We start from the raw sequence: 72,089 nt of genomic DNA, 5'->3' as shown, positions 1-72,089 counted from the left end.
CACACACACACACACACACACACACACACACACACACACACACACACACACACACACACACACACACATATATATATATATATATATATATATATATATATATATATATATATATATATATATGAATGTCCCCTGAATGTCCATGCTGGATGTCCGCGTCGGACGTACTACGGATGCCAAAGCGATTACCTTTGGATTTCCCAGGGACGTCCCTCGGACGTACGTCGGACATTCATGGATATCCCACGGACATCCCGAATATCCAGAAAGGACGTCCGTCGGACGTCGCCCGGATATCCGTGGTTACTTGGGCTCCGGACAGCGGATGCAGTCCCCTGACCATCGGGATCTCCCTCCCCCGGCGGGGCGGTTTGTTACGTTTCGCCTACGACGCGCGGTAAAGCCAGCGCGGATGCAACGTACGCCGGAGCTTCGTTCCAAGCGGCGGACATTTTGGCCCGTTTGGAGCGGCCGCGAGCGCGCCCCGCCGAGCGCGTCCCGGCATGTTCAGTGCCACGTGTCTTTGTGTGTGCGTGTGTGTGTGTGTGCCCACGCTTGTCAAAGCGCGGCAGCCGGGGAGAGGAGCTCCCCCAGTGTGAAGCGAGGAGGTCTGACCGGCGCCGGCCCGTCTGATGCGTCACCTCCTTGTTCCAACGTGTCTCTCAGTCCGTCCGTCGCTGCCGTCACGGGGTGTCATCTCGTGACCTTCCCTCTTGCTCTCAACTCCGAGAGTATAAGAGCAGCTGCCCCCGGACGCCAGGAGAGAGGCTCCGATTTCTGCTGTTGAGTAACGTGCTCTCCCGTCTCTCTACTTCGGTCGACCTGACCGCCCGCTCTTTGCGATGCTAGAATAAACAAGTTGTTCTGTTAGCAGTCGCCTCATGCTTTGCTGGGACCTTCGGATGCTTCCAGTGTGCCCCAGGCCGCCAGGCCTACGCTACCCTTGGGGCTTGCGACCCAGTTGCAATAACGGGCGTCAGCACTGAGGTTCCAACAGCCGGTGCCATCGGTGCGGATCAAACAAGGCTCGTGCTCGCGCCGCTCGAAGTGGTTCTCGGTGTTCGCGCCGCATTGACTGATCGCTCGGCACGGGACGTCCGTCGTCAGCTGCCGCTCTGTTCTCGTAGCTGTTCCTCGTTTGGTTTCGTTGGCTCTGTTGCCCAGCTTGAGATTGTCGGAACTGCGTTGTTTGCGTCGTTATTGCTTTACGCCGCCTGGTGTCGAGCAGCGCTGCGCGGTCTATCAAATCAATGACGCTGCTGCAGGGCTGTGCAGCGAGAGGATTCGCCCAGGTGTCGTCTTCGATCCCGCTGAGTATCAGCGAAATTCTCTCTTCATTCGCAAGCGGGTAGGGAGACTTGTCCAGTAGAGCATTCTTAGAGTACATGTACTCCACTAGGGTCTCCGAATTGCGCAGTTTTCGCGAAGCTTGCAGGTCCAAGAACTCTTGCATTGTGAGTTTCCGGTCGAAACGAGAGGCAAGTGCTTCCTTCCAAAGGTCCCACGTTTCACAAGCCATACCGTAAGAACTGTGCCAGTCCTTTGCGGCACCTTGCAGCCGGGTTGCTGCCGTCGCGAGCGTCAGTGATGGGGACCAGTGGGCCAGCGCAGCAATGCGTTCCACCTGCGCAATCCACGTTTGGACATTTCGTTGTACATCACCGTCGTACTCGGGGATGGCGGACGCGGTATCGTTCGTAGACTGGATCAGCACGGGCGGAGCTGGCGCGGACATTCTCGTCAACGCTTCCGTCATCTGCAGCTGCGCGCGTGCGAACATGGCCACGATTTCAGTCATGCTTGGCGTACCTTCTGAAGCTGTGGCGGCGGTGTTCTCCGGCGAGGGCTGTGGAGGTGCGCCACGGTTGACTTCTGCAGGCCGTTGGTTCGCTGCCATAGCGGGGGCTTGGATCCCGTCGAAACGTTGGGAGCCCGTTTCGTCCCCAGCTTGCGCCTGCGTTGGCTTCAGTGCCGCCGTTGTGTCACTCGTATCGTGTGACCCGCGATTGCTGGGTTAGAAGCCGTCGCAGTTGGTCAACCTCTGCACGCAGACTCTCGATCGTAGCCGGCGCCTTGGAGTCCGCCTTTTCGTGGTCGTCGCCGTCAGCTTCGGTCTGGAGGCGAGTGTTGTCGTCTTGGAGACGGGTCACGAGATCGTCCTTGCGGCCGCTGCACGGAAGTCCACGCATTCTCAGCTCGTCAGTCAGCTGTTGCTTTTTCAGGGCGCTCAGAACTTCGCGGACAGTTGATTTCATCGGTGAATAGATGAACGTCGACTCCGAGCTCACCGATGGCGTTCTGCTGGGCTCCGTGGTGGCCGCTCGTTCTTCGTTCGGGAAAGACGCGTCTGCAGATCCTGTCGACTGCGCCATGACAGCAAAATGAAAAAGGCTGGATTCTTTCTCAAATGCAAACTGTTTATTATCTGCAGAGCGTCGGCGTGAAGCGTGCTGCTGCCTTCCTCGGCCGCGTCTCTCGTGCGTCTCTCCGGGCCGTCTCTCTGGCTCGGCTGACCTCCGGCTCTTCTCTCTCGCCTCGCTCGAACCCCCGTGTCTACTCGTGGGTCTCTTCTTACAGTCCCAGGAACTATGGCCGGGCATCGGTGCGATGAGTCTTTCCTCGTGTTTACTCAAGGGTCTCTCGCGGGGAGCAAAGTACCATCCGGGGCGCCTCGTGATCTACGGGATTGCGGCGGTGAGCACACTGCCTGACAGGTCGGCGTAAAATGCGTGACGGCTAAGTTACGAGAGTGCGCGCCGCTCACACAAACTACTGTTAGACGCACTGAAGAGGTCAAAATTATACATACTATATACATATTCGTATAGAGCTAACAATTCCTGCAAAATCTACCATCGCAGGTTTTCATTACACACTCACGCACACAGGCACGCACGCGCACAACACACACACCAAGAAGGAAACAGCGAAAAAAGAAAAAAAAAGAAGAAAGGAAAAGTATGGGGAACCGCGGTCGTCTTGTGTTGTCGCTTCTCACTCTCCCAGAATGAATGAAAACGTTCTTGGAAAGCAGGGACGGCCGATTCTCTTCGTCAACATCAGCTCCCACCAGCGAGGACGGGGCGAGGAAGCGAAGCGGGGCTTTCTTTGCTATCTATTTTTTCTTCGTCAGGCGCAACGCCGCCTGCTCGCGGGGGCGCAGGCACGGCGGCAGGGGCGCGAGTTCCCGCCAAATGCTAGCTCTGGATGCCAGCTCATTCCGCGTCTCGACAGCTTGGTAGACTAGTTGGCGTATTTCTATTATCATGCACTGCGCATATAAACGCGAACTACACAAGGTAACATGGACAAGGAGAGTGCAAGTCCTTTCCATGGAGTGGAGCCGCCGTGTCTCGCCGTTCAGGATATGCGTACTCGTAAGTGGCATTTTAATTTTACGTTGTGTAGTACATGACCACCTTTGTCAAATTAACAAGACTCGCTTTGTGTTGCGCAAATAGTTTTGCAACGTATGATGAACTCCTTGTTTTTGTGTTGTTTTTCTGGCAGGAAGAAAAAAAGATCTGTATATGAGAACGTATCAAGCGTTCGAGAGTTGGGACAAGGAAATGTGAGACGTACTTTCATGTATATATTTTTAATATTAATTTTACGTTTGTGAGCCCGGCGTAACTTCCTTAATTTTTTTCTAGGAAACACTGGAACGACACTGCTTAAATTGAAGCATGGTGTGCGAATGACCTGCTACGCTCAGAACTGTTATCGCCGTTCGGGGAGAAATCAGGTAAGACGCTTGTCTGGTTGTCATTGCGGAAAAGTCATAATTAATTCGAAGTCGCTTTTGTTCCCACAGATGAAAAAACAAAACTGTAAATACCCAGTACTGTACGATATACGCCTGGGACATTTTTTTTTTAATTTTGGGGTTTTACGTGCTAAAACCACTTTCTGATTATGAGGCACGCCGTAGTGGGGGACTTCGGAAATTTCGACCACCTGGGGTTCTTTAACGTGCACCTGAATCTAAGCACACGGGTTTTTCGCATTTCGCCCCCATCGAAATGCCGCCGCCGTGGCCGGGATTAGATCCCGCGACCTCGTGCTCAGCAGCTGGGGCATTGCAGGTAAGAATGGATTGTGTGTGGCACTTCTCCGCATATGGACTTGAGTAGATCTAGGAACATCAGACAAAAAGACACGTACGTGAAACACTGCGGACAACCGATATGTAAGTTGTTCCCCAATTGTTCTGTTGTCGCATTTTCATTGTTTACGTGTAAAACTTTGTCACTGCTGTCTCGACGTTGCGCAAACCTATATACTCTGATCTCGTACCATTTGCGTGCTACTTTGTTTGTGCAACCATGTATTGTCAAACTCATTGATCGCGCTGCCTGGATGTATATTTTTTGCAACTATATTCTGAGCCAAGTCAGTAAATTTATCGATTCTTCCTGTCATCATGTTTGCTTGGGCGCTTCTAAAGTGTGAATCACGTCGCAGAAGTTGTACGCACTAGTTTTCACTGGAAGTGCACAGTATGTGTCTATACATACATGTGCAACGAAGAAATAATAATTTTGTCTGTGGCTGTGCCAGGATCAGGAATTCTTGCACACAAATGTGAAAAAGTCCACTAAATCATCTGCATGGTTCACAGAGTTATTCATTACTATATTATTTGTATGTTCATTTGTTTCAGTTTGTATGAGCAATGTAACTATCCAAGCTTTACTCTCGACGGGGACAAAGAAATGCCGGGTGCTGTACCGTTCAGAGCTAACTAAGAACATAGGAACGGCTGAAAAAGAGCCTCCCAGGCACTATGCGAAATTCTCACAGCAGACCAGCACTGTCCTTTATCTGTATCATACTATTTCAGTGGAGAAAGACTGCTTGCAAATTGTTAACACTGCAGCACGAATATTAATGTATTTTATGATTGCAAAATAAACACGTAAAAGAGAAAACATTCCGTTCACGTGTTTCTTTTGTTGCGTGTTACATATTTATACTAACGAGTACAGATAATAATTAGTGGTGTTTAATTATGTTTTACATGTTAATTATACGCGCATGCCGCGTATATTAATTGTCAGCGCGAGTTAAACGCCTCTAATAAACTGTATATCGTTGAGCTGAAAACGCAACATGCAGCAAAAAAAGAAAAGCCTGATGTGGTTTTTTTAATATAATAAAAAAAAACACACACACGCCTGCACCCAGCCAATGGCCAACGGCAAACCGGTGCTTACGAAATGTTGGGTCGTAGTCGGCCCGCGCGCAGTGTGCACTCGGCCACGTCGGCTACAGTGGTCGGGCCCCAAGTCACTTGCCGATGGTCGCTAAACGTGAGACCAGTGTGTCAATCCCCGATGCCGGTCCCCCTTCGGGTTCCGAGGTCGGGCCAACCGTTTTGCAGTCGGCCAGAAACGTCGGGCCGATTTTGTAGCGGGGACTTTCTGCTGCTTGGGCTATCGTTTCTTACTTGCTCCCTTAAGTCTTTATTTTCCTTTTGGTGCTACAATGTATTCATTAAATCTCAACCAACTCGCCCAGCAACAAGTTTTACTCAACTACATTTCTAGTACAGTGGGCCTCTTCTTTACCATGTCTGCTTCAAGCTACATCAACCATATTTTGCAGTCAGTGTGTCGGTCAAGGTTCATCGGTTTCTGCTTACGGAAAGGACTTTTGCCTGACGAGGTCAGCAGTTTCCTTTTTGGTCCTTTCAAGGCGTCAACAGGGCACGTTAAGCGCGTTTGTAAGATTCTTCGCTCGGAATTAATTGTGGGCTCAAGTCAGACATAGCTGGGACGTCTTGCGTCTGCTTTGCTATGCATTCCTACCCTACCTGGATTGCTGCTGAGCACCGTTTCAGGATTCTCAAGCGTCGGCGTCCCAAGCTACCTAATTCTTGTGGTTGGATCGCATTATAGGACTGCTTCATGTCCCGAAAGACAAGAAGGCAGCACAAAGAGAGGGTCTGCTGGTGCCTGAAGACCATATCGCAATCCTGGAAAGCGTCACGTGCCCTAGGCAAAGTGCCAAAGTATATCCATGAACCACATATACCAGCCCATCAACTTTTGGCCTTAAATAGCCGGATATCAAAGAAATAAGCCACAAGTGAAGACCAGGAGAGATGCCTTTTGGAAGGTGTTGATGCCCTTGGTAGGGCTCCGGCAAGTCCAGAGACCCTACAAGGACCGTCGAACTTTTTTCAAAGAAAATTACGTTCAGCTTCTTCAGTCTGACAAGGAAGGAAGTTTCGTGGTTTTTTCAGGAGGTGTGTTTATAACGACAAGGCACAACAAGCTGTAGAAAAGAACTTAACGTAAAAGCAAGGGTCGAGAAATAAGCTTTAGCACTTTGCACAGAACTTAACCTTTCGAAGTTATTTAAGGCAGTAAGTGAATGTAAAGGTGCTTCATTAAGACTGTTTTTCACAGCAAAATCGCACAAGGAATTTCGTTCCGTGCCATCGTAAGCGAGAAAGGTTAATTCTTTGCAGCAATTAGCCAGTTTCTTTTAAAGAACTTGAAATCGATGATCCTTTCACGACTAAAAGGTCTATAGAGATGTAATTCTTGAAAGAAAACGCCTCTATCGCACACGCTTTTCTGTAGACGTAGTTGATTTGTTTTACGCAGTGCCTCAACAGGAAATGTGTGCCTCTCTTAGGCAATGCATTGACCGCAACGGCCCAGTAGATTTTCAGAATCTAGTTGGCATGACCACTGATAATGTTAGTTTTATATGTATCTTAGTCTACTTTTATTTCTTTTAACGAAAAATTGTATGTTCAACGGCAAGGAATATGCATTGGTTCCTGTGTCGCTCCTGTGCTGCGTGACATTTTCTTGGCGTCAAGTGACAGCGACCTGCACAGTTCCTTTGATGCTATATAGGTTCTACCTTAAGGCTTTAGATATGACGAGGATTTTTTAATTCTTTTAAGAAGTGACGATAATTTTACCGCTGGCCAGTGCATTAACGAGGGCTTAGGAGTTTTTAGACTACACGGGAAGGACAGATGATTATCGTTGTGGCAGAAGGGGCACTCCAAAGGGTGTAAACTCTTCTTAGAGTGAATAATCGTCATCTGCCTTGCTTGCGTTTTCTTGAAAACGCCACGTCCGCTACTTTCCTGTCGGGAATGCTATGCCATGCTGATAACGCGCATGCCGTTCGTTACAGGGAAGTACCGGGCTCGCCGCGTTAAAGAAAGGAAATGCGGACAAGAGCTATGACGTTTATTGTTGTGTGGCAAGATACGACCCAAAGGGTGTAATTTTGTTTTAGAGTGTTCTTAGGCAAAGGTACACCCTTCGGGGTGTACACTCTTAAGCAAAATTACATCCTTTTGCCACACAATAATCATGTCTTGTCCGCATTTCCTTTCTTTAAAGCGCCGAGGCCGGTACTTTGCAGTAACGAACGGCATGCGCGTTTTCAGCATGACATACACTCTAAGAAGAGTTTACAAGCGGCGAGGAGTTACGGAGTCGCCATCTATCGGAAGCGCCTCGCTGGCGTAGTATGAGGGATCATGCGGCGCGCTCCTCATAGGTTTTGCTGTCAGCGCTCACTGAAAACATCCCGCGCGAGCTCTCCCGGACATTTCTGTAAGTACTTTCGAAACGAGATAAGTTTTTTACTGTCTAAATAATAATCTTGGGCAAACTGAAAGCACACAATCGTTTACAGACGCTATCTCTTTACCGAATACGTACAGTGAACGCCACTGCGCGCGGCCGCCGCGATGCATGGAGTCTCCCGAACTGGCTTCTTGCGTGAAAGGTAGGTAATCGCTGAGAGCAAACTATGTGAAATATGTCCTTATAGTGTTTGTATAACTAAATGGAGCGTAATAGAACGAAGCCTCAATGCAGCGATCGCGCAGATTCGTAGCGACCGACTGCGCGTCTGCATGCTTGTCCGCGCACTGTTTCGCTTTCTCCGCGCACGTTTTCGCACCGTTCCATGAGCTTTAGGCCGCAGAATATGATCATTTGACAGTATACAAGTAACCTTGTTGCGTTGGCGCTATCAGAGCTGTTCAAAAATAATTTCATTGTAGAGACTTCGACGCCTACGGGGACTGTGATGTGCCGTCGCGACGATTCAATCTTTATTTTCTTCTAAATTCTTTGACCTTTCAATATTATTTCTCGAGTTGCATCGCACTGTATATTTATCGGTGTTCTGAGCCTGCGATTTCCCGCTCTTCTTTTTTTTTGTAATCCAGTGCATTAATTCATAACACAAACATGACCATATACCATGCTCTTCTTTATTGTGCTTCTTACCGCTCCCTTTCCACTCCAGTGAACTTGCCAGTATCTATAGCATTGACAAGCTCATAGACCAAACCGTTATGACATTAGTCGGGCAGCGGAATCGGGCGAGCGTTTCAGTGCGCGTTTTCCGAACGTCGCAAACCGGGCGCCGTAGCAGAAATCTTCCTCGCGTCTGTGCCTGCTGTATACCCTAGTTGTAGCCGATGACTGTTTGCCAGTTTTATGTTTCACGAGCCAAGCTTCACGCAGCTTCTTGTCCTGCGGCTACGTGTGAACAAGGCTGACACCGATCTCCGTTACGTGCGTCCGGCCTTGCGGCACCGAGCAGTAGCCTACCATGTTGCGCGCCTTCAAAGGCAGCCACTACCTATTGTAGTGCTTACAAGCGTCGTAAAGGGGACACTCGAAGCGGGAAGATTTCGCCACTAAATGAGTACCGCAGCGTACGAGGGAATTTAAACTCGTTTTCAGCTCGCTTCGGCGCTCCCGAAGCAGCCGACGCGGCCGCTATGCCCACGTGATCCCTCCTAGCACGTCACGCCGACGGTGGCGCCAGCTTTTCCAGTGGTGGAGCTCGAGGCCAAATTAAGCAAGGCAGATGACGACTACCGTTGTGTGCACTCTAAAAACAGTTGCACTCTTTGGGGTGTATATTTACCACACAACAATAATCGTCATCTGTTTTGTCCGCATTTCATTTTTACGCGGCGAGCCCGGTACTTTCCAGTAACGAACGGCATGCGCGTTATCAGCATGACATGGCATTTCCAACAGGAAAGTAACGAGCGCAGCGTTTTCAGGAAAGGAAATGCGGTCAAAACATGACGATTATCGTTTTGTGGCAAATATGCACTCCAAAGGGTGTAAACTGTTCTTACACTAGAAGAGTTAACTGCTGGGCTAGTTGGTGATCTTGCATACTGAAAATATTTTGCGCCAAAAAACACAACACACACAAGAAAGACGACAACACCACGGGCGCTACTTCAACTGTTTAATGAGGGTGAAAGCACTCGACATATCCTTCCAAAACACCGCGCATGCGTACAAGGCAACATGGAGTACATAGATTTATCAAAGTAGGCGTGATAGAAACTTCAGCTCAGCCTCGTAAAGAAAAACCGATGTATCACTAACACAGTTAGGACCCGCTTTCTTGATGTAGAAGGCTTCCAATGTTTCACGCGATGTCTGATGTTTGCCTCTACCCAAAATCCTCGCTTCGCGGAACCGTGGAACGCAATCGGTGCAAGCCCTGCAGTGATCAACAAGTCGCTCACCTTCATTATTTTTTATACCTTTTGCATGTTCCCTAAGCCGGTCGTTGACATAACGCCCCGTCTGTCCAATGTAGGATTTTCCGCAGGACAGAGGAATTTCATACACGACGTTTGTGGCGCACTTTACGAAACGCTGGCCATGCTTCTTCTGACAGCCAGGCCTTTGGCTTTCGCAAGTTATGCGACGGCTTAGCTGGGCAAGCTTTTGGGGAGCGGAGAACACCACCGGTACATTATACCGGTTCGCCACTTTTTTCAGGCTGTGCGTGACTTTATGGATGTATGGTACCACTACAGGCCACTCTTTCTTCTTCGGCTCTACCCTGCTTACCCCAGCCTTCACCTTCTTCAAAAGCGTTTCTGCCACAGGGGCCAAGACCGACTCAGGGAAGCCAGCTGCAACGAGCCTGCCCAATTGGTTGTCAAAACTTCCTTGCATCTCATGCACACACGACTTCCGGAGCGATGACTCCAGGCAGAGGTTGGCGATGCCTCTTTTTACTACCTTTGAGTGGGCCGAATTGTACGGCAGGAGCCCTTTTTGCGCACGAGGGGAGTAAGCCCAACAAATATGCCCATCTGAAAACTTTAACTGTAAATCTAAAAACTGAAGCAAACCATTGTCCGGTAGTTCATAAGTAAAACATAGCCCTTTCCCCAGGTTTCTAAAATCATCTAAAACACTGCTCACTGTAGCCTCATTCGAAACGGAGCACTGCTTGTTTAAAACCACTAAGAAGTCGTCCATGTAACGAAACACTTTAAGGACTTTGTCATTAATAAAATGGTTAAAACGATCGTGTAGAGAGCGATCGATGGATGATAAAAAGATATTGCAAAGTATGGGGGCTATGCAGGAGCCTATGCATATGCCTTTCTTCTGCAGGTAGGGTTGCTCGTCAAACAAGATAAAAGTACTTCTGAGGTAAAATTCTAAACGGACTAAAAAGTTATCAACAGTGATACCAGCGGCATTTTGGAAAGCCACTGGGCCGCTCTCGTCTATGCAATCTTTAACAGAGGCAAACAGGTCCGGATAAGGCACTGAATAAAAAAGGTCTTCTACATCAACAGAAAAAGCATACTCTAGGTCATTCTTTTCTTCGAAAAAATGGGCTACTTCCCCTGAACTTTTTGTAAGGAAGGGATCAGTTATTACTAGGCTATTCAAACTTTTCTGAAGGAACTTACTCACACAATGTTGCCAGGTACCAGCTTCACTCACAATGGTACGGAAGGGAGCTTCGGGTTTGTGCATTTTAACGGAAAAGAAAACATTTAACGCCCCCCTCTCACCCTTAGTTACATCTTTAGCTAGTCCTTGCAGATCGAGGCGCTTACAAAGTTCAATCGCTTTGCTCTTAATTCTCGTTTGAGCTTTCTTCACAACCACGAAGTTTTTGTTCACCGCCTGTGCTGCTTTCTCTCTATACATGGTTCTAGGCAATACTACAAAGCCGCCTATCTTATCTGCTTGCAAAAGGCTGAGTTCAATTATCCTTAAAGAAATTAACTAGAGAACGCAAAGGGTCTTTAGAGCAGTTCTGTTCAGTCCGCGTGACACTCTTGGCAAGGCAGTTCACTCCGTCCAAAAGGCAGCGCTCCCGATCTTCTTGTGGGGCCTTTTTCGCCATAGCCCTGTTTAAGGCCATCAGTTCGTGGGGTGGGACCAAAGGCTCAAGTCCAAACTTAGGGCCTTTCTGAAGAACATTTGAAATGTTGGACGGAATGGAGGCACTTCCCATGGGGAAAGGGCTATGTTTTACTTATGAACTACCGGACAATGGTTTGCTTCAGTTTTTAGATTTACAGTTAAAGTTTTCAGATGGGCACATTTGTTGGGCTTACTCCCCTCGTGCGCAAAAAGGGCTCCTGCCGTACAATTCGGCCCACTCAAAGGTAGTAAAAAGAGGCATCGCCAACCTCTGCCTGGAGTCATCGCTCCGGAAGTCGTGTGTGCATGAGATGCAAGGAAGTTTTGACAACCAATTGGGCAGGCTCGTTGCAGCTGGCTTCCCTGAGTCGGTCTTGGCCCCTGTGGCAGAAACGCTTTTGAAGAAGGTGAAGGCTGGGGTAAGCAGGGTAGAGCCGAAGAAGAAAGAGTGGCCTGTAGTGGTACCATACATCCATAGAGTCACGCACAGCCTGAAAAAAGTGGCGAACCGGTATAATGTACCGGTGGTGTTCTCCGCTCCCCAAAAGCTTGCCCAGCTAAGCCGTCGCATAACTTGCGAAAGCCAAAGGCCTGGCTGTCAGAAGAAGCATGGCCAGCGTTTCGTAAAGTGCGCCACAAACGTCGTGTATGAAATTCCTCTGTCCTGCGGAAAATCCTACATTAGACAGACGGGGCGTTGTGTCAACGACCGGCTTAGGGAACATGCAAAAGGTATAAAAAATAATGAAGGTGAGCGACTTGTTGATCACTGCAGGGCTTGCACCGATTGCGTTCCACGGTTCCGCGAAGCGAGGATTTTGGGTAGAGGCAAACATCAGACATCGCGTGAAACATTGGAAGCCTTCTACATCAAGAAAGCGGGTCCTAACTGTGTTAATGATACATCGGTTTTTCTTTACGAGGCTGAGCTGAAGTTTCTATCACGCCTACTTTGGTAAATCTATGTACTCCATGTTGCCTTGTACGCATGCGCGGTTGTGTTGGAAGGCTATATATGTCGAGTGCTTTCACCCTCATTAAACAGTTGAAGTAGCGCCCGTGGTGTTGTCGTCTTTCTTGTGTGTTGTGTTTTTTGGCGCAAAATATTTTCAGTATGTTCTTACACTCTTAAAACGGTTGCACCCTTTGGGGTGTATATTTGTCCCACAACAATAATCGTCATCTGCCTTGCTTGCGTTTCCTTTCCTGAAAACTCGGCGCTCGCTACTTTCCTGTCGAGAATGCTGCGTCACACTGATAACGCGCATGCCGTTCGTGACTGGAAAACGCGGGCACGACAGATGGCGATTATTGTTCACTCTTAGAAATATTTACACCCTTTGGGGCATATCTTGTCCCACACTCAGAAAAATTTACACCCTTTGGGGCGTATCTTGTCCCACAACAATAATCGTCATCTGTCTTGCCCGCGTTTCCTTTCTTTAACGCTGCGAGCCCGGTACTTCCCAGTCACGAACGGCATGCGCGTTATCAGTGTGACGCAGCGTTCTTGACAGGAAAGTAGCGAGCGCCGAGTTTTCAAGAAAGGAAACGCAAGGAAGGCAGATGACGATTATTGTTGTGGGACAAATATACACCCCAAAGGGTGCAACCGTTTTAAGAGTGCACAACGATACTCTCTTAGAAAAATTTACACCCTTTGGGGCGTATCTTGTCCCACAACAATAATCGTCATCTGTGGTGCCCGCGTTTCCTTTCTTTAACGCTGCGAGTCCGGTACTTTCCAGTCACGAACGGCATGCGCCTTATCAGTGTGACGCAGCATTCTCGACAGGAAAGTAGCGAGCGCCGAGTTTTCAGGAAAGGAAATGCAAGCAAGGCAGATGACGATTATTGTTGTGGGACAAATATACACCCCAAAGGGTGCAACCGTTTTAAGAGTGTAATCGTCATCTGTCTTGCCTGCGTTTCCTTTTAACGCTGCGAGCCCGGTACTTCCCAGTCACGAACGGCATGCGCGTTATCAGTGTGACGCAGCATTCTCGACAGGAAAGTAGCGAGCGCCGAGTTTCAAGAAAGGAACCGCAAGCACGGCAGATGACGATTATCGTTGTGGGACAAATATACACCCCGAAATACCGGGGTCGCAGCGTTAAAGATAGGAAATGCGGACAAGGGAGATGACATTTATCGTTGTGTGGTAAGGTACAACCGAAAGGGTGTAATTTTGTTTTAGAGTGAACACGAAATGTGCAACGGGCGTTATACACCAGATACCGCTGAAATGTGGGAAGTCCTACGTGGGACAAACGGGGAGATGTGTCAACGACCGGGCCCGGGAGCATGAATTGTGTATAATTAACAAAGGTGTATTCCTTCTCGCTCTCTCATCCCCGCAACCAGCGAGCGTCTGCGAGACCCGTTGATGGCAGCGCCACGATAGCGGAGCGTGGTTGCTCCGGGCACGCGGTCGCTGCGGCTTCGGAACTTTTGACCAAGACTGTACATTCTTCTTTCACTTCGCCCACTGCTTGTGCATTTTGTTGTCCTGAAAAAAAAATTTACACTTAAAGCGCAAACATCCACCTTATGAAGTAAGATCAATCGACGTCCAGCAAAAGAATGGGACGTCCTATGGACATCCAATACATCTGAACTGATGATACAGCGCGACATAGTCGCACCAACTATACAGGCACCAACTGCGTAGCATCATCCACGTCAAAATCATGGAAACACGCATACAATCCCAAAGTTTTCGGGCTTACAACGCAGGTCTTAAACTTTATGGAGGTTCCATGGACATCTAAAACTTTGAGCAATGTACGTCTGAGGTACTGTTTTTAGAGACGCTCTATGTATATCCAAACTTCTGTTCGCTGTACGTTACGTCTGATCAACTAAATGGAGGTTCAATGGTCATCCAAAACTTTGATGCCATTACGTCCCTTAGATAAATGTGCACGTAAAGGCTGTCCATAGGACATCCGATTTCTTGCTGGATGTTTGGATCAATTCGGTACATCTATTAGATGCTTGCGGCTATCTGGGTGGTTATTTTGAGCTGGTTGTTTCAATAAGCTGACGTATTAACTTTCTTCCCTTGAATAAAGAGGTATGAAGTTTTACTATGAGCTGGAAGTCACCCACGTAGCTTCAAAGCTTTGCTTATGTATGGCTATAATGGTTCTCATTTAGTTCTCACGGTGCCTTTGCAACGGCAATATCTCTCGCCTTGTCGGCATTGAGATACAGAAAGCTGTTTAGAAAGGTCGTTTGATTTGCTTTATCAAAAATGGGGGGGGGGGAGGGAGGGAGGGAAAAAAAGGGTCAGGGGTCAAGAGCCTGCGCTTGCATGTCAGGCAGCGCTAATGTTTGACGTACGTTCTCCAGGGCACAGGATTTCGACACACAAAGCTTGTCACCCGTGTACTATAGGCTTCATCGGCGTTCTTCATGGCCATTTAATTGAGTTCACTGGCCATTCCAAAGTGAGGAGGAGCTCTTAGATACGGACCATTAATTAGCATCGGTCAAGTTCCCCAAACGCAACCACTCGCCGTCGCATTCCAATTATGGTGCATAGGTGCGTGTTGACCATGCTACCGGACATGACAACACGCACGTGTGCCGTGCGTGGAGCTTTTCTCCCCTTGCGTGACGTTTCCCAAAATGGCAACTGAAAGCCGGTACGGTTCGATGTAGTTGATCCCCACAGCACTGGAAAGTCGTTCAAGGACGACCTGTCCCCTCCAGCTGAGCACCTTCTGGGCGAGGGGGCAATGCCAGACGGAGACAGCCGTCGGAGAATAGTGCCCATGGAGTGTCCCCATTGGCCGAACATACGATGCTGCTTGCACGTGCCTAATGACTGGTTGAAAATGACGCGACCCCGACGGAAGCCAGAGAACCATCAGAAAGACGTTATTGCCGCGGGCCGCAGCGGTAGATTTGCTGCCGGCCGTAAAGATTAGCTTTTTTTTTTACCGTTAACGTGCTTGGTTCTATTTCTGCACATGATGTAAATAAACCTTCATTTCTCGAGGTCCACCTCAAGTCAGCCAACTCCCGCACGCAATGGCAAGATCCAAATAAGAGATAGCTTTGCTTACATCGATTCCCAGTGTGTGGGATCCGCACATTTTCTCCCCTTGCTCCATGTCCGCTGTGCTCACCTCGAGGAAATGTGATGAAAACTTCATCAGCGATATCTGCACAGCGACATGCACTATCGAGAAAATAATTTCAAAGGTTGATTAATACCGCGGTGGAAGAATATGAGGTGTATGAACTGTGTGTCGTTTTTGTGGAGAGAGCATCTCCCTCGCTCGCTATAATATCTGCTGCTCAGCCGGTAGATGGCATGGTAGATGGCGGTAGACAACATGGTCATTTTGCACATATAAGGAAAAAATGCTTTTTCCCGCGTCGTAATACTGGGTACAAGTCGCGCAAGCTCTTGTTCCTTGTGCCAAAAGACGACGATCGTTTGAACAGTGCATGCAATCCAAAAAAAATGTAGATTCCTTCAGCAGACACACCATGTCTGCCCAAAACATTTCGAGAACCAAGTAGTGTGCAATCGGTGAACAGCACTGCACAATCTAGTATACTGCTGCAAATGTGTAAAGGTATTTTCCTGTTTTACTGCACCAAATAGATAATCTTGTAGATGTTCTAGTGCTCCCTCTGTAGTGTCTGCACACTTGGTTTATCTGCAAACACCTGTGTTGTCTCTGTTTAGTAACCGCCTGTACTCTCATAGGTGGCCCTGAAACAATCACACGATATAGTGGTTTTAGGTTGTCCCATCAAATAACACAAGTTCAATTCGAACACCATTGACACTTGTTATTGTGAGTGCACTCTTTGGAATGGATAAGGAATATGCCTGAAAGGGCTGTAGCCAATTTGATTGCTACGTGAGCAAAGCTATGTGACAGCCTCACCCTCCAAAAAACTACCGAGTAGCCATGCACTATTTAAAAAGTTGAACTCGAAGGTGGTTAGCGAAAACGAAAATTCACAACTTTATGGATGACGGGGACTTCATAATTTATAACTAAAAAACATATTTGAGCTAACGCCTCGTACAATAGCAAATGTGGGTTGCCCAGCTTGCAGGTGTTCACATCTACACAACAACATGGGATAGACTATGGGTAATACCGAACATCAATAAATTTCGACCAGGTCCATTCGAGGTACTTAAGATGCAAGAACAGCTATCGAATGTAAAAAGTGACAGTGCCATTGATTTGGCTTTTCCAATCACCTAAAGAAAGAAAGAAAAAGGAAGAAAGCATCTTTACATGGATATGTTTACTGCAAGATGAGACAAGGCACCCTTTGCCTCATCTTGCAGCAGCACAAAATCACGCCAGTCATGGCGTACATACAGTACCTGCATGTTGCGTTATGTCTAAATGTGTCTTTTTGCAATTCCCAAGCACTTTCGTGTGACTAAGGCTCTAGCATAGACATTTGGCTGCCTCAAAAGCATGTTTGTAGCTTCGTTTCGTGGTCATTGTTATTACATCAGGGGCTAACTTAATGTATTACAAACCATCAAGTAGAGCAGCCGCCCGGATACTTGTTCTTTTTGTGCCCATTTTGCACGCCTACAGTCACCTCAATGCTTTTATCAGCATGAACAGTCCGTAACTGGCACTTAAAAAGAAAGTTCACGAAAATTAATTTTGGAATGGATGTTACTAATTATAATTCGGCGTGCTTCCCTAATGCATATGCCCCAAGCCGGCAGGACTCCGACAGATGGCCCCGGATGTACCGTGCAGCATGTCCAAAAAAGTGCGCAACCTTAACGAGTCTTCTCTCGTTAAGGAGACCAGCTCATACACCTTGTATTCGTCCATTGTGATTATTACTGCAACAGCTTTCCAAAACACCCCAAAGCCTTTAATTTCAAAACACTAGTTTTTCTTTTAAGGAAAGAACAATGGGTGAAAAAGAAAAAGAAATTCATGCTTTGCAGCTTTCTTAATTACACTATGAACAGACACTTTTGCTTCTTCGTGAATCATTATTGCAGTTTAAACATAACCACTACATGCCTCGTGGCTACCAATGTTGGGGTGAACTCTCTATCATATGAAGATAAAAGAAAAAGCTTTTCCTTTTGTTCCGCCAGTTACGGGAGGGTAAATCAATGAGGAACTACAATACTAAATCAATATACAATACAATTAAAGCATATAAAGGCTTTTACATCATTCAGTTTTGAATCTAGTGTTTCATAATCACTGCACTAAGCTAACTAAAAAGATTTCATTAGTATATTAATGCAATTTCGACACGAACATACCAGCACAATTCTATTACATGTATAACATATATACCCTTTCATTGAAGATGTCTATTGTAATAGCTTAGAATATCTTAAAACTGAACTGCAGCTAAACACTCGTGCAAAATCATTTGCAAGGAACCAATCACTCCTAGACAACCTTATCACAAAGTAATGAAGCTAAATATTGCTTTACCTCTGTCAAGAACAAAACATTTATTGATTTTATTGAAGTGATTAAATGTGTATTCAATTAATAAAGCAATACTGTGCTTATATCCTTGGCCAGCTCTGTTGGGGCCATATTCTGAAATGTTGGCCTTCCATGATAGTTTTGCCGCTGCGATAGTCATGTTCAGTAAATCAATGGCTGCTTACCCGTGATGTCAGCGCGCACTACCAACACGGGCTCTCGAACGCTTCGCATCGCATGAGAGAAAGCGCCGTGTGAGTGCAGGGCTTTGTTTTTGTGTAGTGGCCGCAGTACGGGTTCTGCGCACTGACTACGGTTGGCTACGGCCGCTTTAGGTAAAATAAATTGAAAAAGGAAGTGTGAAATGTTTTATTTTAAATGAGTCAACAAATATTGCTGCGATACAACGCGTGTAAGACACCACAAAAAAGACTACTGTAAACTACCCCCTCTCATACCTACTACACTCCACCACCAACCGAACGCCAAAAGACGTGTTCGTCTATTTATGTCGAGAGCACCCATCGACACCATGACGTTAAAATGACTTAGGCCGGAACTACTAGATGGCGCTGTTTATTTTCCGGTTTTGCTAAAACAGCCCATCGGCACGCGCCGTTGGCGGAGGTGTGGCCAACGCGATGGTTTCACGGAAGGCGAACATTTCAGAATACGGGCCTTGTATATATGACTGTGGTGCAGGCCTGCTGGCCAAACCAATAAAAAAAGAGGACACAGAAAAGAAAGAAAGAAAAAAGTTCACCACTTCATGACCCAGTTGCCTCTTCCAGCTTTTGACATTTTCACATTTTTCAATTTTCAAGAGCACTGTCAAAATGGCCAACCAAAACAAAGCACAATGTTCTTTGATACAATACATCACACTGATGCTACACATCATGCAAAAATGGAAATACTACCAAATCAGACCGGTCAAGAATACAAGTTATAGCATGACTCTTATCATCCTCTATTTCTTAAGCTTGCGTTTTGTGAGTGACAGGACAGGAGAAAGACAAAACACATGCAGAGACAATTGTAATGCCCGCTGCCTTTTGAACAATTTGGCAACAAATTCAAACGTTGGCGTGTCACAGAAACTACAGCATAAATTATGGGGAGTGTGAAATAAATTTAACTGGGTACTTGTCTTCATAAATCTTTTACTTATTACAAGAAGCTGCACATCTCAGTTTCATTCCGTTATGGCTGTCGTGAACATGTCACTAAAAAATAAAAATTTCTAGATTTCTGCATGCATACACACAGTGAATATTGCATAACAGAAGCACCAAAACAAAATCTTAATGAAGGCCTTGTGATTATGTTTTTCCTTTATACATAAAGACAGTGCTAACAGTGGTCAGCTGTAGCAAATGGAGGGCCTCAGGTGTGACTTCATTTTTCAAAAGTTCTACCCCATATTTTTCCTGTGCAAGTATGTGATTTGAATATTGTTTCATAGCAAAAACGAAAGGTATGTGTTCCCCAATGAGATTTGAGTTAGTGTAAGGAATTATACACAGTTTCAAAGAAAACTGTAGTCATCCCTGAAAACCTGACTTATACTGCATGACATCAAACTGCACCCTGAAAGAAAAAAAAAAGGTAAAGCACACACACACATCCAAATGCACAAAAATGTACTATGTAAGGATGTTTAAGCTAACTTATGATGGTTTTCCCTTGCAAAACCATATTAATAGTGTGGCAAGTTAAAAAAATTATAATAATAAATTGGAATGGCCAGCAATTTTTTGTAACACACAAGTTATTATGCTTGTTGCCTGAAGACACATGCATCCTTCTTGCAGTGCTTACAATGGTGCTTGATAACTCACCCTTCTTATTATGAAAAAACACAATTAAAAAATCACTTACTAAAGAAAAAGTTAACCTGTAGAACTGTCACTTCGCACTCAACAAACAACTTAGCAGTTCATATGTTTGTGAGCTATTTCCACATTATTAGCACATATACCGTAAATGGCTTTGAAAAAAATTATAAGGCTTTTAACATGTCTCCAAATAAATAAAGATAATTAGCCCGCAATAACTTAGGCTCAGAATGTAGAAAGCACCTTATTTATCATGAAGCTTAACCATATCATGCAATATACATAACACGCACGACACAAAATCACAGCTTTAACATTTTCACATCATAAGTCCTGCATTATAAATAAAATGCATGTAATCAAGGCGAGGAAAGAATTTGTGAAAACTGCCAAATTCTACACAATTGCAATTATACTATGAAGCTGTCAAAACAATCGGCCAGCATATTATTGGGAACCGACAACTCGGTTATGGCAAACCAAAAGCAGCGTCACTCGCGCTCCAACATTCTGCTTCGTATATCATTTATTCACATGTAATGCTTTCAATTAGCATTAACACTTCAACCACAGACACATGGTAATACACCAATGCATAGCTTATTAATTTATCATGAATTCTCTCACATTAACTCCCCAACGGTATTTATACTCTCATTTTAGAAGAGATTTTGAATCCATCTGGTTGTCAATAATTTCTTTCGTTCATTTGGTCCCACATCGCACAGCACTGCAAATGGCACAAGTTTAGCGGCAGATTATACCAGAAGCTATAAATATAGCAAAGCCACAAAGCATTGAAATTATCTTGTTTTTGGTATCCTGCTAGGCATGGTGCTGTCTTGGATTCAACACACAGCAAATGTTTCAGAGTTTAGCCGCATTCAAGAGCACATAGTTATGGAACCACTCAGTTCTTGTGTCCAATCATTAGATCACAATTTCACCTAGAGGTAATTCAAGCATGTTCATGCAATTGTGCACTCATTCATTTACAAGGTGCTGCATCCACTCAAAAATATGTTGGCAACACTTTGTCAACTTTTGAAATTCCTCAATCAATCAATCACCACAGAGTTGCAAGCACGAGGGACAGAAGTGGATCCATTTGTATGAGTGAACTTAAAATTGCAACCATAAAATTTTCTTCAGAGTAAATTTTCTTTTTACAATACGTGCAGAGCAAATGAAAATGACAAGAAACTGAACTTCAGGATCATTCATTAGCTTTGTACATAACCTCATTTGTGCTAAGCAAGAGGCGTGAAGGGATCATGTCAGCAGCTTTGTTCATTGTAGAATTTTACAACCATTATTCTACAGCCAATGCTGTAGAAAAATATTCACTACCTGAAATGTTCTACATTTACAATAAGGGCTAATGTTTTCTGGAACACTGAAGTATGCTTGAAACATAGGAGATCCCCTGTCTACACTAAAACAGTATTATAATGTCTTCGAAACACAATGGGGAAATCACAACTTTTCTTTTATGTTACATAGACAAGAACAAATACTGACTAGCTGCTGACATTATCCATACGCATGTCATTCATTCTTTTTAGCACAAAAGATAAATGCTCTGCAACAATCCTCATAACAGCAGCTGTACAGTAATCAGTTGCTTTTCTGTTCCACATGCTGCAAGTACATAGACTTGGGAGTCACAACACACAAGTGACACACACACTAACACTCATGGCTGCCACAAACATCTCATGGGCCTTTCACTACAAGTCGAATTCTGCTGCAACATAGCACAGATGTCAGCTTTGCCTGTGGTAGTCTATGGCAGCCATCAACCCTGCAGACGTTCAGTAGGCACACTGATGCAGTTTGTTCCTTGGCCTCAATAATGAGTTGCACAGTTTAGATGTACTTCTTGGCACCTTTCAGCTGCACTACTCAGCCGGCCCAATCGTCCAAAATTACATGAAAAACAACAAAGGAAAAGGTGTACAACATCAGGTCCACCATCACATCGGCCACAAGCTGTAAGCAGGTCGTGGTTCGTGATGAAACCTTTGGGGAAATACCACAAAGAACCAAGGCTGTAGCCAGGAAAGCTAGCGGTGCAGCTGTGGACCGCATAGACCGCTGGGAAATGCTGGGCTGCAAATATGTAAAATTAGTGTCAGGGGCAGCAAACCATTGAATAAAGGCATCAAGAACTTTAACATACTAGATTTTACACTCCTGCGCCCACCACAAAATGATAAGTGCAAAGAGGGTTAAATTAACTTGATTGTACTGGTGCACAGTACTTCCCCAGAACAGGCCTTTCTTTTGCATCTACAAGCACTACTCACTGCAGTTAAAGGAAACTGCAGTTTACTCTGGATTTACCAGAATGAGTATTTACCTTGACTGGCATACCTGCCAACTTAAAGGGGCTCTGAAACACCCTCGGGACTTGATGAAAAAAAAAGAAAGAAGAAGAGTCTTTGGATAGTGCATTGCTGTGAACTTATGCGCAACGCGTGCAGCTCGCAAGCGGAGTGTGAAGTCACCTTTATCTAAAACACCCTCTTTTCAAACAGAGGCCTTCAGCTCAACTGTTTTGAAGCTGCTGGCGACTTGCATATGTCATCATTAGAGACCAGATTTTAGACAAGTGCCTATTTTTTTTTCCCTTCCTTTATAATCAACCCTTTTTATTATACGAGCATGATTTGAGTGATAAGAAAATTTTTAGCACTGTTTTTATAATGCCTATATATGCCTATTTTCGACATAGCTTCTATAAAATAATATTTAGCTTACAGCTCCACTTTCGAGCGCAGTTTAAACTCTCCCATGTTACCTGGCAACATTGATTGTTTGGAGCTCTATCAGGTGCAACCACAACGCTCAAGCCCAGTCTACGTTATTGTTGCTATGTTCAAAAAGTGGTCTGCCAATATGCTCTGCACTTCTCAGCCATGCCGAAAAGAGAGATACCCAAGAGTGTGTTGATTTGGCAGTAGACAGTTGACTCACTGTGCTACACTCTGCAAACCATGCAGTTGAATTGAAAATCCTTTGCTGAAACAATTTCTACAGAAATATTGCAACCCTCCAGCCCATGTATGAACAAATATTAGGAAGAATCAGAGAAGAGCTTGGTGACTCCTTCATTTGGATTTCCGTAGATGAGATGACAAACATGAAGGAGTGCTTTGTCACTCAGCTTGTAGCTCAGAAGCTTACAGCATAGGAAATGACAAGGCCTTTCCTAGTCTGCTCAAAGCCTTTGGAGAGAACAAACGGGGAGCATACAGCACACTTTGTAAACCAGTCCCTCAAAGTTCTGTACCGTACAGGAGTCAAAGATGCTAAGGTTCTGTTACTCTACGCTGATGCCACAGCCTACATGCACAAGGCTGCTCATCTGCTGAAGACCTTCTACCTGCAGATGGCGCATGTGACATGTCTAGCACTTGTGCTTCATTGCATTTGTGAAGAAGTGAGGAAGCAGTTCAAGGATGTTAACAAGCTTATTGCTTCAGTCAAAGCTGTGTTCCTGAAGGCGGCCTGTTGCGTGCGCTCATACAAGGAGGAGTTGCCAGACGTATCCCTTCCACCAGAGTTCATCACCATATGTTGGAAACATGGCTAGGAGATGTTGAGTATAACAAGTGCAACTTTTCTGAAGTGAAGGCAGTGATCAACCATTTCTGATGACAAGACTGCTTCAGTAAAGAGGGCTCAAGCTGCCCTCACTGAGGATGGCCTCCAAGGAGACCTGCATAATTGTGCACAAACTTCACGTTCCACGCAAACAATCTTGTTTGTGTTCCAAGTACTTCGTCTCATTTTCTTCACGCTGGTAAAAGTTTGCTGCAAGATCATCAACCAACTATCTCGCCCCAGAGTCCTAATAAATTTAGAAAAGTTCGGGCAAAACTCAAATTTAAAGCATTGCGCTAATTCTGGATGCAGAGCAACTTATCGCCGCCGTTTCTAAAGGACCAGTAGCTGAAAAGGTAGGTATGATGTTACAATCGGTATTAAACAAAAATGAAGAATTTTTGTTCTCAAGTTAAAAAAAAAAAAGAAAAGCTGTCAGCCCAAGCTCTCCGTACAGATGGTTAACCAGCGAAGCTGAAATGTGTGGCCCCGGTGTTTACCACTGGGTAAATCCTGACGGTTCATTGAAGTCTTCCTCAATTATTGGTTACTTCTTTGTGTTTCTTAATTAATTAATTAATTACTATGAATGCGGGAGAAGTGACATGAGCGCATTTGTGTGATAGCGCCAACAAGCTAGCTGTGGAAGATGACACTGGAGCCAATGCTGATGATGATAGTTTTTCTGCATGTGGACACAATAGTGGGTAAAGCAGCACTTAACAGTGTGGCGACACACTCCGCGCATATTTCTGCGCACCCCCCGTCTTCTTATCATCTGGCCCAGCATAATACAGCTGCACGCTGGACTGCATGTTCGATAAAACATAGCGCCACTGCCACGTCACCAGAGGTATGCGTCACCGACGGTGGCTATAAAAACAGGCTGCCTGGCTGAGAATACCGCCTTCTACCTTCCGCTGCTGGGACGAACGTAGCGTTGGTATGCCCGTCCGCTGCCATCATTAGTCATTAAAGAAGCGTTACGTTTTTATGTTGGGATTCGTTCTTCGGCAGACACGACATCCCACAACAGCTTCGCTGTAAAAAAAAATTTTAAAATAATTGGGAGTTCTTGCCAGTGAGCACTCTAGGATTATGGCATTGGTTAGGCCAACAAATTTTCTCAAGTACAACTACACTCCATTAACATCTGTTGACATCGAGCATTCCTTCTCGGCGTACAAGCTTGCTCTAAGTGACAAGAAGCATAACTTTGAATCCAAGAATCTGGAGATGGTGCTGGTCTGCTATTGTTTCCACAATTTAAACTGTTATTCTTGTATTACTCTGCATGCCCTTGAAGCAGATTTTTGCATATAAGTGCAGTTGCATCCTCGTTTCTAGAAGCATGCTTTAATCTAAGTCTATTTTCAACGCAGCATTTAAACCCCTGACATGCTTCTGTTAGGGAATCACCTCAGTGTCAATTGAAGATCCAATGGGGAAACATCACCATGCAGCTGAATTTTTTTGCACCTTAAAGTGCACAAGCCTGATGGGCCCTAAAATATGCTTTTTCATAAAAAATCTCCATGGTTCTAAAACACCTTTTGAGAAATGTTTCTGAAATATGTGAGTGTGTATTCGGCAGTGTTGGAACTTCTTATACAATTCGGAAATCAATTTTGTGGGTGAGAAAATTGCCAGAGTTGTACCTTACAGTCATCGTGTAACAACATGTCAATTTTTTAGCAAACTGTTGTCTCTCTTGTGCTTATTATTTGTGCCTGTTTTCGTTGTGCTGCAATTTATTTGCATTGGAGGACATAAAATCGAAAATTTTTTCAAACTATACTTGCAAAGTTTTCAAGCATTTTTTTTTCATGCCTGTTTCACAACATATCAAGAAAGAGACAGTGGTCATAACACATGATTGTGAGCAGTGTGGTTGCTGAATTAAGCCAACTGGCTGTCACTAGTCCGCCAGTATTATGAAACAATTAAACAATCATATTCAACTGTTGGCCCTGTTGAATTATCACAAATCATAAAGTTTTTGTTCTTCCTGTTGTAGATAAAGGTTGTGCACATCTTCGTTTGAAATTATTTGCATTTTTGCTAAAATTTATGATGCCTATATTTACGAAGTTGGATGCCTAAAACCCTGCCTCGCCTGTCTATTTTGGGCATCTAAAATGCACATTCTTAATTTCTAATAATCCGGCCTCTAGTCATCACATGCAAGATTTCCATAAATGGCTGCTATTGGCTGATAGCTGACATCAATCAAGAAGGGTATTTGAATTAACGTGCTTCTTCCTGCTGTTAGTACGTATATTAACTGACAGAGTTTACTAAACAGGCTGAAGTAAGCAAAAATCTGCGCTTGGAATTTCAATAAGAATTATACACTTCTGGAACAAGAAAAATATCATCTACTCACACACACCCACCCATGCAAGAATGAAATTTTGACCACACAGCTTATCAGTGTCGCAGCAGTACGGTGCCACTAATTTCAATTAGTCCTGAACACTTCATTAGCCTCAAACCACACAAAACATATGCTTAGAACACATGTATGCCCTGCCTCATAAGGAATGGCAATTAATTAGGAATGGCACACAAGACGTGCTTTAAATTGAGCTATTGAAAGCGTTTCAAAATGCCAAATCTGGATTTGCCTACTATTTGTGCAGGATAAAGCTGGTCTGCACAACACAAGCCCAGACTGGATGGAGCACGCGAGCGTGAGCACACACACCAGCCCTGCCGTGCACTACAGTTCCGCGTAGCCGAGTAGTGTAAATATTGAGGCCACTGTGGGGTGCCATGATGAGCCCTTTTACCGCAACACCACAGGTAGGGCACCGCCACCTAAAGCCCCTGAAAAATAAAGTAGCGTTAACTGCACCCCTTCGTTCTGCCTCATCTCTTAACAGCTGCCACAGTGTGATCTAGGGTGTCTACAGGGAAACTCTGGCCGCAAGAACTAGCAGGAGCTACAGGCTCTGCAGTTATGGTGGTTACTGTCCCAGACCTCACAAATCCACGATGACCCTGCTTCAAAATCAGCCCGCTCGATCTGCTGCAGCTGCACCTTTCACTGGGCGACATTTTCTAAACCCTGAGAAACTGAAAATGGCTCCTTACTGCTGCTGTACCAACTTTTACACCTGCTAGAACAGTAGGATGGCATTGCTAAACGTGTAAAGCCACCGGGCAAACAGAATCAAGCGCGGCCAAGCCAATGCCATGCACCGATCAACAGTATGACATGCTACAATGCACCAAGGCTACGCTGGAATGCTAAAGGGCTAGCGCTCCAGCAGGGCCGTGGACACAAATTTGGACATTCACGATGGCACTTGCTAGAGTTGCTAAAATATAGTGTTTCAGGTGTGAAAACCGATGACTTCTAAGTGGCGTAGTTTACCTGAACTTAGCTCCCAGCCCAGCAGTGCCAACATCCCGAATGTCCTCACTGAGCGCGTCTGCTTGCTAATAGCTGGGCAACTATTGTACTCCTGTCAGGGGTTCATTACTTGTGTGCATGCTTTTGGCCAATGCAAGCGTTCTAACGATGTTAATGTTCAATAAATGTTAATGTTCAATGTTCTTTGTGGTACTCCCCCTGAAGGATTCAACTAGTAATCGATGCATTGGCGTGAACCTGTGAGTTGCAGCACAGGTGAAGCCATGCATCTAAACAAAATGCACTGCAAGCATTTTTTTTTTTTGCATTGGCTGATAGGGTAGCACACATTTTTACATGTTCAGACAAGACGAAAATCACACCACTTGCCTCTCTGCATGCTCCATTGACAACGTAAAGTGAATTTTTCCAGTTTTTCCATCTGTCAGGCTCTCCCACTATGCTACTCCTAACCAAACTGCCCTGACACACCCTGGTGGGAGGATTGTGTAAGGCGATCTCTCCACCCAATGAACATGCCCACGCAGGCTTCACACGTCACAACTTGAATAGCCACCAATGAAATGCGCAGGAGAAGAGATGGCAGCACACATCAAAGAATTACACTACTTGCACTTATATCTCGGGGCTTTACTACCACCCACACTGCCCCACTCCTTCGGAACAAAGAATGTTGATGGGGAATGGCAAAGGTAACTAATGCATTCGTGTATCTACCTCTTACTAGGCTTTTCTGAAAAGTTTGTTCGTTAATATATTTCTGGGAGGCACCATAGTCGTTCAAAGGCATTTTTGAGGCAACTCGTAAAAATCCGACAGACAGAAGACAGTAGGAAAAGTTAATATAGCATGCTTTTTTTAAAGCTTAACCGCACATGCAAATTTTGTAGGATACATACACACTTCATTAACAATGCTTTAGATACAGCACACTAGCAGCAGCGAAGTTGGAACAGCTTGACAAGCAACACATTGTTTTCAGATTGGTGGCATTTCCAGCAACACTGCTGTTGCCAATTTAGCCTGCTTCGAGAACTTGTCTGAATAATTTTGTTTGAAGCAAGTATCCCTCTAACATATGGTGCCTTGCACTGCCACAGAAGTGCAGCGCAAGTACAATTACATTTTTTTTGGTATGCATTTTCTTGCTATGCTATGCCATTCCATCTTAAAACACCTTTAAATCTTTTTCGGAGAGCGAACTTATTTTTTGTAAATTCTGACTGTCACATTTAACAAAATGCTCAAGGCACATATCAATCTTTTGTTTTGAGTTAAATGCGATTCATTCACGAAAGACCAAAAATACATTTGATTGCAGCTTTCATAACTGAATCATCAAATGTGGACAAATATCAATATAATGAACACAGACATAACAAATTATCAAATATAGTGAAGTAAATATGAAATCTGGCTGGTCCTGCTTTATTTCAACGGCGTATGATCTCGCTACAACAAAATCTAAAATGCCGAATCCAACACGGCATCGGTCATAGCAAAGAAAACTTTAGTTCTCATGTCTCAAACTATATGTTTTGGTAGCAAAAATATCAAATATAGTAGCCAATTCATTTTTCAAATGTCTGGATTTTTCGGACCTGCCCAATTCCTACGGCATCTCTAGTTAAACTTAGCACCAATGTATAGCAGCAATAACCGAAATTTTGAATGGAGCAGGGTGTTTCAAGCATGAACGGCATGTGTGATGCAGCAAACATGGAGGCCATGAACAAATTTGTCACTGTGTCAACTGGCCCAGAACAATATTTTTGGTTGCAGACTTGACTTTGCCCTGCCATCTGCTAGCCGCCTGGTTAGCTCAGATGGCAGAGCGGCTGCCCCGAAAAGGCAATGGTCCCGAGTTTAAGTCCCGGACCAGGACGAATTTTTCTTCAATGAAGAGGCCTTTTCTTTCGAAGAACCCATATGGGTTTCCTTTGTGGCAATTTGCTACGTTTGGATGGATGTCTCATTATCCCTTTATTAATTAATTATAGGCGCACATACTACTATAGCATGGAAAAAAATTGCAATTGGATCTAGACGAAAGAAATGGATGCACGATGCCTTCAATCGCCAGCAACGGCTCTACTGCAAATTATGATAGCACATCCGTGGATTGCTCAGCTGGTAAGTGGCATGGGAACAAGGAATTGTATACACATGCCCTACACAGTCGTTAATGTCCAACCGTGTGCGCAATCAGTGTGGTCATGCGATTGGAACACTGACTTGTTGTAGTACCCCTGGGGTGCTATTCTGGGCATCAGTGAATTCTGCCATATTGTCAAATCCTGAAATTACGGCATTTTTGAGAAATCAGAGAGGCCACAGAAGCCCTCTAGGCCAGCCAAAGCTAACAAAATGGCGAATTTGACAAAATGACAGAATTGGTCGGTTTCCAGGAGTGCAATCTTATAATGGTTTAGAAGTGAACCGTTCGCTCGCCCCCAAGTTACTAACACACCGTATTTACCCAAACCTAATGCGTACCCTTCTTCAGCGAAAATGGGATCAAAAATTGCCTGCAAATTACAATTGAATATGAAACCAAAACCGTGTTCAGCATTGGCAACAGCCTACACTCAGAGCCGTCAAGCATAGCGTCACGTCAAGATGGTGTGGCGATACACTCCGCGCATATTTCTGCGCGCCCTCCTCCGTCTTCTTATCATCCGGCCCAGCATAACACAGCTGCATGCTGGAGTGCGTGGCCGATAAAGCATAGCGCCACCGCCGCGTCCCCCGAGGTATGCGTCACCGACGGCGGCTATAAAAACAGGCTGCCTGGCTGAGAAGGACCGCTTTCTACCTTCCACTACTGGGACGAACGTAGCGTTGGTATGCCCGTCCGCTGCCATCGTTAGTCGAATAAAGAGTCGTTACGTTTTTATGTTGGGATTCGTCCTTCGGCAGACACGACATCCCAAAATGGCAACAGTGCTCGTTTTCGTAAAGGCTGCTGTGGGTTAATTTTGTGCTTCAATATGACCCAGAGTGGTATTTTCAGTCAATTAACTTAGAAAGCGTTTGATTCAGTCGAAACCTCAGCAGTCATGGAGGCATTACGGAATCAGGGTGTAGATGAGCCATACGTAAAAATACTGGAAGATATCTATAGCGGCTCGACAGCTACAGTAGTCCTCCACAAAGAAAGCAACAAAATCCCAATAAAGAAAGGCGTCAGACAGGGAGATACGATCTCTCCAATGCTATTCACCGCATGTTTACAGGAGGTATTCAGAGACCTGGAGTGGGAAGAATGGGGGATAAAAGTTGATGGAGAATACCTTAGCAACTTGCGATTCACTGATGATATTGCCTTGCTTAGTAACTCAGGAGACCAATTGCAATGCATGCTCACTGACCTGGAGAGGCAAAGCAGAAGGGTGGGTCTGAAAATTAATCTGCAGAAAACTAAAGTAATGTTTAACAGTCTCGGAAGAGAACAGCAGTTTACGATAGGTAGCGAGGCACTGGAAGTGGTAAGGGAATACATCTACTTAGGGCAGGTAGTGACCACGGATCCGGATCATGAGACTGAAATAACCAGAAGAATAAGAATGGGCTGGGGTGCGTTTGGCAGGCATTCTCAAATCATGAACAGCAGGTTGCCACTATCCCTCAAAAGGAAAGTGTATAACAGCTGTGTGTTACCAGTACTCACATATGGGGCAGAAACCTGGAGGCTTACGAAAAGGGTTCTGCTGAAATTGAGGACGACGCAACGAGCTATGGAAAGAAGAATGATCGGTGTAACATTAAGGGATAAGAAAAGAGCAGATTTGGTGAGGCAACAAACGCGGGTATATGACATCTTAGTTGAAATAAAGAAAAAGAAATGGACATGGGCCGGACATGTAATGAGGAGGGGAGATAACCGATGGTCATTAAGGGTTACGGACTGGATTCCAAGGGAAGGGAAGCGTAGCAGGGGGCGGCAGAAAGTTAGGTGGGCGGATGACATTAAGACGTTTGCAGGTACAACATGGCCACAATTAGTACATGACTGGGGTAGTTGGAGAAGTATGGGAGAGGCCTTTGCCCTGCAGTGGGCGTAACTAGGCTGATGATGATGATGATGAACTTCAGGAGATGCTATCACTTTAGCGAGATTTCAAGCGACTTGGCACCGCATGTGTCAGCATACACAGCTGTCAGGGCTTCTGGTGCTGTGCTAAGCTTGCTATCAGTATACAGTGCCAGAAATGCTGACGGCTGCATACTTCAAATCCGATGCAGCATTTCGTAAAAGTGACTGCTCCAGAATACAGTCCCTGTGTGCTTGGTATGTGTGGTCAATGAAGCACAAATAACCATGACGAGACACTACTGTCATTACGAAAGGTCATTAAAAAATTGGATGCAGTTCCACTCAACGTGAAAGCTGTCAGAAATGCGGAGCAGTGATTCGCCAGTGTTTCCCTTGTGTTACCGTATTTACTCGCACAGTGATCGCACTTTCTTGTAAAAAAAAAATTGTCTCAAATTCAGGGGTGCGATCATTACACGGGTTAAATTTCCTGCGAAAATGAAAAATCTTTTTCTTTTTCAACCCGCATTTGCTGCAGTCATGGCACACAACATATCGCGCTGTGGCAAGTTCAGGGTGTGATCATTACACGGGAAGGGAAAAAACTTTAGTTTTGACGACAAAATTCTGGGGTGCGATCATTACGAGGGTGCGATCATTATGCAAGTAAATACGATACTGTTGTGGGTACCTTGTGTTTATCTTGTGTTTGTTTGTGTTTTGCTTTTGTTTTCCAGTGTTATAATTTTTCAGTGTTCAGCTTTTCTTTTTGTCTGTTTTGCTTTTCTTTATCTGTTCTTTTCGTTTATGTTTATCCATTGTTTCTTTTTTTGTTGTTACTTGAGGTCGACTCTAGATTTGATTTTGTTTTTGTAATTTTAGTACATTTCGTAACAACAGTAGACATGGCTTAAGCTTTCTACATATCTACATTACTACATATGTACATTTATTTACATTTGGGTTTTCAGTGGCATGGTGGCAATGCGTATGTACATTTTCTCGTAGCAGATATAGCACTGGGTCAATGTGGAGACAATGCTGCTATAATCTCTGGAACTCCTCTGACATGGAAAGTCTGCTGTGACGCCCTCTCTTGACTAGTTTTGGTATCAGCCTGGGTTCATGACGCCCAGCGACATTAGACGGACAACCTCCCGAGCCCCTAAAGTGCTCAGCACTTAAAAGAAATTCCCTTCCGGGAAGGTAAATTCTGCAAGCCTCATTTTTCCTGATCGCGATTATGGGGGACATATTATGCTTTCATTTTATAAATAAGCAGCATGTTCGTTAATTCAGGTGCACTTTTATTTTGTTACTTTAGACCTGCGAAAATTGGGTGCACGTTAAATTCAGGGGCAAGCTAGAATCAGGTAAATATGGTATTTGCGCTTTTGTCAATGAAAATGCGATTCTGATCAATCGTATGAAGGCAAGTGAACAGTTTGCTTTTCGAACCATTATAAGATTGCGTCCCAGAGTAGAATCCTCACAGTGAAACCCATTCCATTCTGGTATTTTCGTATTGCCGTGGCAATGCAACCTGGTACAATCTGCAGTGCATGCCCAGGAAAGCTCCACATGCGGTAGCGATCACAGTGGTGCCCAGTGGTTTAGCTCACTGCAGTTTGAATCACTAGAGAAAAAAAAAAAAAAAACGTTACCATCCTAGTAATCATAACCTTACTCTCATTACTACATACATACTGCACATTACGAAGCATTGCCACATGCTTCATAATTTGCAAAACATGCAGAACGCATTACAGTGTTTGGGTCCCAAACCCGAACACTAGAAGCAACACAAGGTGTGTGCCGAGATAAAAATATTGAGAAAAAAAAAAGAACTCCGTTTATATTTGTTAAAATTTAGCTTTTACAGTTCAGAGTACAGCCATGTCAAAGAAGCGTTCATGCAGGAACTCACTCTTGAGCTGAATTTGCAGTAGCTATACATCGCTGCTTCCAAAAGGCAGAAAGGCAGCAGTATCGTCTGCAATCAAAAACACATATACACGGTCAATACACCAGCAAAAGGACAAGATAATTTAGGTACAGTAATTGGTTCAGCTATTTTTTTCATTACACAAATTCAAGCGAAAGTACTTGCAGTCATCAATTAATATCTGCATTAGAACAGATAAACCAAAATGGTTTTCCAGTGTGAATAACATGTACACAAAAAAATTGTGGGTACAGTGAAATCTCTGCATAATGAGCTTCAGGGAATCATGCAAATTTTTTCATCACTCTGAAATGTTGTATTGAAAGCATGAAAACAAACCATAATACAGTTGATAAGGGGATTTATTGATGGTAAGCAACAGACGAAAAACCAGCACAGTCCCAAGGGAACAATAATCTCGGTGCCAACCGCTCGTGATCTGCGCTCGCATCCTACATCAATGATAGTGCCCCTCTACTACTTGCTCCCTGTTCTTCTTCTTCGTTACAATAATCCCGGCGGCGAAGAGGAGCCATCCTGGCGACTCAAGGCGATGAAAGGATGAGAGGGTCGTGACGCGGCTTGAGGCGGCTGACGTGAACCGTGTTGCGACCAAGGCGTCGCTTGTCCGAGGAGGGGTTGACTAGTTCGATGACATAAGTGATGGGAGACTGGCACTCAATGACACAGTATGGCCCGCGGTACTTGGCAGCAAACTTGTGAGTGAGGCCAGGAGAGTGGAATGGTAGTTGGAGCCAGACGAGGGACCCAACGACAAAACTCTGCACATGCTGATGGTTGTCACGGCGATCTTTCTGGAGGGCTTGGCTGTTGGATGTGAACGAGCAGGCCAGCTGATGACACTACTCTGCATGCTGTGCGACATCAGAAATTGGACTGAATTCGGAGGTGTCCGGGTGGTACGGTAAAATTGTGTCAAGTGTTGAGGACGGTTCAAGGCCATATAAAAGAAGAAATGGTGAAAAACCAGTCGTTGACTGTGTTGCGGTGTTGTATGCGTAAGTCACGAAGGGCAGAACGACGTCCCAATTGGGGTGGTCAGAATCAATATACATCGAGAGCATATCTCCCAGCATGCAGTTGAAACATTCCGTGAAGCCATTGGTTTCAGAGTGGTAGGCAGTAGATGTGCGGTGAACGATATGGCACGAGCGGAGGAGCTCTTGTATGACGCTGGATGAAAACACTCGGCCTCTGTCGCTCAACAGGTTGCGTCGTGCACCATGACGGAGTATGAAACGACGCAATACGAAAGAAGCGACGTCACGAGCACCGGCCGTGGAGGAAGTGGAGCTGTTTCTGCGTATCGCATGAGATGGTCGACCGTCACAATTATCCGGCGATTGCCAGCGACAGAGCACGGAAGCGGTCCATAAAGGTTGATGCCAATGGTTTCGAAAGGGCGGGCTGGACATGGTAGAGGCTGCAGCTGGCCGGGTGTATGGTTAAAAGTCTTCCGTTGTTGACACGCGGAACAGGAACAAATATATTTACGGACAAAGGTGTACACCACGCCAGTAGTACCATTGGTGGAGCGGCTGATACGTCTTCAGCCCCCCCTGCGTGGGAATATTGCAGATCAGCATGGAAGTAGGCACACACATCTGCCCACAAGTGCTTGGGTATGACTAGTAGCCATTTACGTCCGTTGTCCTGGTAGTTGTGACAGTATAAAAGTGCATCGTGTATTGCAAAATGCATGGCTTGGCGATGAAGGGCGTGGGTTTGGCCAGCGGGTGAAGAGGTGCTGAGAACTTGCAAGATGGATGCAATCCATGGGTCATTGCGCTGTTCCGAAGGCATTTTTGTGATGGTGAGAGGATTCAGAGAAAAGTCGACCGCTGAAGGTGGGCCTTTGTCGGATTTCATGGGCGATCGAGAGAGCGTATCTGCGTCAGAATGATTGTGCCCGGATCAGTAAACAATGCGAATGTCGAATTCTTGTATACGAAGAGCCCAACGACCGAGGCGACCAGAGGGATCTTTTAGGGAAGCTAACCAGCAGAGTGCATGATGGTATGTTACCATGTCGAAAGGCCTGCCGTACAAATAGGGGCGAAATTCTTGTAGCACCCATACAATTGTGAGGCACTCTTTTTCGGTAACCGAATAATTTGCTTCCGCCTTGGTGAGGGCACGGCTTGCATATGCCTCAACGTAGTCAGGAAAGCAGTGCCTGCGTTGTGCGAGAACTGCACCAAGGCCGATACCACTGGTGTCTCTATGTATTTCGGTTGGAACAGCAGGCTCATAATAGTGTAGCACGGGCGGTGAAGTAAGTAGGCGGCGCCGTGTTGCAAAGGTGTCATTGCAGGGGGTGTCCAGTGAGAAAGGTCGCTGGGGCTACCGAGGAGCTTCGTAAGCAGAGCGATGATGGAGGCCTAATTTCAGAAGAAGCGATGAAAATAGGAAGCCAAATCGACAAAGCTTCTAAGCTCTTTGATGGTAGAAGGCTTCGGAAACTAGGCAACAGAACTTAGTTTGTCTGGGCTCGGTAGAATTACATCCTTGGAGACGACGTGGCCGAGGATGGTGAGGCGGCGAGAGCCCTGAAGTGACATTTCTTCAGGTTGAGTTGAAGGCGTGCGTTCATAAGGCAGCGGATAATTGTGCGTAAACGAGAGATATGTGAGGCGAAATTGGGGGAGAACATGACAATGTTCTCCCCCAATTGACAATGACATATCTTCCATTTCAGACTGCGTAAAATGCCATTCATCATCCGCCCGAATGTTGCGGGCGCATTGCAAAGCCGAAAGGCATCACTATAAATTCATACAGGCCGTCCAGTGTAATGAACGCCGTTTTCTGACGATCACATTCCGCCATAGGGACCTGCCAATATCCCGATCGCAAGTTGAGGGAACAAAAAAATTCTGCACCTTGAAGGCAATCAAGGCCGTCGTCTATTCGAGGAAAAGGATAAACATCTTTGCGAGTAATCTTGTTGAGGCGTCGGTAGTCCATGCAGAACCTAATAGCGGCATCTTTCTTTTTGACCAGTACAACAGGTGAAGACCAAGGGCTGCAAAAAGGTGTGACAACTCCATGCTGAATCATGTCGTCAACTTGTTCCATAATTACATGACGTTCTGCAGGTAACACACGATAGGGGCGCTGTCGTAAAGGAGCGTGAGTCTGTGTCAATCTTGTGAACAACTGCATTAGTTCAGCCGAGTGACGCTAGCAGTAAGTCAAACTAGGTGCGGAACTCGCGTAGAAGGGCAAGAAGCTGCGTCCGTTCAGCCGGAGTGAGGCCACTGTCGATGGAACGGTGAAAAGAATTCGAGGGCGTGGCATCGGACGCAAGATAACGCATCAGGGCATTCAGCTGATGATTTGGCTGAGGCTTAGAGGGATCCAGGGGCACGCTAACATCAACGTCTACAGGCTGCATGTGGCCAAGCGTTTCATTATGGTACAAGGCCAGAGGGCCAGAGTTGAGGTTGTAAACAAGTAGACCAGGATTATCCTGATGTAGCGTAAGGATGGCAAATGGCAGTGACATTTTGTGGTGGCGACGAAATATGTCAGTTGGTGTGAACAGAACGGTGGCATCGGGAAGGGCGGCACAGGAAACGGAACAATGACGGCACTGTGACGTGGCAAATGACGGCACTGTGACGTGGCAGGTCAGCATCGACGGCAACGACAAGCTTGCTATCACCAGGAGCGGCCACATAGGCGGAAGGCGTCTCGCAAAATACAGAGAGCTCTACCTGAGCACGAGCACAGTCGATAACAGCGTGGTTATGCGACAAAAAATTCCACCCAAGGATGAGATCATAAGAACATGAAGCCAACACAAGAAACTCAACGCTGTAGATCACGTCCTATATGAGCACACTGGCCGTACATGCTGCAACGGGTTGAATATGTTGTGCGCTCGCAGTACGGAGAGAAAACCCTGAAGGTGGCGTTATCACTTTACGGAGGGAGTGGCAAAACTTCTGACTCATTATGGAAATAGCGGCACCAGTGTCAACAAGTGCGAGATTGCGTACACCTTCAAGAAACACTTCAATAACATTGGCGAGGGACAAGCGAGGACTTAGATGGGTGGACGACGGCGCAGCTCATGCCTCAGATGCTGTAGCAGTCAGTTTTCTGCCTCAGGACTGCTTGGCCAGTGACGCATAGGTGAAAGAGAACGGTGGCGCAGTGAAGGTGACCAACGAGAAGCGAAAGACTGGGCATCGGAAGTCGGCTGACAATCGTGAGAGTATGCTCCAGCTTGTTGTCCTGGCTGCATGCTATAAGGAGGTCGGAAGGGGTAACCTGGATATCTCGGTGCACTGGTGGTCGCCGCACAATGCCGGCGACAGAAGCGGGCAACATGACCCGGAATTCCGCAAGCGTAGGAGATCGGCCGGTTGTCTGCAGTGCGCCAAGGGTTTGCGTACTGTGGCAGATCCCGACAGGTGGCGTCACTGGGAGTTGAATTGGTGGTTGAAGGGTCAATACCGGCAGAGGACGTGGCTTCATGACAGCATTCCATATGTCAGTGGCGCAGCGAGCAGAGTCGCTGGAGCGGCAGATGGCCCCGCAAATGATAGCGGCGCGGCGACAGGAGTTGGCTGGCCGGAGACATTGAGTGCGTAGGCACTTGCATGGCTGGGAAGAACGAAAGCTGTTGAGTAACTTCCTCATGCACAATCTCCTCGATCTGTGCCAGGAGCACCATGTAGTCGCCGCCAATGGTCAACGCGGTGAGGGTATCGTCTGTTGAGATCTGCCACGAAGGTAAAACATGTTGCTTAAGTAATTCGTTGCAGTAAGTAACAGATTGCAGATTTATTAGATAAGATCAAAAGTTCTGCAATTTAAGTCTCTGCAGTACATATGGCAAACAAAAGCGGCAGATGATGGAAGTTGGGAAGAGTGCGGTTTAACAGCTGATGCTGACATTGTAATATGCTTACGAAAGTTTGCACAAATCTGCTAAGGGCTTTTTGTTGGAGTCTAAGAGGTACTCCCCCTACTCCTGCAAGGTTGATGTGAAGGGGAGGAAAGCTTGATGAGGGGTAATGCAGCCTGACAGATGTGATCCAGACACTAAAGTTTAGCTTAAGTGCAGTGCTACCACACGTTGAGGCTCACCTGTGGACCACCCAGAGCAGCAGCGCCCACAGCCAGCCAGAGCCGTGTGAATGTAGCTACCAGGCCCAGCAGCCAGGCTCGCACCAGACTTGGGCCACAGGGCCCCAGCAGCTCTAAAAGCCAGTTTAATGTCCCTTCATCTGTGCCTCGGGCGTCCGACCGGCAACGGGCATAGGACCGTGACTCTGCATCCGACACCTTCTTGGGGAACGAATAAGAGGCTGACCGCTGTGAGCATGCTAGTCGTGGTGCTCCATTTGCTAATGCTGTTTCATCCAATGACCGTGTGCGTGATTCTGACAACCGAGAGCCACTCACGGTGCTGCCCCCTACAGTCCCCGAGACGTCTTCAGACAAGAACTGCGAAGCTGCCTGCATAATGACACATTGTTAGGGTTGGTACCACAACACAAACTAACATAAGCAGTTGCAGCCACAACTATGACATTTAAAAAAATGAAAGGATAGATTCCATTCGCAAAGTAATCAACATACATGTAACACTGTAAAGAAAACCCGAGATAAAAATTTTTCTTATAAATAGACTACGGGCAAGTATCAAGGTTTGTAGTGATGCCGAATTTATACTCAGAGGAATCGGTGCTTCCACAACAACTAAGAAACAGTAACACAGTGAATTTGAGCCAGCCTGCAGAAGCCGGATGTCAAACCGAACCATAACTGCACCAAGAACCAGAACTGCGCCAAAACCAAACCAATCTTTTTTCTGCCATCTTGTAGCTGAACTCTAACTGAACTGAATTTATTATGAGGCACGCCATAGTGAGGGACTCGCAGATTAATTTTGGCCACCTGGGTTTCTTTAACATGCACTCAATGCATGGTACACGAGCGTTATTGCATTCACCCCCATCGGAAAGCGGCCACTTTGGCCGGGACTCACTCCAGCATCCTCAGGCTTAGTAGGGCAACACCATAGCCACTATGCCACCATGACGGGTCTCAAACCGGAACTTCTTGGAGGAACTGTTTTGAACTGGTTCTACAAAAAGTACAGCCAAGAGTCATCGTTGTTGAAATTCTATGACAATGCATGCCACTGCGCAGACGAGAGCAGGTAATGTGTCTTGTGCGCATTCAGTGCAGCATGCAGACTGTTGCCTCAGAAATGGTCAGGTGGCTCGGCATAGTGACCTCATTGGCTTAATCAACCTCGAGCTTTTACAGTCTGCCAAGTTCCCACTGTTTGATCGCACTACTTCCCAGATCTGTGATTCTGTATACTGATTTGGAACATTATGTGACATAACTGCTGCGAAAGTTATCCATGGCAAGCGCAGACAGGTACAACTGAAAGAAGTATTCAGAATAGTATTCAGAACTTTCTTTTTTAGTGGTGTAGGCTATTAATAACCAATACCACGAATTTATGCAGTTGTAAGCTCTCTCTATACCTTTTATCTGATGCTCTTCTTTGTTTGTGAAGCTGTTTGAACATGCACTCTGGAGAAAGCCAGGCTGGGATATGCATCCTTATCCCTTTCAGTGCCAGTACCATAATAGTACATTCTCCACTTCCTCCAGTCGGACGTGTGCAGTAACATAAGGTGGGCAAGCTGCGAGGCAATTTTGCCATCTGTTGCATATTTCTAGAAGCATATTTTCTCATCTCTCTGAGTCTGCTCAGTGTGCGTTTTTGTTAGCATGCTGTGGAATGTGCCTATTCGTGGGCATCATTGTGCTGCGCAGAGCATGCATCCGCCAATCGGAGGGGTGGCTCTCAAACTTAGTGCACTGCTACCACTGCATTTCTCCATTCAAATATCTGCGCCATTGTGTAGGCCCCCCCACTGTTGTGTGCTTCAGTCATCTGTAGTTATTGAAAATTGTTTTATTCTTTTTTTGATACTGACACAGCAGCGCTATCGTGGAAAGTGTGTGTCAGAACGAAACTAGGTAAGAGATACAAAATGTAAATAGAAATGTGAGGACCATACTAAGAGTGCATTTGCCATTATTCGTGCTATCTTTTTCCCTTTTGAATTAACAAAAATAAACTGTTGTGTTCATTTCATAATATTCAAGAAAGAAACCCAGCAGTGAAAGGGTCTTGACACACAACAAAATTTTTTTTGTCTGAGATCTCCACGTACACCTCTAAATGTCACAGTGTGTGCAGAGCTCTGCTCAAAATGTCTCCACTGAATACTTGCCTGCTTATAGTTAGACGACGTCAGTTACTACAAATGAGTTGTTATGCACATATATTATTGTTCTTTTGCCTTTTTGACACTATGTACTTTAGCTAAAATGATATATATATATATATATATATATGTTCAGTGCTTTTACTATATCATTTACTTGTCCCCTCTAAATATTTCAGCTATAGATAATCATGGAGTCATTAAGAAGACGCAAAAAATGTTTGAAGAGTTGTATTAAGTGCGACTGCTCACTTTTGCAAAATGATATTCAGTTTTACTTTGACAAAAATGAAAATGTAATATGTGGTTACCATTCTTTAAAACTGAAGATAGCGCTAAAAAGGACGGACACACGATGAAAAGACGACACGACGACGAGGAAACACTACTGATAACTGGTTTATTTTTAATTTTTTCGAAAAAGTTCTATATTTAAGAGAATCACAACACATGCACACAACCGAACTGCACCAGCCTTCTTTATCGCAATATCGAAAGCATGCACGCAAAGTGAAATGATAAAACACCCAAGCAGCAAGAAGTGAACACATGACCAATTGAAGAAAAGCCATACGTTATGGTTTTTCAAATTTCCCCAGAAGTGTGCGTTCAGCCGAGTACAAATTTGTTGAAACATCGCTGATGCACAGACCTGCCTTTTTTTGTATGTGGAAAGCTTCCAGCAAAACTCTAGCTTTAGCGCTTGCACTTCTGCCCAGAACCTTTGCTTCTTTGAACCGTGACACGCACTCGCAAACCATCACGTGCGAAACTAAATTCGCAAGTTTGTCTTGTTTTGTTAAGTTTTGAGAGTGGTCCCTTAAGTGGTCATTGAGGCAACGCCCCGTCTGCCCAATATTGCACTTGTCGCAGGACAAAGGAATAACGTAAACCACTCCTAGAACACACCTGACGAAGACATCTTCATGCTGCTTTTTGCAACCGCGCTGACCTTCACCGCAGATGCGGGGGCACAGCCTCGCCAACTTGTTTGGCGCAGAAAAAACAAGCGGCACTTTGTGCCTGCTGGACACTTTTTTGAGGTTGTGTGAAACCTTATGAATGTAAGGCATCACCTCAGGTTCGGTTTTCACGCGTTCAGGTGCAGCCTTCATTCGTCGGCGGCCAAATTTCTTGAGGAGGGTTTCAGCGACAGCTATGAGGACCGAGCAAGGGAAGCCTGTGGCCAATAGCCTGCGAACCTGATAGTCAAAGCTAAAAAGCATTTCGTGCGGGCACGACTTTTGAAGCGCCGATTCCATGCAGAGCGATGAGAGGTGCCTTCTTGAGGGAGTAGACGGCATCGCAAAGTTTGTTCCCAACACGGCCAGTCGTACCTCGAGACGTGTGTTAGACGGGATTGTCTCATATTTCTCGCTTTTACAAGCGGACAAAGATGGAGGCTTCGTCGTCATGCACGCGGGCATGTACAAGGAAAAAGCTTTGCAAGCAGTAAAGAACTTTGTGTGAGTGAAGAAAAGCGATGTGCGTGTAAAAACCAGGTTCATGAACTTCTGCAAAGAGTTGAACCTGACAAAATTAGGCAATGATATCTCCAATTGCAGAGGTAACTCCTTGAATGCTTTCTTTACAGCAAAAACTCACAAACCTGGCATCCCTTTTAGGACCATTATTAGTGAGAACGGAACCTGGCAGCAATGTGTCAGCTGCTTTCTACTAAGTAAGCTTAAGTCGATAAAGTGAACGATCGCTTCCTGACCAAAAAATCCCAAGAAGTTACAAACTTTCTCCAGAATAACTGCTGTGTCAGTTATGCTTTCTCTGTGGATGTTGAGGATTTATTTTATTCCGTCCCTCAACCTGAACTCTTAGTTGCTGTGAAGGAGGCTGTCGAAAATTCAGGCAAACTCTCTTTTCAGTCCACAGCAGGAGTGTCTCTTGATTTTTTTACAGCTTTTAGAATTTTATCCGAGTGTCACTTTTATCCTTTTTGACAGGCAGCCTTTTCTGCAGCGCAATGGCATTTGTATAGGGTCCTGTGTTGCACCTATCTTGTGTGACATCTTTTTAGCTCATGTTGATCGCTATTTGGATCAAGATTTTATTGGAGGCCCGGTTTTAAAAGTTTTTAGGTTTGTTGACGATTTTTTGATCTTTTTAAAAGATCGTAATGACATCTCTTTTGAAGATTCTGTACGACAGGTCTTAATTACCTTTAATGACCATGGTAAAGGCCTGGCTTTTACCCATGAACTTCAGCAAAATGGCGAGAAACGTTTTTTAGACCTCAGGCTGAGGATAACTAAGGGACACACCTGTTGGGCGTATTTCCCACGTGCAAAGAAAGCACTTTTGCCCTATGAATCGTCTCATTCAAAGACTGTGAAAAGAGCAATTGCATCGCTCTGCATGGAATCGGCGCTTCAAAAGTCGTGCCCGCATGAAATGCTTTTTAGCTTTGACTATCAGGTTCGCAGGCTATTGGCCGCAGGCTTCTCTTGCTCGGTCATCGTAGCTGTCGCTGAAACCCTCCTCAAGAAATTTGGCCCCTCGATGAATGAAGACTGCACCTGAACGCGTGAAGACCAAACCTGAGGTGATGCCTTACATTCATAAGGTTTCACACAACCTCAAAAAGGTGGCCAGCAGGCACAACGTGCCGCTTGTTTTTTCTGCGCCAAACAAGTTGGCGAGGCTGTGCTCCCGCATCTGCGGTGAAGGTCAGCGCGGTTGCAAAAAGCAGCATGAAGATGTCTTCGTCAGGTGTGCCCTAGTAGTGTTATACTTTATTACTCTGTCCTGCGGCAAGTGCTATATCGGGCAGATGGGGCGTTGCCTCAATGAACGCTTAAGGGAACACTCTCAAAACTTAACAAAACAAGACGAACTTGCAAATTTAGTTTCGCATGTGATGGTTTGCGAGTGCGTGCCACGGTTCAAAGAAGCAAAGGTTCTGGGCAGAAGTGCAAGCGCTAAAGCTAGAGTTTTGCTGGAAGCTGTCCACATACAAAAAAAGGCGGGTCTGAGCATCAGTGATGCTTCAATAAATTTGTACTCGACTGAGCGCACACTTCTGGGGAAATTTGAAAAACCGTAACGTATGGCTTTTCTTCATTTGGTCATGTGTTCACTTCTTGCTGCTTGGGTGTTTTATCATTTCACTTCGCGTGCATGTTTTCGATATTGCGATAAAGAAGGCTGGTGCAGTTCGGTTGTGCGCATGTGTTGTGATTCTCTTAAATATAGAACTTTTTCGAAAAATAAAAATAAACCAGTTGTCAGTAGCGTTTCCTCGTCGTCGTGTCGTCTTTTCATCGTGTGTCCGTCCTTTTTAGCGCTACCTTCAGTTTTAAAGAATTCATCACCAACTAGCCCAGCACCAAGTTTTATTGTGGTTACCATATTTGCACAATTCTAACACATACCTTTTTTGAATAAAAGGTGAGTTCAAATTTGCATGCATATTACAATTGTAAATAATTCTACCCAAAATCAAACATAAAACCAATTCTTACAAAAAAAAAGCTCAATGGAAGGTAGCTAGCCACACTACCATCGATCGGGTTGTCTGAAGAAAGTGACGCTCGGATGATGGTTGCGCAAGCCTCCAGAAGTGTAGCATTTCTAATGCATAAAATGGAACTAAAGATGACTTTCTGTGGTCAGTACAAAGCGACAAGGGGGTGTTGTCAAACTCCAATAGCAACTAGTCACTCAGATTTAGCTGTGTGTGTATGTGGACCTCTGTATATTCTGTAAAATCGTTTTAACATGGTACGCGTCGATTCGGGTGTCGTTGCTTGATGTGCACAGTAGAATCGGTGCCAAGTTATTTTCTTTTTTTAATATCTCGGCAGTAATATAATCGTGCGTGACAGTCGGTGGCGTTATAGAATTGTGCAAATACGGTAGTTAAAGGGCAACTCTGGCGTTTTTAACCATATTAGAATATAGTTGTTTTCAAATGGCATTGACAGTCCTGCCACCAGTAGGGCAGTGCAATTTGCTTTGAAATTCATCAATAATTTGAAATAACCGATAAACAAGAAACCAAAACGGGTAGCTTCTTGGTGTGACGTCACATCGAGTCGATGATGTCAAATCCTACATTACCATAATGTAAACATGCAGAACGCCTGCTAAATGCAAATGCAAAGAAGCGAAGTTGGTGATGTCTCCTGACGACACAGGGAGCTTTTATAGAGTTTTCCAACTAGACAGTGACAGTGGCAATGTAGTCTCTGACATGACAAACACAGGGTGGCCAGTAGAAAGTCATGAGTCGGGAACACAACCAATCTTTAAAATTCCTTTTCAGGAAAACAATGATTTGCAGCCGTATAGTTTGGCGCAGATAATCAGAGTGCAATCGAGAGCATATATTCAAAATTTTATTAAGATCAGTGGACATTGAAAAATCACAGGAGTTGCCCTTTAAGCATTACATGAGGTATTTTTACTTCCATTTTCTATAGCATAGAGAAAAATCAAGCAACATTAAGAATCAAATGGAAGAGAATAATCGGAGATGTTAACATGGCAACACACTTTGTAGCTACACAGGGCACCACAGAGTCCAATGAACATACAAATACCAACAAACCACAACTGTGCATGGCATGTGATTTTTTTTCTTTGAACTCATCTGAAAAATTGGTTCGGAAAGCCCTAAACCAGTTTGAACCAACATAAGTTGCGCTCTCGAGCTGAACCTGAACTAAATTGAAAAGTGTGAACGCAAACGAGAAAAAAATTTTTGTTGAACACCCTGGAGTGAAGTATAACACAATGTCATAGTGCCACATGCAGCTTACGCCTCAAATGTTGCGGACAAGTATTACTAGTGTACTTTTTTTTTTAATAAGTGTCTGTCTCGTCATGTTTGAGCACTCTTCCTAAATGCAAACAACAGCCAAAGCTGGTCCAACACATGTTGATGTTCTGGCATATTCCCTCTTTGGCCCTTGCTAAGGGGCCTACAGGCTCCATTCTTCTATGTTCATACAGTACCGATTTAAAATATGGCGGCTGCCAGTCGCGTGTTACCACATCTGTCGTGAAAGCGCGGCTTTCATTTTATTCAGTCATCAAGCTCCGAAGATGATGTGCTTCTGCGTGAAAGCATTGACAATGATGGCAGTCCTTTCAGGGTTATAGAAACATCCAGTGACTCTGATATAGCCGACAACGAAGACGGTTTGATGAAGCGTGGCAGAGAACTAAGTTATATGGACAGAACCTTCTGCCAGCGCCTCCTCCTTTTACATTTGTATATTGTCAAACAAAGGTTGTGAATTTACTACCCCCATGTCAAATATATTTAGAATCTGCAAAAGATTTCACATTCAGATGTGCAATAAAAAAGAAGATTTTATGAACACATTTTACATTTTTTTGCTGGCACTTAAAAGGGACCTAAAGGCTGATGCTAAGTCGACGTTGACTGTTTAAATACCATACCAGAAACCTCGCAACCCTTGTTTCGTGCCAAGAAAAGACTTAGTTTACAAGAAAATTGCATCTGAAGAGTCCAAATACCTTTATCACAATTCAAATCTCCTGCCTTCCGACCGGGGAGATGACATTGTGTATGCCATATGCCATCACCACCCTTTGCTGTCGTCGGAACAGTCGGTAAGTAAAACGGCGCCCGACAGACGGTGGGACTGAGCCAAAACAGAGCAGTGGACTCACAGCTGCAGGCTACTTTTTGGTCACATGGTGTAGACCATTCGGGCATCCCGCGACATGATATGGAAGTTGAATTCCCTTCTACTTGCAGTTTGTGAGAGTTTCGCGAGCCAGAAAAACCAGCGCAGCACTACGCAATAATGAAATCACTGAAACATGAAAGCGTGGGCGGTGCGGAGTTGAGTGAAAACAAAACCACTCAAATGCCTGCGTCGTTGTCAAGGGTAATTTCAATGAGCTATTTTTTCTAAAAAGGAAATAGAACTGGACAAGTAGCATTTTATTTCGTCTTATAATACAATACAAGCATGTTTTTTGCAACGAATGGTTGGATATTAGTCAGAGAATGTAACTGAGGAGTGCTTTCGTCATCGGGCAAGTACTTGAATGTCCCGGAAGAGTCTCTAATCATGTCCTGCAGTTACCTCAATTTCTTGATTATTAAAGGCAGTGTTCGCGATAATATTGGCACCTTAAAGATTCTCAAGCACTAATCTATCACTTTCGCTTGACTTAATATTTGCCTTTAGTGTCCCCTTTAAAGCGTTAAGTGATGTAGCAATCCTACACAAAGAACCAATTATATTAAAATAGAGTCATCCAGTTAAATGTATATGGCATACTTAAAGGGCCCTTTCACCTGGCCCCATAGCAAATTTTGGTTATACACTGGAAGTTGTTACGTGTCCTCTAGGGAGCATTCTGCCACAAAAAAATGTTCAAATCACCTCATTATTAGCCGAGACAGAAATATTTCAGTGCTGAGAACCTATGATTTTAGCAGGCGGGGCTCCACTGCCAAGCTCTCTCCATTCACCCCATGTAGCATTTGCAAGTGAAATTCCTTCCCTGCATTCTCTCATACCAGACCTTGAGGATCGCGTGATGCATAAGTCACACGGCCCTGCATTCATTTTTTTCTCTCTCGCTTTTTTTTCCCCCCTGCGCTACGCCTTTCTGCTGACCGCGCCGCGCGTGAGCTGTTGTCTCGCTCGCGCAACATACGATTATGAGTGCTGTGCACAAGGAAACATGACTAGCGGTATAATTCAGTGCTACAGGAATACTGAGGCAAAAAAAGCGGATCGCAGAGCCTGATCACGCGCTGGAACACAGTAAAAAATGGCATAGTTTCGATACTTGCACATGTGACTGCACGACCGTGGGAACAAGCAGACGAAGCAGACGAAATGGAAGTACATCGCTCTTGCTTCGGAGCGAAGTAAAACAAAAAAACATGCAGACATTCCGTTTGTGTGTTTTATTATTTCTCTAAATCTCAGTTCGTCAATTCAAGCAACGGATCACACAAATAACAGATGCTGCCTTGAATAATTCTCGAAGTCACACGCCACCACGAGCTATGTCACACTGCGGACCCAATTACATAGGCGCAGGCGCCCGACTACGTCATCGTCCCTCTCCGGGCGGATTCGCCGTGAGTGACGAGGGAAACGGCATTCGGATTGAAATTTCAGGCCTTTCCGCAGCACGCAGCAACGTAATTCTTGGCAAACATGATCGTTGGTGCGCATTGTATGCTCTGCGCTTGTCAGCTCAATATGGCCAGACCTGGTGAGGGGCCTTTAAAAAATATTTTTGTTTACATTATCCTTGCAGAAGATTAAATACCATCATAATAACCATTCATGATAACAATGTTATGATAAATTATGTTTAAGTGATAAATTTCCATTGTACTAGTACAAGAAAAAGATGCATGTTTTGTAAAAAGAGAACCTAATACAACGTAGTATGGTATGCAGCACAGAAATACATGCATTTAATTTAGTAAAATACAGTACTCCTCTCATAGCATTTTTCTTATATGTACATTCTTACAGTGGTTAACCATTCACCATAAAAAAAGAAATTTTAGCTTGAAACAATTCTGGCCAGTTGTCATCTAAATCTCATTAATGCCAAATAAGCATCAGTAAGACCTAGCTGAAACACCTGTACACTTGGGCAACAAGACAAGTGCCATTTCGTTCTTGTGTGAAAGACACACAAAAACACAAGTACAGCACAGCTGAAATTCTATATAACAAAGTTCCTACCTATTCTAACATTCTTACAAAGCTGTGAATTTTAGCAGTATTGAATACATAAATAAAATGGAATTGGATACCAGTAAAACTGAACTTAGAGCCGAGACGTAAGACATAGGAGGGTTGTATCTTTAAAAGTTACACAAAGTCATACATTGTAGCCACTGGGGCTCCCAGATGGAATCCACACAGGCTTCTATGTTACCTCCTTCAGTTATGCTTTTCTAGGCTTCTTGTGACAAAGAATGGCATCTGATTATGCTCATGTGCTCTTCAGAAGCTGCACTCTGTAGAAAGTCTGGACATCTTCAAGCCCCATGATGTGATCATGTGAGAATTCAAAAGCATAATGCAATGTTTTGAATATGGTGTGCATGGTGCAGCTCCTTAGGCCTGCAATCTTGCACCTCAATGCACACAGAATTTGAAACGCTGCTGTTTACTTTAAGTTCATGTGCTATATGGCTGCACAATAAAACTCCGCCATTGTTTTTCTCCTCTAGCTCCTGCAGGCACTGCAAAGTGTTAAAGGGTCCCTCACCAGTCCCCATAGCAAATTTTGGTTATACACTGGAAGTTGTTATGTGTCCTCTAGGGAGCGTTCTGCTGCGATAATTTTTCAAATCAGCTCATTAATAGCCGAGATAGTGTCGCGTACCCATGATTTCAGGAGCCGAGCTTCACTGCAAACATGGACGCTCTCTCCACTTGCCCCGTATAGCCTCCGCAAGCGAAATTCCTTCCCTGCGTTCTCCCATACCAGACCTCGAGGATCGCATGATGCCTACATCATGGGCCCCGCCTTCTTTCTCTACATTTATTTTTTCTCCTAGTTTTTTTGCAAGCTGTTGCGATGTTGCAAAGCACACGATTTTGCACTCTGTGCATGAGAACACCTGACTAGCGGTATAAGTCTGTGCTACATGAATACTGAGACAGACACAAGTGGATCACAGAGCATGATCCCGCACTGGAACGTGGTAGAAAATGGTAGTTTTAGTGTCTGCGCGCACGACTGCACAACCTGGGAACAAGCTGACGAAATGGAAGTACATCTCTTTTGCTGCAGTGCGAAGTAAAACAAAAACATGCAGACATTCGGTCTGTGTGTTTTATTATTTCTGTAAGCTTTAACTTGTCTATTCTAGCAACATATCACACAAATGACAAATGTTGGCTTGAAAATTCTTGAAGTCATGTGTCACCATAAGCGATGTTACAGTGCAAACATGTGTACATAGGCACACCAGCACGTGCACAACATCCTCCGTCTTGGAGCACGGCGGCCGCGAGGAGAAGGAAAAACGGCGTTCTATTTGAAATTTCAAATCTTTCCAGGGCACGTAGCAACATGATCGTTATAGCGCAATGTATGCTCTGCGCTTGTCAGCTCAAAATAGCCAGACCAGGTGAGGGGCCCTTTAATTTGTGAGAATTTCGTCAATTCAGAACTGCAGCACAAGATTGGCTAAGGCACTTGTGCTCCGGGGCAACTCCGGTGATTTTTCAATGTCCACTGACCTTAAAGGGCCCCTGAAACGGTTCGGACAAATTTTGTAGGCGCGTAGGGTACAGCTTAAGTAAAACATTCGCACCACAATTTAAGTGAAGCGTTACGTATTAATGGAGCTGCAAGCGATTAGAAGTTACCCTCCTCCCTAGCTATGCTTTTCCTCCTCAACTCGCTCGCCGAGCGAGCGGCGCTAAGCTCCGCCTTCACTGGTTCAGCGTCACGATGCGACGTCACATCGCTCACTTCCGGCTGTTTAGGAGCACGCCCCCTCCCGCGCGAGACCTCTCCGCTAGCCGCTTGGCCGTCGGCCGAGAGCTATCGAAGCAGCGTGCGTTGCGAGCATTCTGTCGTAGCGCCGAACGTGTCCGGTACTCCGCTAAAAACAGGCAAGCTGGTCATTTCGGCAAATGACTGGAGGCATAAACTCAAGCTGATGAAGGAACTTTAGCGTAGACGTACGTGAGCAGCCTGATCGGTCTGCACGGTCCAGACACTTGCTGGCGCAGCGCTTAACCAGTCAAACAAAGCGCTAATATTGCTCTAACCAAGTGTAAAGCATTTTAAACATTTTTAAATCAACGTGTTGATGATTACACTCCTGCGAAAAATACACACCAGCAGCAAAGAATACACTTCGTTGCTGCTACTGTGTATGGTTGAGCTCTGTGCCACCAGGTGGCTGCACCGTGCAGACCGTTCACATTTGCCCTTCTGCTCATCTCGTGGCTCATCCCGGCACAGTCAAGCGGCCAGACCGTGTCCCCTTGCGCTTGCGTTTGCCCTAATACTGGACTTGCGGTTTGCAGGTCGCTAGGTTTGCAGTCCACAAGGCAACAAAGTCGAATCATAGTGCTCGCGAAAAGACTGAGACCGACTCTGACCGCGGAGCTCTCGTCAAAATGGAGTACGTTGTAACACAAGCAGACGACACTTGCTGTGTGCCGGAAGTGCTGAAGTGTACTAAAAAACTATTCTTGTGTATTCTCTTTAAGTTATTTTCTTTTTACAAAAACAAAGTAACTAACATTCCAACTATTACGAGCATCATTTGTTCACCATAAAGTTGGAAAAATTATCGACCACGCGCCCTGGTCAGCCAATCAGATCGCTCGCCCATGTGACGTAATATGGGTTATTTGCATCATATAGGTAGGGGCGGCTTAAAATTCCGCCGAGCAGTGCGCTACGATCGGCAGCGATGGGTATTTTTAAAAGCTTATAATAAATTACACGCTTTACGCAGAGCACTTAGATGCATCAATTAATGATCAGAAGAACCTACTCTAACGACTCAGTACGTTTGTAGAAAATCGCCAAAATCGTTTCAGGGTCCCTTTAATAAAATTCTGAATATACGTCCTCTTTTGCACTCTGATTATCTGTGCCAAACGATATGACTGCAAGTCATTTAGTTTTTCTGAAAATAAATATTAAAGATTAGTTGCATGTTACTGACTCATGCCCATGAATGTGAGTTTCTAGTGGCCACCATATGTTTGTGACGTCCGAGTCTACATCGCTGCTTCGCCCTGAAATGGCAAAGCTGGCTCCTTTTTCACAGAGACAACGGCTGATAATCATCATTTTGACAGACGTGCTTCTCTTCGTCTTGCCGCAGCACAATGTGTTGAGCCTGGTGTTCGTCAGCTGCCTTGCACGACGGTGGCGGGTCAAAAGCAAACGGTGATCCTTCAGCGCTCATATCGTCGCTGAAATTGCTGCTGTCTAGTTCAAAAGAGCTGGAAAAGCTCCCTGTGTTGTCAGAAGCTATAGTAAGCTTTGCTTTTTTTGCTGTTAGCAACAAGTGTACTGTGTGTTTACATTACAGTAGTGTAGGATTTGAAGTCATCAACTTGTCAAAGGAATCACACAAAGCAGCTACCTGTTTCGGTGTTGGTACCTCATTTATTGGTTATTTAAAGCTATTGATAAGTTTCTAAGCAAACTGAACCACCGTACCAGTAACAGGACTGTCAATGCCATTTGAAAATGATAATATACTAATATGGTTAACAAAACGTCGTAGTTGCCCTTTAATAAAAAGAAAAGCAACCATTATTACAAAACAGTGAAATCAAACAAAGTGATTCAAAAATGCAGTATGAATTCTGAAAGGCTGGGCAGTATGATAAGACACACCCTAGACTTTTTAAATTTCATAACGCCCCATACTTAACCAAGACAGGATCAGTCACATCCTAATGTTAGCCATGCTTCATTTGTAACATTACTGAAAAACTTTCAACCTTAGCCAACACAAAATGAAGAATAAAAAGAAAAGCTTGCAAGAAGAGCACTACTTCATGTCGTGACAACACTTACATCGCCCAGCGAGTAGGATAACCTTGTTTGCTCTCCTAAGTTTGAGCACCTAGTTTCAGATGACGCCAGAAGTGGCTCCTGCTTTGTTGTCTGTATCTGTGTAGAAATGCTTGCCTCTTTCGGAGTATCTAAGAATGACGAAGAAAAAAAAAATCAAGATGATTCATTCCATGCAATCTCCACTAAAAAAGTCACCTTCTCATTATTTTTAGTCGACAAACCTGAAGTCAATTAAGAAACGACATACTTTAAATACCATCAGTATTGCCAAGCAATAACCAGTGGGATTATTGGCGAGGTTACATGTTAGCACTCTGAGGGCAAGGCTCTGGTTGCCACATATACACATGGTTAAACAGGCACCACAAGTGATTATAAATGATGGCATTGAAAGCATCAAAGATGTGTTGCTTTCAAGAGTTGCAATGTCTGTATAAGACCTTCATGGGCATTTTAACTGCTGTGGTTTTACTCAACAGTCACCAGATTTGGCGGCAACACACAGAATTTAGATAGCAAAGCACAATCCAGTGAGCAGCTGGAAGCCATTCAAATGCATCTTTAAATGGACACATTTCTCCAAATTCTGCTAAACCAGAATTCTAGTCTTCACAAAATGTTGCATATTCCAGGCAGATAATGTAAATATTTGAAAACTTGCAACTACAAACATCGACAACAAAAACTGGTCCCCAGAAGACATTTAGAAACAATACAACTGCGACCTAAATTGAAGCCAATGATGACACACATATCAAAATTCAATGGCCCACATGTACAAGGTCAGCACTCCTGATACAGCGACAGGGTAACATCACGCAAGACAGTCTCAAATAACAACAGGAGTCATAGTGACATGCCTCTGAACACTGTTAGGGCTGTTGAAAACAATGCAAGTAAATACTAGACATTACATATGCCCCTCTAACCCGAGCACTGCTAACAAAGATCTTCCTCATAGAAAAGATTTAGCTGAAACTACGGCAATAGGTCTTCAATTAACCATTACAAGCAGCGCTGAATTTAGTTTGTAGCAATTCATGAACAATATTTCCCTGGCCTGCACCATCACACATGCTGCACATTGTGAGAAAACTAACAAAGATGTCACATTACTTCATGGCGGAGAATAAATGCTTGATGCTCCCTCTACAAGAATTTCGTCTTTTGCAGTAAGAAATGTGGTCATGTCAAATGAACCTGGTATGTAATCACAAGGAGCTGCAGAAAGCTTGTAACTACACTGTGAATGAGCTCAACAAATGTGAAACTGAGCAGAAAAAATAATAATTAAATTATGGGGTTTTACGTGCCAAAACCATGATCTAATTACGAGGCACGCTGTAGTGGGGGACTCTGTAAATTTGGACCACTTGAGGTTCTAGACGTGCACCTAAATCTAAGTACACAGGTGTTTTCGCATTCTGAACAGAAGCGGTGACAAGTCTTAAACATACGAACTGTTAGTGAAAGTGCAATGATAGCCAAATTACAAGAGAACTAAGATCATGTCCTTATGGACATAAACATACCAGTCAGCATTAACAGTCTACACCATTAAGTTTTCATCTCCACCATTAAGTTATTAAGCTTTGAGTTTGATTGGATATGCAGCAACTGGTGTGCGATTGTGAACAATGCTCCTGTATGGGAGCTTAAACGTCATTAAATTTATTCCTTTCCAAACACCAATTGCATCTCTAATATGAAAAAAAAGAAACACCCCAAAAAAGTCAAAGGATTCACGCTACCTTGGTTAAAGATGCCAGGCTAAGGTCACCTAGCAAGTTCATAGATTACCTATGATTTTGTGATGCCCTGCAATGCCCATGTCTTTTTCTCTATATTTCAATTCTTCATTAATTTTCCTTGCTATTAAAAATTAAAGCCACCATTAGCAGGATTTCTTGACCAGGAAAACAGAGCATGGTCAAAGTCATGTCCGCCAAATATACAATAAGCACAGTGCGGCTGCGCATAAAGGTGTTGGATAAGCTGTGCTAGGGATAGTCCAACTCTCCCTTCCGATGGCAAGAGTGGAAGCCAGATACATAAGGAAGCAGCAAAGACTTTTGCTACATTGTACCATGCAGTGAAATCTGAGTCATGGAGATGGTAGAGGTATTATCACATTCGCCCTTAAAGCTGTCACCCTTAAGAGAGTACCAACACAAAAATTTTTTGTACCCCCCCCCCTTTTTTTTTGCTTCTTAAGGTAGCTGTCTACTCCATAGTTATGGCAACAGCAACACAAATAAATAATTACAGCACCTTTTGTATGTTCTACCACAAATGCTCGGTAAGCAGAGCACTGCTTCGAAAGTGAAAAACATTACTTCTCAGGTCACCAAAAGCGGAGATGGCAGGGTGTGGTTGTTGAAGGCCATACAATGGCCATGTCGCTGAAAGCTGCCAAACCGACCCCTTTGATTGTTCATTTTTCTTGGAAACGCAGGGGACACTCTGCACCCTAGTGTCCCATCAAGTGCTGAATGGACTCCGCTTTGGCCATCACAGCCAGTATGTAAGCACCACGAGACTGCCACAACAGGTTTCGGTGACAAAACCCGACCTTGTTTAGGTCCAAAGCCACACTGCTTTTGGCGTGCATTTTGAAATGGTCATATTTTTTAAAAGTTAACATAATTATTTGCTGTGCTCTCAGGAAATTGAGACTCCAAAACGTAATTTCTGGGTTGAGGGCTACTAATAAAGTATTAAAGATTGGAGAAAAAAATTTGTCAGTATTCCTTCAGATAAGCCTGTAACATAGGGCACACAATGCAAGGAAGTCTGTGCACCCTCAATATATTTCATTTGTTGAGGTCTGTATGTAATGTAAGGAAGTCCATGCAACCTCAATAGGAAGTTTTAGATGTTGCGCACCAAAAATTTAGGGACACAAACCGTTGGATTTACAAAAGAACGCAAAAAGGTATAGAAAAGAAAGCAAAAGGCGTACAAAAGAATGCAAGCAGGGCATGGTGATCTGGGTGCGCAAACGTCCCTTTGAACCCAAAGCCGTTTCTGTATGCACCATCTAAAACTCCCTAATATCATATTTCATTTGTCGATACCTGTGTGCACTTTGCCAAAGGTGTTGAAGGAAGTGCACAAGTAACAAGAGCTGTCACCAGGCTATGCATTCTGAATTGATCACTTTCAATGGATAGTCAAGCTAGCAGGTAGAACACTTCTTCTCTCCTGTAAGAGATTGTCAGACGCTACATCACACAAGTACCCCTGAAAGTGATCAGCCAATACAGCCCCTCGTTCTTCTACAGGGCATCCATAGCACTACTCATGCTCTAAAGTTGAACAGTGACAACTGTCCCGCATTCATCAAGAGTACTCAAGCACTCACAAGCTTCTGTGGGGCCATAGCCAGAACACAGCTACAGTTCCTACATACAGTGCCTTCATAGATAATGGCACTTGCCACAATAGCGCAGTGGCTATGGCAATGCACTGCTGAGCTCGAGGTTATGGGTTTGATCCTGGCAACGGTGGCTGCATTCTGATGGAACAGAAGACAAAAGCGCTTGTGTACAGGTGCCCCGTTAAAGAACCCCAGATGGCAGTAGTCAAAATTAATCCACAGTGTACCACTATGGCACGCCTCATAATTAGATTGTGGTTTTGGCACACAAAGCACCAGAAATTTATTTTTCAATACTTTTGGCAAGGGCTGTGCATGCAACAAACAACATAATAGGTACTGCATAATACAATGCGCTCACGTAGCAGGGCTTTGCTACCCTTTGAAAATCCTGCAGGAAGTTTAAATGCAAACAAACCTCCTTACTGTGTCACCTATAATTGAGCAAGCATGGGTTGGCATAGTCAGACACAAGTACATGAACTCACACTCGCTCCACTCATTTCACAAACGTGGGATAACGTGTTAATGAGTAGATGCAAGTATGAACAGGAATGAGTGCCAGTTAATTTGAGCGGACGTGAGCATAAACAGGAGTGAATGTTGGTGAACTTGGGCTCAAACAAATGCCAGTGACAGTGATTTTGAATGGGTGTTAATATGTACATGAGTGTTGGTGAGTGGGAGCAAATGCGAGTAAGTATTAAACCTAAGTGATCTTGAGCGCGATGGCGACAAGTGACGAGACGGCTCTCGCATGCACTCATCGCTTATAAGTTGAACCCCATGTGAGCGATGACTTTGAGCGACTCTCCCCCGTGTTGCAGGTACGTGGCAACAAGCACGCACTAAAACTAGCGCGACACTTTCTCTAAAAGCTTAAGTTGACCTGTTTTGCTGTGAAGAGCAATATACAATATTCCTGAAGGTCTTGCAGCAGGCCTTTTTACCCTTGCCCACATCAAAATTCGGTCGTTTGCTTGTTCTGTGCAACAACCAGTCGTATGTCACTGATGTATAGCCTGTTACAGCTTCGCACTATTGGCTAGTCGCTCAAACCACTTACAAACGAGTGACAAATTCTAGATTTCCAGGACCAAGGGATCAAGTGACAAGAAGGAACAATTTGTTTGCGCAACGGCCCATTTCATTGCTTGAAGCAGTCACTGTCGCACACAAAATTGCTCACATGTGGTTTGGGGTTCATAGATTGAGTGGGTATTTGCAAGTATTAAGTGGCTACTAACAAGAGTGAGAGTGGGAGAGTATGAGCAGGCATGAGTAGGAACGTGAGTGAGTGATAAGTCTGTGCATACATGAGTGCGAGTGAGTATATATCTTGTGAGCATATTCATGAGTATCCGCTAACTCTGTTGCCTATGTGCTAAAGTGTCACATGATGTTAAACTGATCCCATATGGCTAGTACTTAAAAATGCGCCCGCTTAAATGAGTAATAAGCATAGAATCTGTTAAGAATTATTTTTAATTCTGAAAGTACAATTTCAAATCTCAATCAAATGGGTGCAAATTTCAACACATGTCCGAGTTATTCCAGCTATCACTTGAGCGCGTAATAGAGAGATACCGCACACACAGAATCGGTACATTCAACATAAACTCAGTATTTCTGAAGCCGCATGAAGGGCATATTACGTGTTCATTTACACAAAAACAAAACCACCACGGTTTCTGACGACACAAGATAGAACTCCGAACCAGGTTCTTTAGGGTGTAAACAAAAAAAAGGGGGGGGGGGGAAGAACCGTACTACGTAAAGAGACCCCGTACTACGTAAAGAGACCCGAATCTTGTTTAGAAGTAACCTCCAGTGTATCATTTCTTGCCCACTTCCGAGACAAACACATATCGTTCTAATGTGCTTGCAAAACCTACTGGCGGATAAATGTACGCAAGAAACACCATCATTCCTCAAGCTGGCCTGCGTTTAAGGAAGTGCAGGGGAGAAAAGAGCATCTTGAGATGATTGAACAGACGTGGTTTATAACCTGCAACGTTCGTACAAAACTGCCCACATAGCCTCTGAAATAAAACATGCGAAAGAACGTTTCTGAAACTGAATACGTATTTACAACAAGGATTGCTACACGCAAGCCATTGTACCGCTGCCCCCACTTGGTTGCGAAGATTCGATTAAATCGGATCTACTATTAGGCTTATGCGATCGCAAAGGTAAAACAATCTGATGAATGATCAACACGTCAAAGTACACTACAAGAGGAGCGTTAACCTTGACTATGGTGCTTTTCTTGACCCATAATTTTCATCCATCGAGCATCAGAGTTTTCCAATATCTTCTTTCTTCTAATTTCTCTCCTACGAGCTGCTTGCTCGGCGGCGTCCTCCATTATGCGAACGCTTACAGCGCCATCTCACAAAATAACAAGTGGACAGTCAGCTCAAGTTTGTATAGGTGTTCTGTGGCTCAATCTCGGAGGTCATACGTGGTCATACTACAGATTTTCTTCATCTTCATCAGCATCCTATTTTATGTCCACTGCAAGACGAAGGCATCTCCCTGCGATCTCCAGCGCCAACCGATTCCAACTAGCGCCTGCGAATTTTATCCAGCGTCTGTTTGATCTATAGAGTTTCCTACAACTACATGAAACTTTATGGTTTTCTCATACGTTGTTGATGTTGTCTAAAACCAAACGCCCGTGACGTGTTTCAGCTCCTGCAAAAATTTGGAGGATGCTTAAAGGAGCACTTGCAGAAAAATTCGAAGTCGAGTTGACGTGTGGGATCGAGTTCTGTAGGCACACACACATCGTCTGCAAAATATAAACGGCGAATATAGCTTCATCATCATCAGCAGTAGCAGCCTGTTTTCTGTCCACTGCAGGACGAAGGCCTCTCCCTTCGATCCCCTGTCCTGCATGGTCCTGCGCCAACCGATTGCAACTAGCGTCGCGAACTTCCTCATTTCATCGCTCCGCCTAGTCTTCTGTCGTCTTCGATTGCGTTTCCCTTCTCTTGGTACCCATTCTGTAACCCTAATGGTGCAACGATTATCTAATCTGCGCATTACATGACCTGCCCAGCTCCATTTTTTTCACTTGATGACAATTAAAATTGCTCTCTGATCCAAACCGCTCTCTTTATGTCTCTTAACGTTATGCCCAGCAATATTTGTTCCATGGCTCTTGGAACGGTCCTTGTTCTCAAGTGTAGCTTTGTCAGTCTCGAAGTCTCTGCTTAGAACGTATTTAAAATCAAATTTAAAGTGCGTGCACGAGACGTTCATTTGAGGCATAGAGTTTCTCACTGTAGTGAGGAACCCTCTCTATGATTTGAGGGATCGCCAGTCGTTTATGCGCAGGCACAAGAAAGAGCGTGCGCGAGAGAGCCCGCGGGCTACAGTGGCTGGAATTCCAGCCAGTGTACCCGGGCCTCATAAATTGAAAATCTGGAAGGCAGAGCGCATAAGCAACTGCGGTTGAACGCAAGTGGCTTCAAGGCCGCCGGTGACGATGACTGACCCAGCACCAGCACCAAACTGCGTGCAAGTTTCTCGCCGCTCCGATAGCCCCGATGTTCTTTTTAACGCGACAGCCAGAAAAGCCGGTGTCGTCGGGGGCGTTGGCCATGAGCGAAAAATCCCGGAAGGCAATTCCTTAATAAAAACAACTTGCAACCTGGGCGGGGTGGGAATCGATCCGGGGTCTCCGGAGTGTGAGGCGGAGACGCTACCACTCAACCATGGGTTCTATGGTTCAAAGCGGGACAAAAGCGCCTCTACTGAATGCGGTGTTGCCTTAGAAACGTGCCGTAGAAAATTATACTGTGGTGTATATCGGTAATTATGAGCATGTAAATTACAGAAGTCACAGTTAAACGAGCAGCGAAGCACGTTTCCGCTACATTCCTTCTGCGCTTGGCGCACACGCAGAGCCATCTTGGGGCAAACACAGAAGACCCCCTCCTCGCAATGTACGGCGCTGGCCCTACAGGTGGCGCGCCACTCGCCCGCTTCTTAAGGCCCCTTGATAATTTGAAAGTAGCGACACTCTCCTCCTCACGGCCCTTTCGTCCTCGATTCTCCTCGCCCGCCGGCTGCGCACGGCACGCTTTTTCATCTGGGCTCCCGCGGACGGGCCGCAGGATTCTACGGAGGCGTGTTATTTTGGGCCAGTTGCGCGGCCCAGTGGGGTTGAAAATTTTGAGAAATGCTAATAACAGCATCGATAATGCTGGAGGCAACGTTTATGAGGAGGTTGGTTTTTTTCTTAAAGCAGTATGAACGGGATATACCGATATAAAGGGAGTTTTGAGGCGAGTTCTATACTCCAGACCACTTCTCTGCCGCATGACGAGATGCTTTACTTTGTGCGTCTGATCTAGTATTGCCAATTGTGACACGTCCCTTTGTGTGTGGCTTATTAAGCGAAAGCCTTAGACCTAGCTCTGTTTCAAGGTCACGTTCTGAGCTACAGAAAATATCACGTGACCAAAGGAAGGCGGGAAGCGAACCAGAGCATGTGCAGTCGTGTATAAGAGATGATTAATGATTAGCAAAGTAATGATTGATTAGTGATTGGATTAAGATGAATTCAGGTATATTAAGGAGGATTAAAGTCGATGAAGGTGGATTAGGGTGAATGAAGTAGATTAAGGTGCATTAGGGAGGAGTAAGGTGGATGAAGATTACGGTGGATTAAGGTGCATAAGGAGGACTAGGTTGGATTAAGGTCGATAAGGGTGGATTAGGGTGGATTAGATGAGATGAACATATATATATATATATATATATATATATATATATATATATATAAACGAGAAGAAAGGGGGTTAACCGAGGGACCCGAAAATTGCCTTCAGGTAGCATATGTGGGTTTATTGACCAGTTGCCTTCACCCGAAAAGATCACGTTCTCGTGACGCCTGCGGCAAAAAAGACGTTCCACGTCCGCCGCCATGGTCTGTGAGTGGGGGCACTGGCTAACACTCCCAGGGTTCTACTAGTACACATAAATACCCAAGAAAGTGGACGGGGAAACGCCGCCGCGGTAGCTCAATTGGTAGAGCATCGCACGCGACATGCGAAGGTTGTGGGTTCGGTTCCCACCTGCGGCAAGTTGTTTTTTCATCCACTTTAATTTCCATTAATTTATCATTACTTTATTTCATTTATTAAGCACATGCAATTTCCCCTATGTTGTACTTGGTGTCAGTGTTTGTTGGCTTCTCATTATATGACTAATAATTATCGGGTCCCTCGGTTAACCCCCTTTCTTCTCGTTTATTACATAACGAGGGTCTCGAATCCGGCAACATTGATGCCTTCAGGTAGCATATGTGGGTTTATTGACCAGTTGCCTTCACCCGAAAAGATCACGTTCTCGTGACGCCTGCGGCAAAAAAGACGTTCCACGTCCGCCGCCATGGTCTGTGAGTGGGGGCACTGGCTAACACTCCCAGGGTTCTACTAGTACACATAAATACCCAAGAAAGTGGACGGGGAAACGCCGCCGCGGTAGCTCAATTGGTAGAGCATCGCACGCGACATGCGAAGGTTGTGGGTTCGGTTCCCACCTGCGGCAAGTTGTTTTTTCATCCACTTTAATTTCCATTAATTTATCATTACTTTATTTCATTTATTAAGCACATGCAATTTCCCCTATGTTGTACTTGGTGTCAGTGTTTGTTGGCTTCTCATTATATGACTAATAATTATCGGGTCCCTCGGTTAACCCCCTTTCTTCTCGTTTATTACATAACGAGGGTCTCGAATCCGGCAACATTGATGCCTTCAGGTAGCATATGTGGGTTTATTGACCAGTTGCCTTCACCCGAAAAGATCACGTTCTCGTGACGCCTGCGGCAAAAAAGACGTTCCACGTCCGCCGCCATGGTCTGTGAGTGGGGGCACTGGCTAACACTCCCAGGGTTCTACTAGTACACATAAATACCCAAGAAAGTGGACGGGGAAACGCCGCCGCGGTAGCTCAATTGGTAGAGCATCGCACGCGACATGCGAAGGTTGTGGGTTCGGTTCCCACCTGCGGCAAGTTGTTTTTTCATCCACTTTAATTTCCATTAATTTATCATTACTTTATTTCATTTATTAAGCACATGCAATTTCCCCTATGTTGTACTTGGTGTCAGTGTTTGTTGGCTTCTCATTATATGACTAATAATTATCGGGTCCCTCGGTTAACCCCCTTTCTTCTCGTTTATTACATAACGAGGGTCTCGAATCCGGCAACATTGATGCCTTCAGGTAGCATATGTGGGTTTATTGACCAGTTGCCTTCACCCGAAAAGATCACGTTCTCGTGACGCCTGCGGCAAAAAAGACGTTCCACGTCCGCCGCCATGGTCTGTGAGTGGGGGCACTGGCTAACACTCCCAGGGTTCTACTAGTACACATAAATACCCAAGAAAGTGGACGGGGAAACGCCGCCGCGGTAGCTCAATTGGTAGAGCATCGCACGCGACATGCGAAGGTTGTGGGTTCGGTTCCCACCTGCGGCAAGTTGTTTTTTCATCCACTTTAATTTCCATTAATTTATCATTACTTTATTTCATTTATTAAGCACATGCAATTTCCCCTATGTTGTACTTGGTGTCAGTGTTTGTTGGCTTCTCATTATATGACTAATAATTATCGGGTCCCTCGGTTAACCCCCTTTCTTCTCGTTTATTACATAACGAGGGTCTCGAATCCGGCAACATTGATGCCTTCAGGTAGCATATGTGGGTTTATTGACCAGTTGCCTTCACCCGAAAAGATCACGTTCTCGTGACGCCTGCGGCAAAAAAGACGTTCCACGTCCGCCGCCATGGTCTGTGAGTGGGGGCACTGGCTAACACTCCCAGGGTTCTACTAGTACACATAAATACCCAAGAAAGTGGACGGGGAAACGCCGCCGCGGTAGCTCAATTGGTAGAGCATCGCACGCGACATGCGAAGGTTGTGGGTTCGGTTCCCACCTGCGGCAAGTTGTTTTTTCATCCACTTTAATTTCCATTAATTTATCATTACTTTATTTCATTTATTAAGCACATGCAATTTCCCCTATGTTGTACTTGGTGTCAGTGTTTGTTGGCTTCTCATTATATGACTAATAATTATCGGGTCCCTCGGTTAACCCCCTTTCTTCTCGTTTATTACATAACGAGGGTCTCGAATCCGGCAACATTGATGCCTTCAGGTAGCATATGTGGGTTTATTGACCAGTTGCCTTCACCCGAAAAGATCACGTTCTCGTGACGCCTGCGGCAAAAAAGACGTTCCACGTCCGCCGCCATGGTCTGTGAGTGGGGGCACTGGCTAACACTCCCAGGGTTCTACTAGTACACATAAATACCCAAGAAAGTGGACGGGGAAACGCCGCCGCGGTAGCTCAATTGGTAGAGCATCGCACGCGACATGCGAAGGTTGTGGGTTCGGTTCCCACCTGCGGCAAGTTGTTTTTTCATCCACTTTAATTTCCATTAATTTATCATTACTTTATTTCATTTATTAAGCACATGCAATTTCCCCTATGTTGTACTTGGTGTCAGTGTTTGTTGGCTTCTCATTATATGACTAATAATTATCGGGTCCCTCGGTTAACCCCCTTTCTTCTCGTTTATTACATAACGAGGGTCTCGAATCCGGCAACATTGATGCCTTCAGGTAGCATATGTGGGTTTATTGACCAGTTGCCTTCACCCGAAAAGATCACGTTCTCGTGACGCCTGCGGCAAAAAAGACGTTCCACGTCCGCCGCCATGGTCTGTGAGTGGGGGCACTGGCTAACACTCCCAGGGTTCTACTAGTACACATAAATACCCAAGAAAGTGGACGGGGAAACGCCGCCGCGGTAGCTCAATTGGTAGAGCATCGCACGCGACATGCGAAGGTTGTGGGTTCGGTTCCCACCTGCGGCAAGTTGTTTTTTCATCCACTTTAATTTCCATTAATTTATCATTACTTTATTTCATTTATTAAGCACATGCAATTTCCCCTATGTTGTACTTGGTGTCAGTGTTTGTTGGCTTCTCATTATATGACTATATATATATATATATATATATAGAGAGAGAGAGAGAGAGAAAATTATCAGCCATAGCACTCGTAGTGCTGCCCTCTGGGCCGTTCTTTTTTTGCAAGTAGTCCTATTAGGGTTATTATAATTACACGAAGGTATTTCGCCCTCGCGAGCAGCAGTCCTTGAGATAGTTACTCTGGCTAGCTTCCCACGCTATGCGTGCCACACTCGCACCTGTTTAAGCTTTTTCCTAGACGCTAGAGCTATACTATGTCCGCACAACCTTGAGCGATCGTCCGACTGCACAATCTTGAACATCAGTCCCTTTCCACGTAAGTATGAGGCTTAGCACAGGAGCAATGGCGCTTCAAAGTAACCTGGGGCCTGACGAACCAATCGACTGAGCTATCTTTCCGGGCAACATCCAACGGTCACAAGTTCAAATCACGTGTTCTCTTCCTTTTTTTGTTTTCCTTCCTTTCTTTCTTTTTTCTTCCCCCTTTTTAATGTCTTTTCTTTTAGTTTATCACCGTACGGGAACCGTATATATATATATATATATATATATATATATATATATATATATATATATATATATTTATATATATATGTATATATATATATATATCCTCTATTATGTATGGCCACACATGTGCAGGTCATAAATACCAGGTTCCTAGCTGAGTGCCATCCGTGCGGTATAACCTAGCTCAGATTGGTCCGCCTTGACAGATCAAATAAGGCACCACTGTAGGTTAAATGAGGCGTACAACTCCTGCGGGGGCGGTAGAGTATCCGCCTCCCGTGCAAGAGGACCGTGGTTCAAATCCCGGTGCCACGCAATTCTCCACCGGAAAATAAAAAAAAACCGTGTGTTGAGAAAATTGCACAAACAGGCCTGGAGTGCGGCCTGATCCCGGTGACCAGAACCAGTAGCGCACCCTCTCACCAGAGCAGGATTGGCCACCCTGGTGCAGTACTTGGCCACAACCTCCTATATGAATACAACAATCAAACCCCGGCTCTCAATCTCCAGCAGCCGCGAAGCAACTGACCACGGCGGTGGTCAGATCTGTGACGCAGCAGAGGGTGCTAAGAATACCTAGCTCCGGACAGGCCGCCATTGGAATCTGAACCTAGCAACGTTTAACGTTCGAACGTTATCTAGTGAGGCGAGTCTAGCAGTGTAAATGGAAGAATTAGAGGGTAATAAATGGGATGTAATAGGGCTCAGTGAGGTTAGGAGCACAAAAGAAGCATATACAGTCCTAAAAAGCGGGCACGTACTGTGCTACCGGGGCTTAGCGGAGAGACGAGAACTAGGAATCGGATTCCTGATTATTAAGGATATAGCTGGTAACATACAGGAATTCTATAGCAATAACGAGAGGGTGGCAGGCTTGTTGTGAAACTTAATAAGAGGTACAAATTGAAGGTAGTACAAGTCTACGCCCCTACATCCAGTCATGATGACCAGGAAGTCGAAAGCTTTTATGTAGACGTGGAATCGGCGATGGGTAAAGTCAAAACAAAATACACTATACTGATGGGCGACTTCAATGCCAGGGTAGGCAAGAAGCAGGCTGGAGACAAGTCAGTGATCGATGGGAATATGGCATAGGCTCTAGGAATAGCAGGGGAGAGTTATTAGTAGAGCTTGCAGAACAAAATAATATGCGGATAATGAATACCTTTTTCCGCAAGCGGGTTAGCCGAAAGTGACGTGGAGGAGCCCGAATGGTGAGACTAGAAATGAAATCGACTTCATACTCCGCGCGAACCCTGGCATCATACAAGATGTAGACGTGCTCGGCAAGGTGCGCTGCAGTGATCATAGGATGGTAAGAACTCGAATTAGCCTTGACTTGAAGAGGGAACGAAAGAAACTGGTACATAAGAAGCCAATCAATGAGTTAGCGGTAAAAGGGAAACTAGAGGAATTCCGGATCAAGCTACAGAACAGGTATTCGGCTTTAACTCAGGAAGAGGACCTTAGTGTTGAAGCAATGAACGACAATCTTATGGGCATCATTAAGGAGTGCGCATAGAAGTCGGTGGTAACGCCGTTAGACAGGAGACCAGTAAGCTATCGCAAGAGACGAAAGATCTGATCAAGAAACGCCAATGTATGAAAGCCTCTAACCCTACAGCTGGAATAGAACTGGCAGAACTCTCTAAGTTAATCAACAAGCGTAAGACAGCTGACATAAGGAACTATAATATGGGTAGAATTGAACAGGCTCTCAGGAACGGAGGAAGCCTAAAAGCAGTGAAGAAGAAACTAGGAATAGGCAAGAATCAGATGTATGCGTTAAGAGACAAAGCCGGCAATATCGTTACTAATTTGGATGAGATAGTTCAAGTGGCTGAGGAGTTCTATAGAGATTTATACAGTACCAGTAACACTCACGAAGATAAGGAGAGAGAGAATAGTTTAGAGGAACTTGAAATCCCACAAGTAACGCCAGAAGAGGTAAAGAACGCCTTGGGAGCTATGCAAAGGGGGAAGGCAGCTGGGGACGATCAGGTAACAGCATATTTGTTGAAGGATGGTGGGAACACTGTCCTAGAAAGACTGGCCACCCTATATACACGATGCCTCATGACCTCGAACGTACCGGAATCTTGGAAGAACGCTAACATAATCCTAATCCATAAGGAAGGGGACGCCAAAGACTTGAAAAGTTATAGGCCGATCAGCTTACTGTCCGTTGCCTACAAAGTATTTACTAAGGTAATCGCAAATAGAATCAGGAATACCATAGACTTCTGTCAAGCAACAATAGATCATATTCACACTATCAATCAGGTGATAGAGAAATGTGCGGAATATAACCAACCCTTCGATATAGCCTTCATTGATTACGAAAAAGCGTTTGATTCAGTCGAAACCTCAGCAGTCATGAAGGCATTACGGAATCAGGGTGTAGATGAGCCATATGTAAAAATACTGGAAGATATCTATAGCGGCTCCACAGCCACCGTAGTCCTCCACAGGGAAAGCAACAAAATCCCAATAAAGAAAGGCGTCAGACAGGGAGATACGATCTCTCCAATGCTATTCACAGCGTGTTTACAGGAGGTATTCAGAGACCTGGAGTGGGAAGAATTGGGGATAAAAGTTGATGGAGAATACCTTAGCAACTTGCGATTCGCTGATGATATTGCCTTGCTTAGCAACTCACGAGACCAATTGCAATGCGTGCTCACTGACCTGGAGAGGCAAAGCAGAAGGGTGGGTCTGAAAATTAATCTGCAGAAAACTAAAGTAATGTTTAACAGTCTCGGAAGAGAACAGCGGTTTACGATAGGTAGCGAGGAACTGGAAGTGGTAAGGGAATACATTTATTTAGGGCAGGTAGTGACCACGGATCCGAATCATGAGACTGAAAAAACCAGAAGAATAAGAATGGGCTGGGGTGCGTTTGGCAGGCATTCTCAAATCATGAACAGCAGGTTGCCACTATCCCTCAAGAGAAAAGTGTATAACAGCTGTGTGTTGCCAGTACTCACGTACTGGGCAAAAACCTGGAGGCTTACGAAAAGGGTTCTGCTGAAATTGAGGACGACGCAACGAGCTATGGAAAGAAGAATGATGGGTGTAACGTTAAGGGATAAGCAAAGAGCAGATTGGGTGAGGGAACAAACGCGAGTTAATGACATCTTAGTTGAAATCAAGAAAAAGAAATGGGCAGGACATGCAATGAGGAGGGAAGATAATTAACCGATGGTCATTAAGGGTTACGGACTGGATCCCAAGGGAAGGGAAGTAGACCTGTACAATGTTCATTTTGTACCTCTTATTAAGTTTCACAACAAGACCTGCCACCCTCTCGTTAATGCTACATAATTCCTGTATTTTACCAGCTATATTCTTATTAATCAGGCATCCGACCCCTAGTTCTCTTCTCTCCGCTAAGCCCCGGTAGCAGAGGACGTGCCCGCTTTTATGCGAAGCATATTACTAGAGCTCAACCCAGCTCCTCAGGCGCGGCGGTGTCGCCTTCAATGACCTTTGACCCCATGCCATACCACGTGACACCGTGACGTCACGACAGAGGAGAAATGGAGCTCCAATTCGCGCCGTCGCTCGCGGCGTCGCCTTCAAGGCTGACCACGTGACACCGTGACGTCACGACAGAGGAGAAACGGGGCTCCAACTCGCGCCGTCGCTCGCGGCGTCGCGGCGGTATATATAAGCGGCTGCGCTTGTTTCTAGGTGGCTTTGGCTCAACTCTTGCAAGATGGGCTGGGTGGGAATCGAACCAGGGTCTCCGGAGTGTGAGACGGAGACGCTACCACTGAGCCACGAGTACGACGCTTCAAAGCGGTACAAAAGCGCCTCTAGTGAATGCGGTGTTGCCTTAGAAACGAGCTGTTTCTAAGGCTCAGGCGTGCGTCGCTTGCTCAGGCGCACATTTCGTTGCCGTGCCGAACGCTGCGTTGCTCGAAGCTCACCGCGTCCAATGCGGAGCGCGTAGTCGCTGCGCCGTAGCCCATTGTCTTACACCCCTTGGCGGGTCGACGGGAACGCTGTCGCGTTCCACTCTTGAAGGCGAAGCAGAGTAACGCATGAGTTGTTTCTTCGTCTAGCCGAACCAAATATAGCCAAACAACAGCAGTTCACCAGGCTAAACAGTGGTTCAACAACTAAAATACAGGCAAGTATGCTTCGCATCCCGTGCTAAGCCACAGCCATTTTTTAGCACTGTATATGCTTCTTTTGGTCTCCTAACTTCACTGAGCCCTATTATATCCCATTTACTGCCCTCTAATCCGTCCACGTTACCCGCACGGAAACTCGCCGCACGCCGTTTGCCGTTCGCAGGCCCCCGTGCGACGGCGAGATTTCCTTGCCGTAGAGAGGACGGGCCCGGGACCCATTTGTGCGGCAGCCGTACGGCGAAGCGGCCAATCAGCGACCGAGGAGTGGTCACTCTGGCACCGACGGCAGCTTCACCACCTCTGATCGTTCGGTGCCGCCGATATCGTCGCTAGGCCTTTTCCGGTTCACTTCAAAGCTAAAGTTTACGGCACTTCGGAATGAATCACCGACTGTCACAAGGCGCAATATTTTCTCACCGTTGTTGTCGCTCTTCGCAATAATTATAATAATCGCGACATGAACTTCGAATCGCCAGTTGTTGACCTCTGCTGGCAGAGCACGCGTATGCGCGAGCAGACGACGCAGCATAGTTTTACGTCGCTATTTTTTGTGGCCCACGTGACCAAGCCATGTTGCGTATCCTCCTCTGTGACGCCATAGCATCCCCCGGAGCCCAGAAACCGAAACCGAAATCGCTCGGTATAATAATGCTATTATTAAATTATTTATCGGATATATATGAATCACGCCGTGTCTATCGTGCTCCCTGAAGCATGACGGAACGTTTGAATCAACAAACGCATGAACGAAAATTTTGATGTCTCCACCCCTTTAAAGTGAATGAGGGAGGATTAGGGTGGATTAAAAAGGATTAAGGTGCACTAAGGAGGGCTAGGGTAGATTAAGGTCGATGAAGGTGGATTAGGGTGCATTAAGGAGGACTTTCGTGGATTATGATGGATTAAAGTGAATAAAGGAGGGTTATAGTGGATTAAGGTCGATGAAGGTGAATTATGGTGCATTAGGAGGGATTAAGGTACATTAGAAAGGATTAAGGCCGATTAAGGTGGATGAAGGATTAGTCTTATCGCAGAAGGCTTTAGAATGCTTTCACCCTCGCGTCTCTTGGGCGATAGCTAAGGTCCCCTGGCACCCCTTTTTTTTGCCTGTGCGCGTATGTGCACCGCAGTTATTATACTCAGCATGCCTTTAATTAATTAGTCGCGAGTGCATCGACTGTCCATGTCTTTGTCTTCACAATGTGAAAGTTATAGCTTTTGCGCTGTGGTCTGTAAATTGAATAGGACGATTGCGGAATTTCAGTGCGAACAAGCGGTGCCATCGACCACTCATCGACTACAATAGAAGCCGAGGAAAAGCATCTACCGAATATTCCTTAGGGGTCGGTGTCAAGGAAGCGTTAAAAATACCCGGTATATCTATGGGAGAACACATTCTATATATTCAGGCAAGAGAAACGCCTTTGGATAACGTATTTTGGTAGTTCACACCGAAATTTTGTTACATTATTGTGACATTATTATTTAAAATTGTGATTTGAATTAGGCATCACAAAAGATTTATAGCAATGAAAATCAAGCAACATTGTCAGCAGAATGTTTTATCTTTATGTACATGCACTAACGTTGGTTGACAAGATACACGTAACCGAGAACTTAGCCCTTTGCGACACGGCGTGTACAATTGTACACGCGATTTTCACGAGCTTTTTTGCGAGCTTCTATCGTCGTCATCAACACTTGGGCCATTGGAGCCGCATTCGAATTTACCGCTCTACCGGACGGTGCTGCCATCTCGTGATTGCCGCGCCAAATGCATTACCAAAACAAGAAAACAAGATGGACGCCTCGACGTTCTACGGCGCGTCAAGTAGGTGCTCTTGGCTTTATCTTTTCTGCCTATTTAAAACGTTGATTAAGCTGGAACTAAAGCTGTGGACCTGATAACTAAGTGCTATAGATAAGAATAATACGGAATTATTTTTTATTGTACTACTGGTTAGGAAACGGTGGTCATGTTTACGATGGCGTGTCTATTTGTACACAACGTGTCACAAATGCACCGTTTAGGCGGCCGCCGGTTCATCCTGCTGTAACTGCGGCGAATGTCGCTTTTCTGCTTTACTGAGCCTTTTTTTCCTTTTATAGGCATCCAGACTCATGCGAGAACAAGACGCAAGACTCCGAACTCGTCAGTAGACCAGCTTTTTGACGCCATCATGAATGGAGATGTGTCAGACGCCGATCTTTCTGACGATGAAGTCGCCGATGTACAGGCAGCTCAAGCGGTAAGTGGCAAATAGCGAAATTTCTTGTTAGCAGTTGCATCATTTTGCCTTTACGTTTGCAGGTAACTGCATCGAATGAGGAGCATGACCCTAAAATGCATCCTGCAGACGACGAGGGTGATCTCAGTGACAGTGATGAGATGCCTGCGAAAAAAGTGAAGCATGTCAAGTGGCTCTCCAAACCTTTCGATCCAGTGGACACGCGCTGCACCTACCACCCGCTTGGCGGATCAACGCCAGAAGAACCGCTAAAGTATTTCATGAAGTATTTCACCGATGAAGTGTTCGAGGACTTCACGAAGTACACAAATATTTATGCCTTGCAGAACACAGGAAACGAACTTTCGTGCTCCGTGCAAGAGATGAAAATGTTTTTTGGAATTCTCATTTACATGGGTGTCCTGAAATTCCCACGTGTCCGCATGTATTGGCAAAGCGGTACCCGAATATCTGCAATTGCAGATGCAATGGCGGTAAACAGATTTTTTAAATTGCGAAGCGCATTGCACATAACTGACCAGAATGAGCCAAGGGATGCCTCCAGTGTGGACAAGTTCTGGAAGGTGAGGCCGCTCCTCGATGTCATTAGGTCCCGGTGCCTTCAGCTTGAAGAGCTTGAACATAACTGCATTGATGAGCAGATGGTGGCATTTACAGGAAGGGTCCCAGCAAAACAGGTGGTGAAAAGTAAGCCAAACCCTGTTGGTGTGAAGATCTTTGTGCGATGCAGCACCGATGGTCTGGCGCATGATTTTGAACTCTATCAGGGCAAAGGCACAGGAGTAGACCGGGAGTTCTCCTACCTTGGTCTAGGGGGCTGTGTGGTAATGAGACTTGTGGAGTCATTCCCACAGCACCGCAACCTGAAATTGTTCTTTGACAATTACTTCACGTCCGTGCTGCTTCTGAGGGAGCTAAAAGGTATTGGAATCCTTGCCACGGGTACGATCAGGTGCAACAGGCTGCTGGGTTGTAAGCTGAAGGGCGAAAAAGAAATGCGAAAGGAGGAGCGTGGGAGCACCGATGTCAAGGTGACAGAGGAAGGAGACGTTGCCCTTGTGCGATGGAAGGACAACAATCTGGTCACGGTGGCCTCAACACAGGTTTCCACTGGTGAAGCTAGGGCTGTGAGCAGGTGGAGCTCCTCGAAAAAGGAGCGCATCGAGGTAGAATGCCCACAGGCTATACTAGAGTATAATCGCCACATGGGTGGGGTTGATAAGTTGGATTTTATCATGTCGCTCTATCACATCAGAGCAAAGACAAAAAAATGGCCTGTAAGGGTAATTTCACACCTCACCTCATTTGCGCTTGCAAACTCATGGTTGCAGTATTTAAGAGATGCTTCTGCTGAAGGCCTTGTCCGAAAGAACACGATGGACATGCTACAGTTTCAAACCGATACTGCCATGAGCCTGCTTGTTTCCGAGAAACCTTTGGAGAAGAAGCGAGGGCGACCAAGTGCGGAAAGCTTACAGAGGGTATCAAAAGCACCTCATAATAGTGGACCCCTCCTTACAAACACTGTTCGTTTGGATGGTAAAGCGCACTGGCCTCAGCACGTGGATGCACGATTCCCACAGCGTTGCCGGAAGCCTGGATGCAATTCCAAATCACGAGTTCGGTGCAGGAAGTGCGAAGTGTTCTTGTGCCTGTCCGCCACTAATGACTGTTTTTATGAATATCACACCAAGTAAGCAAGGAGGCTGATCAGCTGATGACCAAAGAGGAATTTTTTATCGCTCTACCTGCAATATTTTCATGCAATAAAGCCTTCGGTTGACTTTTGCTGACTTAGTTGTATTGAGTCACAGTGTGTACATATGAGGACGCGACCTAATTTATTAAGTACCTAAGGTACCGGCTTGTTTATGGTTTTTTACTGAAATATTGTTCATCAAGAGTGCACACAGGCAGTTTCAAAATTTTCTGATGACTATATCCTAATGCGTGTCGCAAAGGGATAAAATAGAATATTCAACATCAATATATATAGTATTGAATATAATATTCTACATCAGAATCAATGCTAGTGTATAATTATGAGAAAGAGACACGCTCAAGAAAACAACAGTGGTAACATATCATGAGAAGCCAACAAACAAAGACGCCAAGGACAACATAGGGGAAATTACTTGTACTTACCTACTGAATTAAATAAATTATAAATTAATGCCAATGAAAGTGCATGAAAAAAACTACTTGCAGCAGGTGAGGAACGATCCCTCGTCTTCGCATTACGCGTGCGAGTCGCGTTTTTGCGTCCCACGTCTTCGCGTAACGCGAAGATATGGGATCGTTGCCCACCTGCGGCAAGTTGCTTTTTCATCCACTTTCATGTGCTCCCGATTCAGTTTGCAATTCCTGCGGATCGCCCCCTCGCAACGCTTGACTGTCCGCGGCATTCGACTCAGCTCAAGAAGCGCCATTCAGACAGGCAACGCACACCGACGTGAGTTTATTCTTCACGTAAGTACTAATCCTGAAACTTGCAAGGTGACGGCC

General features: G+C 45.1%; 1 protein-coding gene and 1 long non-coding RNA gene across 2 annotated transcripts; one reads left to right on the top strand and one right to left on the bottom strand.

Moving 5' to 3' along the window:
- The first annotated feature begins 3,263 nt into the window (after positions 1 to 3,263).
- On the top strand, positions 3,264 to 4,780 carry LOC135907471 (uncharacterized). Its single transcript, XR_010566009.1, has 4 exons — positions 3,264 to 3,377; positions 3,511 to 3,571; positions 3,654 to 3,745; positions 4,664 to 4,780. It is a non-coding gene; the product is annotated as an uncharacterized lncRNA (long non-coding RNA).
- A 12,887-nt stretch (positions 4,781 to 17,667) lies between these two features.
- LOC135907451 (guided entry of tail-anchored proteins factor CAMLG-like) lies at positions 17,668 to 57,082 on the bottom strand. The gene is made up of 5 exons (XM_065439140.1): positions 56,923 to 57,082; positions 51,294 to 51,421; positions 37,588 to 37,959; positions 32,449 to 32,514; positions 17,668 to 21,609 (listed from the first exon to the last, which is right to left on the bottom strand). The coding sequence occupies exons 1-5, from the start codon at positions 57,038 to 57,040 to the stop codon at positions 21,403 to 21,405; spliced, it is 891 nt and encodes a 296-aa protein (XP_065295212.1). The 5' UTR covers positions 57,041 to 57,082; the 3' UTR covers positions 17,668 to 21,402.
- Positions 57,083 to 72,089: the final 15,007 nt, after the last annotated feature.

The sequence above is a fragment of the Dermacentor albipictus genome, chromosome 1, assembly GCF_038994185.2.
Source record: "Dermacentor albipictus isolate Rhodes 1998 colony chromosome 1, USDA_Dalb.pri_finalv2, whole genome shotgun sequence".
NCBI lineage: Eukaryota > Metazoa > Arthropoda > Arachnida > Ixodida > Ixodidae > Dermacentor > Dermacentor albipictus.
Note: the sequence above shows the minus strand (reverse complement) of the source record. Positions and strands in the feature narration are given on the sequence as shown.

Coding starts and splice junctions, on each gene's coding strand:
- LOC135907451 (XM_065439140.1), bottom strand. CDS start 57,040: ATGGAGGACGCCGCCGAGCAAGCAGCTCGTAGGAGAGAAATTAGAAGA. Junction 37,960..51,293: donor TATCCTACTCGCTGGGCGAT/GTAAGTGTTGTC, acceptor GTCATTATGCAG/GCAGCTTCGCAGTTCTTGTC. Junction 21,610..32,448: donor ACTGCAAATTCAGCTCAAGA/GTGAGTTCCTGC, acceptor ACATATTTGCAG/CCCAGCATTTCCCAGCGGTC.